General features: G+C 33.2%; 1 protein-coding gene across 1 annotated transcript; it reads left to right on the forward strand.

Moving 5' to 3' along the window:
- The first annotated feature begins 44,740 nt into the window (after positions 1-44,740).
- Positions 44,741-47,160, forward strand: LOC149580036 (AP2/ERF and B3 domain-containing transcription repressor RAV2-like). Its single transcript, XM_089788615.1, has 2 exons — positions 44,741-45,362; positions 45,730-47,160. The coding sequence occupies exons 1-2, from the start codon at positions 45,330-45,332 to the stop codon at positions 46,945-46,947; spliced, it is 1,251 nt and encodes a 416-aa protein (XP_089644741.1). The 5' UTR covers positions 44,741-45,329; the 3' UTR covers positions 46,948-47,160.
- Positions 47,161-72,089: the final 24,929 nt, after the last annotated feature.

Below are 72,089 nucleotides of genomic sequence, written 5' to 3' on the forward strand. Positions count from 1 at the left end.
GAAGACTTAAGGATTTTTGCAGACATGAGGGCATTGATCTTCAGATTCCTTCAGCATTCAATTCGCATAAGACAGATGTTGCAGCATTGAAGATTAGAACTCTTAAGTCTATGGCAAGTTGCATGATTCATGCCAAGTCTCTAGATCCATCATTAGAAGTTGAAGCAATCTCAAGTGCCACTCACATTCTTAATCGTTCTCCTTATCCCACCTTAGATGGAAAAACTCCTTTTGAGGCATGGTGTGGTAGAAAACCTATTGTGACACACTTCAGAGTCTTCGGTTGTCCTGCTCATGCAAACAGATCTTCTAGGGGTCGCAAGGCACAGACATCTCAGCCTTGTACTTTCATTGGTTATGAAGACAGTGTGAAGGCATATAGACTTCTTGATCCTGAGACACATCAAATTTTTGTGGAGAAGGATGTACATTTTGAGGAAAGTTCTCCAAGCTTGTTCTCTACTCCTCTTCGCACATCATACAGTGTGGAAACTGATAGTGACACCAACGATAGTGCTTCAACAGCTTCAGACACGTGGAGTTCTGTCGACAGATACAGTGAGAAGTCACTTCATCAGTTCAGTCTACATGCATACATCGCTAGAGTGATAGGTCCAGAACAATAGGGTACATTCAGTCTTCTAGATACAGGTTCAGTGACAGATTTGGGGGATAGTATTCATGATCTGCCTCTTCTTCTTGATGCAAAATTACCTTCTTCAGTTGTCACGAGAGTTTCAAACTCTCTTGTTCATTCTCTTCATAATCGACCCTTACAGGTTGAAGTGAATGTGGATACTTATGATCAGCAGTTGCAGCAGGGTTCTTCATCAGTTGTAGGGACAGACAGTTCTTTGGGACAGGTTCTTCAGCCAGATGAGCAGGTTTCAGAGACATCACTTATCCATGGGATTCTTTCCACACATAGCAGAAGCATCTCATTTGTACCCTTGGCATTGTTTCTTCCTAAGGGGAGGAACACCATTCTACAGTCTTGGATCAGCTTCTTTACTGGAGCATTCACTATTCGGCATTCTTCTTTGGGGGGGGGGGGGGAGCCCATTCTGTCTCTCTTCCTTCTCTCATTCTCTTATGTATATATTGGATGTATGTCATAATGGGGGGGTCTTGATTACTGCATCCATCCATGCATCCTATCTATCTCTCTTTTTGGGGGAGGGTTTTTCCCATGAGGTTTTCCCTCTTTCCCCGCTTTATGGGAGATTGCATATCATTATGTACATGGGTACCTAACATGGCCTAGTAATCGGGACCCATCTTGCATTTTCATCCTAGATTGCATAAGCTTAAGGGCATTCCCCTAACTTGCACTTAAGGGGGGGGTGTTGGTGTAAATAAGTATTTACTTATTACACTTACTTAAGTTTTACTTAGGTTAATGCATTATTTAATTATTTTGCATTATTTTATTATTATTTTAGGTGAGACACTTAGGATTTTGTGAACTCTCATTGAGTTATGCAACTCTAATTAGGCACATGGTGTCTACAACACAGGAGTATGCATCATTTACTTAGTTGTCATGGTGACAACATAGTTTTCCGCACTCCTCATTTAGCACATGTTGTCTACTCCACTGATTTCCGTGCTACACCATTGTAGTCTTATCCTCACATCATCGCACTTATTCCCATCCTTAATGGAGGATAATCCATATCTAGTGGACATGTGCCTAGTTGTATGGCATGTCATGGTGCTAACTTCTAGGCATTCTAGAAGCTCTCCTGAGGCCTTTATATTCAGGCACTCCTAGTGTACTCAGAATATGTTGGTTGTATCCATTATTGAATGAATATCATCATTTGGATCATACTCTGCCTATTTTGGTCTACTGTGTGCTATTGTTGAGTTCTTTTGTTCTTGGGTGAATTCTGGCCTAAGCCAAATTCTTACACTTATTATTGGCCTTTTTTATTGTGGCCTTATCCAATTCTATTAGCACACTTTCTATTGTATTCTTTTTTATTTTCTTTTTTGTATTGATACTAAACTATCTTTTTTGCTCAACTCGGTCATATAGACTATTGGGTATAGAATTGACAAGCTCAATTGGAGTCTTTTTGAATGTTTCCATCATGGCATATATAGACTCTTCTACTTGGTTCATCTCAATATTTCCACATTTGTCAAACTCAACATGTATGAATTCAAATAAGTCTGCATTATTATTTATATTCTCACACAAGTTGTCCAAATTAGAAGGACTATGACTTACCACTTTGAATTAGTTGTTGTCATTAGGTTCTATCCTTTTCACACCTGATTTAGCTAGAGCAATGTAATTTCTCCTTTGTTTCTTCTTAGACTCACCTTTGTTGCTAGCTGACCTAGTTCTCTTTCCCTTTGTCTTTTCTACTTCTTGAGCCTTCTTAGTAGTAGCTCTTGTGCTGACCTTGGTAGCAAGAACTCGAAGCTTAAGTTGTGTAGGTTTTACAACCTTCTTTGGTTTTCTTACTATTGAAGCTTTAGCTTTCCTCATCTTCTTCTCTACGGCTATAGGTGCTTCATTGGCTTCTTCTCCCTCTCCACCTTGGTCTTCTCCTTGACCTTGAGTTATGGCTAGTGGTTCTTGGGTAGGTACATCATCACCTCCTTCAACATCACCTTCATTGTCTTCTTCTTCTTCATCTTCTTGTGGCCCTTCACCAAATTTTTCTTTGAGCTTCTCAACAATTTTGTTTTTCTTCCTTATTAAAGAGGTTTTCTTCAAGTCCATAGTTATCTTAGAATTGGCTACATCATAATTACCACATGCTGTAGCCTTCTTATCTACTTCTTTTGTAAGAAAAGCACCAGTTGTTGCAGATGCCTCATTCATGTTTATCTCATAACCTAGAGGCTTTAGCCATCTCAACCTTGGAAAAATAACTTAAACATATGTGAATTCAATATCAACTAAAAAGAAAAAATCATTGAAATGCTTCTCAACTACTGACACTAGAATCCTCTATCTTATTTTCATTGACTTCTTAAAGTCTTGAAAGTAGCTAGTCATTATAGACTCAAAATTTTCTCCAAGTTGCTCAATGTATTCACCTATCTACACTGCAATAGATCTATTTTTTTTCCATGCAACTTTATCAAAAGAAGGAAATGTGTTCCACACATTAAAAATATATACAAACAAGTATTGAACCAAAGTTGCACTATGCACTCTTGGTTTTCCTTATGGTTACCAAGCTTTCTCATAACTGTTGTAACTATAACTCAACAAGATCATAAGAATAATCCTTCTTGACTATCTTGTAGCCTACATCAACAGCAATACAATGTACATTGTTTAATCTATTGGATTGAAAAAATCTATGTGCAATAATCCTTACTACAAAAGCAATTAGGGGATCTATGATGGTGTCAATTGTCATTCCTCTCCAATTCCACATTGCCCATGCATTTTCCTTAATAACCTCTTTTGTATCATTTCTTGTGGTTTTAAGTTTAGCTAGGGTTGGATACCCTATTACCCTATACACAATCCTCTAGTAGGTCCATCCTCTAGCCACATAGAGTTGTCATGAATCCTACTCAAAACAATCTTTATTCACTCTACCTTAAAAATATTGGGGAAATTTAGGGCACAAGTTAACCCATTTCTTTCTACAATCTTATATTCCTCCTTCAATATTACATTTTTCATAATTTTCCATATAGGTCTCTAATCTCCATGTCACCTCTGCTACCCACCTTACATGTGTAACAATATCTTACATCTTGAATCATTAAATCTTGTCGTGGTATCATCGATAATGCACTAGATGGGTCTTGCTTGTATATAATGTTAGGAATTGCTCTAAATTTTAATTGTCTGATCTCATTACTAACTAATTAAAAATTTAAAACTTCCTTTCCCTCTTTAACCTTAGTAGCAGAAGAAATAGATGCCATATCAATTACGTAGGGTTTGGAAAAATTCAAATAGTGTAGCCCAGCAAACAATAAATACCTTGACAAATCTATTGAATGTTGTCGAACCATGGTTGAATCCAATCTCCAAATTCTTGGAATGATCTCTTCAATTCTTCTTATGCTCTTTGTGCTCTCTCCAAATGTGAATGTTGTCAAATGAATCAAAAAAGGGCATATATCCCTTAAAACTTCACAACTAATTCCTAGTGCTTACACAGTTATAAGCTTAGCTACAATAGCAATTTTGACTCACTGAACTTCCATGAAATTCCTTCTATGCTTGGAAAATACTATGAGCTTGGCCAACACTATTAACTACAATAGCTTGACATCAACTAGATTTCACTTGGCAGCTTGAGTGAAACTTTTCCTGCTCGGTAATAACATGAAAACTGACAAAACTTAAAGATTTCTTCTAGGTTTTAAACAACACTTTGCATCTTTTTTCATACATATATAATTTTTTCAAAACTAAATCCTTGGAAATGATGTATGGTATATTATCTAAATATCAATCCCACACATACCTCTTGATTTCTTAATTGGAGGTGGTGTGATCACCTAATCCATTGGGTGAAGTGATCCCATCTAAACTTGATGTACTGCAATCTTCCTTCTTCTTCCATGTTTTTTTCATCTATACTTTTACTTCTTCAACATCTTCCCTTATTTTTCCTTTGTTAAATTCACTACTTGGTGCCTTTGACTTTGTTGGAAAATGTCTAATTATGTGACCAGTCTTTAAGCAACTAAAGCATATAGTTTGACTTAAACATCTACTGTAATCACTTCTAAAATGTGTTGTTATGAAATTCTCAAGAACATGTCCATACACTTGATAGTAATTAGAACTATACCTAGTAATATAATCCCAATTATAAGAGTTTCCATTGTGTTTTACCTTTGTCTTCTTGTTTGATGACCACTTGGGCTTGGATCTGCACTTATATGCTTTGTGTTTGTACTTTCGACAGTTATAATAGTATCTTTCAAATTTTTGTGTGATCATGGTGTTGGTTGTGCATTCATGTGCCTAATGTCCATACTTTTTGGACTTGTGGTAGTGGCCCATGAACTTTTTGTTAGGATTCTAGTTTGCAGTCTTGTTCCTACACACATTAGTAGTATGTCCTAATTTTCCATAATCATGACAAGTGCATTTGGAGTTTTTATCATTATTTCTCCTTTGTTCACCACTTTTGGAAAATTCTCGTTCTTCAGTACTAGTGCAACCCAATCCAATAGTATCACTGTTGGATATACAATATCTCATCAATTACTCAAAATAATTGATGGCTTCACTTGGTTTTTTGAAAATCTCAACAAACTCTTTTTCTCTTTTTAGATCATTTTTTAGTTGTTCATCCTATAACTCCAATGTTGTGATTTCAATATCTTTTCCATTCAATTCATGAATAGCAATCATCATTTGCTTCGATGTTTCCAATTGCATGTGAGAAATCTTATTCACCTCTGATGTCTTCTCTTCCCATCTGTTGGTCAGTATCCTTTTGTGATCTTCAATCATGACTTTTTCTTCTTCAACTTTCTTTTTCTACTCGATCACCTCACATAGAAATATTGATTGAACTTCTTGTTCTATCTTAACATTTTTTACCTCTTCAATTAGGGCTCCATTCTTTTCTATTAGATCTACAACTACAACATCAAATTCACTTATGTTTCTATCTGCAAATAATTCAGTAGTGTCTTTGTCTTGGTATTGTGTGTCATTCTCTTTAATAGCTATCTCTTTCCTTCTCCTCAATTATCACTTCAACTCATCTCTTGCTTCATTCAATTGATGTAGGGCAAGTTGGATTTCTATCTTTTGGTTCTCAGTAGTCTTTCCTGACTTGTAGACTTTCATCTTCGAAATCTTTCCTCAAAGCTGCAAAGCTTTTTGTTTTAGAGAACCAACATTTCGATACCAATTATTGGAAATATAATAGGTAAAGTAAACTCAGAGAGGGGATGGGGGTGGGATTCCATCCATAAATTTATTCACCACACACCCATCTCATAATTTTCATGTAAACTAAAATACATTATTATGCATATACATCCATGGTATGAAAACAAATAATCATTCACACATATGACACAAGATATGATTACCCAAAAACCCTCCAATGAGAAGGTAAAACTGGTTCAGGGATGAAACCCACAAACCTTCACTATTGCAATTGTAAGGTGTATCCAATGAAGGTTACAATGTTTGATCATGAAACATGATCTACCCTATGAAAGGTCTTCCCTATTAAAGGTTTACAAGATTGCTAGGTCTTACCCTATCAAAGGATTTCAACACCTTGTTAGAAGTATGCTTGGTTAAACCAATTCAACTTACAATGAAGTAAGCACCCTGTTAAAGGATTTACAACACTATATTAAGACTACTCTATTAAGAGATTTAACTAATTCACCTATTAGAATCTCTCAGCAATGATCTTGTGGTTAGCACTCTACTACTAGATAACAATTCACCTCTCTGCATCTATCCTTGATCCTCCTCTAATAAAATGTATCTTAGTTCTCTAGAGCATTTGAACAGTTTTTTTATGGGATTAAAATATTTTTAACCTTGTTGTATTGATCTCTCTTCTTGTTGTTCCTTTTAAGCAAGAATCATTTTCTATTGCTCAGTACATAGGGAAATGACAACAAGTGTCTAGATTGACATTCAAGGTGTTGACTTTATTCACATAAATTACTATATTGGCCCACATTGTGGATGACTAATAAAGTCTTTTTTGTTTCCCCTATGGGAACTTGTAATGATATTGACCAATGATAGCCCTTACATTCTTGTACTTTTTCTTTGTTCCCTAAGTTGTTGGTGGCTACCAATATGTCATCATTTTCCTCTATTGGAACTTCCTTTGCAATTGTTAGATTGAGCTTTTAACTCTTTCTTATAGTTGGCCTTACTTGGTCTTGTGTTCTCCTAGATGCTTCAATTATGTTCATAAGCTTTTTTTGATTGAGATAAAAGAATGTTTATTCTTGTTTACTTTGGTCTCACTAATTATCATTAATGTGCATTTAACAATGCTAATGTCCTTATTATTCCATGGGCCAACTCTCTTATTTGTTCCTATCATCTTCAATGACATATAAATATATTTGGTACACGACAACTTCATCTTGAAAATTTACATAGATAATCAAAATATCTTTACATTAAACTATGCTACTTCTATTTTTCTTGCTAAAAATTTATTAATTTTAATTAAAATAATATTAGTATATAGTATACTAGTATTTAGAACATCAATTATCTCGTCTAATAAACAAATATTTATAAATATTAGATTAATATATAATTAGTCAACATTGCTTTCTAAGTAAAAGTATATTTCATTGTTACTCTTTACAAAAAATAATTGATATAAATGAAATAGTATATATATATTCAAACTGTTAACAATGTAAGCAAAAACTCCTATCTCTCTTGGAATCTTGCTTACAAAGAAACTATTACTATTGATAAAAGAGCAAGTATATTGAAAAAAAAGGCATATTTTATAGTATAGCTCTGGCTGGGATGTGCTTTAGAGGTCCTTGTTGATTATAAAAATTATTTAATGAGTTGTCAAAATTTGATACTTTACTCTTTGTAACTGGCATTTGATCAATATAAAATAATTTTAAAAAAAAAATCGATGCTTTGAAATATCTTTTTCCCCTTCTATTTGCCAAAGATGTGTTGTACGGTCCTACCAAAAGTAAAAAAAATACAATGCTACTTTTCAACCCATACGTAAATATTTAATTTTGGGACCACCATTGAACAAACAAAAAGAATTTACATTTTACAGGAATGTATAGAGATATACAGCTCAAAACATTGAAATATTCTATAAAAAGTAAAATCTTCTGTAGATCGCACATTTCTCAAATTTTGCAGTACTAGTCTGTACCTACATACTAAACTACGCAACTATTTTCTGAGTTTCTGGATATTGCAATCTAACGTAGTGTAGAATATGCCTAGTAGAGTGATGTTAAACTATTTGTAATAGACAAGCAACATTAAACAAATGCAATGCTATTTACTGACCATTCAAACGTAATTTGATATTTGTGACTGATACAGAACTAGGAAGAATACTAAGCACATTTCTCTACAACAAATGGGTAACGAACCTGGACGGAATCATTGAACCCCACTTTCACTGGTGCAAAATGATCGGGTGTGCATATTGCAAATAAAGGGAACTTTTCGAAAACTAGTATTGTAAGTGACAGAAACGAACTATCGAATCATCGTGTACAAAACCATACTATAAAACCTTTCATTATTGATACCCTACTTGTAAAAAATAAGCTATGATTACAAGCACCTTTTAACCTATATGCCCCAATGGTTACTCTGTGGCGCCGAAGCTTAAGGCCACTCTAAAACACTAAGGTCTCCACCGACACCAAACATTACAAGCAAGTTACAGAACCATTAAACGGTAAATTTACACCCAAATGTGATCCTTTGCACCGAGAGACAGAAAAATCCTGTGAGATATGTCCTTCGAGCTTCTGATTAGTGACCTTGAAGGTGGGTTTCACTAAAGATTCCTCAACTGCCACTAGACACTACCCTCGTAAGCTCGATTCCATATCTCGGATACCCCAGTATTTTCAAAGTAAAGATAATAACCCATCCTTTTTCTCTTGGATAAATAGATAAATCAATAAATATTGCATCCTCGCCCCCAAAAAAATTTGCATGTGAATATAAAATATAATAAAATTCACAATAATTTATCCATTAATATAACTGTTTACATGTAATATGTCCGGCTGTAAGGTTTTCTGGGTTAGGGCCAAATACAACAGCAATTACAAAATAGTTCTGCAAGGTTCACAAGATCCAACTCACAATCTCAATCTCAACTTGTCCAGATCTACACTTTGAAAGAAAACTCCAAGGAAATCTCAACTTGTGCTCGCAAGCCCACCAAGCAATCTCCTAGCTTTCTAAACCATAGCTACTAGCTCTTCAAATATTGCTTCTCCTCCACATCCTCTTCTCCAAGATGGATGATAATCACTAAAGACTCTACAAGAACCCCATACTTATACCCAACTAAGGCAAAAATTAGCCCAGTTCATTACAAATTAAATTAAATCCCTTACATTAAATATATGTTAAGTCACAAGTTGAATACAATACAAATTAAATGTCAAAAGTCAGCTCACGGACAACTCAGCACCTATAAGAACCAAGACCAAGTTGAGTGTTAAAGAAGCTAATCTGAGTGTCAAAAAACTCCCAAACATTGTCGAGTTCTTAGTGCATGTTGAACTCCAAGTGCATGTCAAGCAACCAAGACATGTCGAGCACTGTAGCGAATGCCAAACAATATGCATTTGTTGAGCTCCTTCAGTGATTGAGCCCCCTTCAATGACTGAGCTCCTTGCCCACAACTACACCCTTTAGCAACTGAGCACAAAGCTTATCCACCATGTCGGTGTTTGAAAACGTTGCAGGGTTTTCAATTATCCCCATGAAAACATGTCACATCTAGGGGCAGCTAACTCTCATTATCAACATATCATTTCAGACATAAGGCCAACTATAAGGCATGACCCTTCTTCTACTTCAGGCTCTGCAAAACCTAGGAAGGTGAACCTCTTTAGATCTGACATATGGAACCAGTGTAATAAACATAATCAAGATCTATGATAGCAGATGAAAACCCCTTATATCTCCTAGTGGCTCATGAAACAACATAGATTCTACAATAGCTAGGTGCAAACCTATATTATTCATAAACTGAGTGAGGGTTTAAACTTTTATGTCCACTTCAACATGAAGGGAAAAAGGATTGATTTATATTGAGAAAAGACAACATGATCAATATGCAGCAAAAACTTAGTGATCCTATAAATGACCAGTGCCTTATCCATTAGGTCAATCTTATACTTTAGAATTACGCATCCTTGAATATTAATCAACATATGACATATGTTGAGACATTCATGTTCAGTCTGTTCACTTTATGAATTAGACAACAAAATCCAATATAATTCCATATTTTCACACATCCTTCTTAATGAATCTACAACCTTGTTTGAAACCACAAGCAATTATATGACTCCTTGAGTCAAAGGCAAACAAACTTCAAATATACAATCGGGTAATTGCAAATAGGTTCAAGCTCTTTGTTCTTGAACATATAAAATTACAAATTCAACAAGAAAGGAGACAGAATTATATTGAAATTCAAAACCTTCTGTACATTGTATTTATCTCCTTGAAATAAGTACATTAAGAATGCATAAAAAAAGATACAAGATCACACTACTGTATCATAACTATCTATGAAATCCATATGCTATTCATACAAGATATGTTAGGTGTGTGGCTTTCACTGCCTGAGCAGAGCTCCAAGAACTAGAAATTGAAAAACAACCAACAACCCTTTCTCTAGCCCTAGGATCTCACTTAAATACTGTGAGATGCAACAAGCTTTAGGCATAGAGAACTAAAAACTGTCCCTTACAAAAGATATCACCAGTTTATAATAGAAAAAGAAGAAGAATGATTAATAGAACATCACATAGATCAAATATTCTCCTGTAGGCTCCTTTCTATTACAACTTTTTGCTGATTCGGCTCTACCATTGATTTGTTGTGTGTGCAACTGCTAAGACTGCCCCATCAATGACAAAATCGACTCTGAAAAATACGCACCAACCTAGGCCCATGGGTTTTGTCAAGATGACTACTGAATGAGAATCATCTTTACTTCCCACTCTTTACTGATCATGCTAGGCTTCAGAAATAACAGAATCATTACTTAGCATGTAGTACTGAAGCCAAAAAATAATGTGGCTATTAGAAATAACAAAATAGGGATCCTCTAATCCTCAACCACATCTTCTTCCTTAACCAACTTCCTGCTAATATTTTGCATCCACTAACACAAGAAGGGGGTACGCGCACAAAAAATGAAAAAGACTATACCGAAGGGTATAAAATCTTCCTCACCCTCTTCCAAAACTATGCACAGGGTCTCAAAAATTTTTGCTACCTTGCCATCAAACTAAGATGCTTTGAAAATTTGTTTAAAAGATGATGTTACTACTGAAAAGGTTGTTAGCTTACCAAGTCTATTCCTTGTTCTTCTTACCACCTTGGTGACTTGACTACGACACTTGATTACTAGCTTTCCTCTATCAAAAAACCATACACAGGTATATGAAGCTAACCATTTTCCTTTTGCGAACCATCCTTTGAAAATAAATAAATCATTTTTCAAAACATCAGTGCCCTAGAACAAATTACTCTTAACAAACAATTCTTCAGCTATCCATACCCTCAGACTTAGTGAAATCTTTAGAAACATCTTTTGAATAAATCACCAAGACTAAAAAATGCAGAGACTATGGTATACAAATTTACCTAAAGCTTTTTTATTTTATCTTTGTAACTCTGCATTTTATCCTTGAGCTAACTACTTGACACTCATGCCAAATTTATCTCAATCCTAGCAGTAATTGTTTTCGTTCAGAGGTAACTCATGAATTTCTACTCGCACAAGTTGAAATTGGGAAAATCTTACCTATTACACTCTATTCTTCACTTTCACACGTGAAGGTTTTCAAGTCTCAATAATGTGCAAAATGAAACTACCTTCAATAGTAAAATATGCACCGCCGATCTTGAAGATCATACAAGTCAAAACTGTGAGCATGATGACTTCAAAATCCACTAGACAAGCTGGTCCAAAATAACCCAATCATAATTAGCCATGTGTGCAACTCCTCTTTTAGTTGGTGCTTCTTGCTTCTAAGAAATGCAAACGTGCAAGAGCTGTAGATCTGAATTTAATCAACGACCTGAGTCTGCCCCACATGTCAGGCTTGCGCATTACCATATTTCTTATCTTGCGAGCATCTTCAAAAAGTGGAAATGCACTGGCCATTAATTTGACTAAGATCAAAGGTCGGGAAAGATCTATTGTAAGCTCATAAGGTAGGACTTGATATCACCGGGAATATGTGTCTTTATGACGCATTCCTGCTTTCCTTAATCTCCCTGCATGTTGATAAAGCGAGCTAGCAGCCTTCGTCAATCTAAAAAAGATCAACGGTTGATGAAAAATTGCTCAATAACCATTGCACTATTCCTTTATCACAAAACAAATGGCATTTCAAAATGGCGTGAGTTGGTCAATTACGATACGTGTCCACAACTTGTTTACCTGCATTATTAAAAACATATTGAGATCAAATAATGTGGGCAAATGCTAGCCCTTGATGCTGGCTTAAATTGATAGTGATTCAAAATTTCAATATTTGGCAGCCCCCTACAATAATCCTGACCAATGAGAAATCACCTTTTAATGCATGTGCTCTGACAAACCTAACCACGGCATTCAAAACTTTAGCGCCCATGACATCATTACTTCCATGCTTGGTCCCACTGTGCCACACATCACAAAGTGGCATTCTCGCAATATTTATCTACCTCACATCTTTAAAATATGGGTATGCCTCATCCGTCGATCTCTCACAGATCGACGATGTTCATAACTTGTCCTCTTCACTCGCACAAATACCCCCTTGTGTCTTCACAAGGGACAAATGTCACTTATGCGCTTGCCTTCTTTGTTTAAACCATGCTCATCTTCATCTTGTGGGTAAGCGACATCTGTTGATCTATCCAAGATCAACGGTGAGTCAACCTTTGAAGTATCTTGGACCCACGTAATCAGGCTGTGCTACGTGCCCTCTTCATGCTTCCCCGCATTTTGTAATGGCCTCACATCTCAAAAATGTGGGAATGCATGATCTGTCGATCTGAACAAGATCACCGTTCACCAAGACTTGCATGGTAAGTTTGAAATGCAACTCTTTTAGATTTAAAACCACGTAAACCATGATTACCATAAACTTAAAATAGATTTAATCAAAACATTATTTCATACTTTCCTAAGGTTTAAAAGACATGCCCTATGCAAGCATTTGAGAAGGGGCTAAAGGATTTCAAAAGATGTGGTAAATTTGCATAAAGTAATAGGTTCTTGACTGGATTCTGCATATTAATTGGGGTAGAAAGTAGATTTAGGATTGGTTCAAAATAAGACTTTGTCAAATAACTTAGCATGGCAAATTATCATCATGGAATGATTAGGTAGATTGAATGAAAGGTATCAGAAACATTGAACTCCTTAAGGGCTTTAAAGATACAGTCGATTACACAAGCATTTATGGGGCTTGATTTATAAAATTATTTGAAATGAGACTAAAAAGAAGCATATAATTTTTCATCCCAACAGTGCCTCTGTCTAGGGATGCATGCCCCTTGCAGGCATGGCAAGATTTCAGATCTCTGGAAGAAGCAGACCACTCCAGAAAAATTTCAAAACTTCTCTTGAACAACTTATTGAAAGCAAGGGAACAACTACTACTACCAAGATTTTGTACACACGATGGCCCTGGGCCACCAAACTTCAGCAAAATTGTTTACAACATGATTCTCATCTGAACTTTCATGAGGTAAACTGAATTTTCTTCTCCTATCAATTTCACCAATCACATTATCATCATATAACAAATCACTTGGCAAAACAAAATCATCACTCTTACTTTCATAATGCATATTAAAACTTACTTCATCTTCAACCATTAGCTCATTATGAAAATACTGATCAGCATGCTTAAACATATTAGACTAAAATTGAAAACTCTCTTCATTTAATGGCTCATGCATGCTGTCATTCTCGAATATGAAGGCTTCATATTCAACTTGGGGAAAAAGACCACTCATACCTTCAAAATGTGTATCCTTTTGTATAATCGGATAGGAATCAAATGAATAATCTGATTTGTACTCACACATATCATTAATATCAACATCTGAAACTAATCTGGCATCTTCAAATGATTCTCTAAAATTACCAAGTGGATTAGTCACCAAATTAAAATATTCATCATAAAAATCATTGCAAGGTATAGGCAGATTTTCAATAACCGTCTCATCAAACACCTTGTTATCATAATCAGATGCAATATCATGATCATATTCACTATCATATTTGGAAGAAGAATAGTCTGACCTCTTACAATAGTAAGACAAAGTATCATTATTAAACTTATTCCCTTCTAAATCTAAAACTTCCATGTGTTCTTCAAAAAGGGGATTGATAACTCCATGTAAAGTGCCTTTGTAGACATTAGGACAAGTGATGTGTTGATCAATGTCAAACTCCTCACCATATAACAGATTAGTAAAAACTTTAAAACCATCTCTAACATCACTGTCATCGACACTTTCAGCATATGAAAAAGAAAAAATAGAATCATCACAAGAGGACACATCATCAACTCCATCAAAGAAGCATGCAGAATATAAATTAAAGTTATTTTCATTGTCTTCATGTAGGTTATTCAAATGTCTTGCAAGAAAATCACCATTTATCTGACTAATAGGTGCTGATACATTAATCTTAGGATCACTCATATACTGATCATCACCATACACATCCTCAAGACATTCTTCTACACAATTAGGTAATATGTCCTTATAAATAACCTTTTTGTCTTCATATTGTGTAGATACATTTTCTTCATAACTTTCAATCTCAAACTGATTTACACAATTCTGAAATGGACACTCACTTTCAAATTTGGAAATAGTACTCATACCTTTACTAGTAACAGAACACTCACTTCTGTCATTGCTCTCTTCTTCCCAATTAGCATCTGCTTCACATGAAGATGCATATGTACTATCACAATCCTCTTCTTGACTTGAGCAACAAGTCTTGCCATTGTCTTCACATGATGGTTCTTCACAATATGTCGGATCAACAATTTCATCTTTATCACTTGATGCATTACTTCCAAGTTCTTCATCCTCATACTGAGATAAATACATTTCCTTTTCTTGATTCATTATGTTTTTAACACAATGCCAATCATCAATGGGAAAATGAATGACCGGATTTATATCTTGCATGCACAACTCATTAAGTGAATCAACTCTCTCATTCACTGTTGTAACATCATACACATGTGCATTCAATTCAGCATGAATGGAATCATTTCTTCTTTGCAACAAAGAGATTTCATGTTCACATGTTTTTATTTCTTAATCTTCAACAAAGCTATTTACAACAATAGGGGTACTTATTTGCTGATCTAAAATTAAACATTCTATATGACATTGATTTTTTCTTTGCATCTCATCTTGCCGGCAAATATTTATAGAGAAGTGACTCTGGGTTAAGCCATATTTTATGTTATTCTCAATCTCTATAGCTGTCATGAATGCCTGATGCAAAGTCTTGGGTTCTTTATCTCTCAACAGATAGTTCATCTTCCTATCAAATGTACTGAGATAAACCACTAAACACATTTGATCATCTAGTTTGTAATTTTTAGGAATTTCATTTAAAACCTTAGCAAATCTTATATTAAATTTAGGAACTAACTCACCATTCCTATCTTGGATATTCAAAAACTTATCAAAATAATCAGAGATGCTTATTCTCTCCCCGAACTACATCATGAAGGCTGATAGTAACTCATCCCAGAATGAAATTGAACATGCTGGTAAAAATGAAAACCAGTCCCTAGCATCATCTTCTAAAGTCTGAACAAACAACTTCATCTAAACATCTTCATGAGCAATTTCATAGTCACCAATTAAGTCACTGAAAACTTGAACATGCTGACTAGCTGAAACATTATGGTTTCCATTAAACTTAGGCAAACTTTTCCTAACATCATTAAGAATGATATTTGGGAAACCATGAATACCATTGAAATTCAATGGCATATATCATTTGGTAGAAATGGATCAAGGCATTTCATTAACCAACTACATATTAGGTGAAATGAATCTTGACATTCTTAACGAATTTGAACCTCATTTACCTATAATAACTTCTGATTTATAATTAGCAGCAGATCTATACCCTTCTACTCATGAACTTTAAACACACTTCACAAACTTAAAAAAAACCGACTGAAATTCAATCCAATGAAGTGTATAACCTTAAAACCATTCTCCTCTTCTTAGTGCTGAAACTTCACTTGATGGAGAACACATATGTAAAACTTACCCTTTTTTTATGATGAGAAAACATCATGAAAATGACATACCTCGAGTGTTGCTATCTGAAACCACTTATCTGCTGATTGGCCTGGTGTTAATCTGAATTCTTTATACCACTGATCATAACCTTACAGAGTCACCATCTCCTTGAGGAGAATTAAATGAAATCACTACTATGATTCATCCTTTATCAATTCAAAGACTTTTGTAATAGAAAATCAAACAACACTTCCAAACTTATTTAGTCAGAAACTTATAATAGATCTCTCTTCTTACTTGCAAATTCACTTAACTTTCAGATTTGCTTGATTCCACTAAAAACTCTTGAAAATAATTTATACATCATTGATCTACAATGATTTAGAGATCCTTTAGATATAGTCAGCACTCACTATTGTGAGAAAGATTTTAAACATGATTCATAACACTACAGATCTGAAATGAAAAATCAACTTGAAATTTTTGAAAATCACCAAACATCTTGAAGAGAGAGAAACTTTTGATCACCCCTAACTCTGAAATTGCAACAACACTATTGAAAACAACAACTGGATGAATTGAATAAAACTCAGTAACAACACAATCTGAACTCAACCATTAAGTTACTGTTGCAAGTGGATAAAACATACTGGGGTGCATGATTTGGAGTAAGAAAACTAGAAAGAACATCAAAGAACTTACTGCTGAAAGCTTTTAATGCACTTCTCCTACTGTATTGAATCTCTTCTTTTCAAATTCTCAAGGTTTTTCTTAAATATGATTCAATACTTCCCCAGCAGAATCACCATTTTTTTGGTGACTCAGATGGGCCAAACCCAACTGAGAGTAGGACTAAAATATTCAAATTATACACCAGAGATTCTTGTCCTTTTAACAGTGAATTACTTCATAGCTTCCCCAGCAGAGTCACCATTTTGTTGGTGACTCAGATGGGCCAAACCCAACAGAGACTAGGACTAAAATATTCAAATTATACACCAGATATTCTTGTCCTTTTAAAAGTGAATTACTTCACAGCTTCCCTAGTAGAGTCGCCATTTTGTTGGTGACTCGGATGGGCCAAACCCAACTAAGACTAGGACTGAAATATTCAAATTATACACCAGAGATTCTTGTCCTTTTAATAGTGAATACTTCATAGCTTCCCTAGCAGAGTCGCCATTTTTTTGGTGACTCGGATGGGCCAAACCCAACTGAGAGTAGGACTGAAATATTCAAATTATACACTAGAGATTCTTGTCCTTTTAACGGTGAATTACTTCACAGCTTCCCCAACAAAGTCATCATTTTGTTGGTGTTTGAAAATGTTTCAGGGTTTTCAACTATCCCCATGAGAACATGACACATCTAGGGGCAACTAACTCCCATTATCAACATATCATTTTAGACACAGGGCATACTATAAGGTATGACACTTCTTCTACTTCAGGCTCTGCAAAACCTAGGCAGGTGAACCTCTTCAGATCTGACATATGGAACTAGTGTAATAAACATAATCAGGATCTATGATAGCAGATGAAAACTCCTTATATCGCCTAGTAGCTTATGAAACAACACAGATTCTAAAATAGCTAGGTGCAAACCTATATTATTCATAAACTGAGTGAGGGTTTAAACTTTTATATCCACTTCAACATGAAGGGAAAAAGGATTGATTTATATTAAGAAAAGACAACATGTCCAATATGCAGCAAAAACTTAGTGATCCTATAAATGACCTATGCCTTATCCATTAGGGCAATCTTATACTTTAGAATTATGCATCCTTGAACATTAATCAACATATGGTATATTTTGAGACATTCATGTTCAGTCTATTCACTTTATGAATTAGACAATAATATCCAATATAATTCCATATTTTCACACATCCTTCTTAATGAATTTGCAACCTTGTCTGAAACCACAAGCAATTATATGACTCCTTGAGTCAAAGGAAAGAAAACTTCAAACATACAACCGGATAATTGCAAATAGGTTCAAGCTCTTTGTTCTTGAATATATAAAATTACAAATTCAACAAGAAAGGAGAAAGAATTATATTGAAATTCAAAACCTTTTGTACATTCTATTTATCTCCTTGAAATAAGTACATTAGGAATGCATAAAAAAAGATACAAGATCACACTACTGTATCAAAACTATCTATGAAATCCATATGCTGTTCATACAAGATATGCTGGGTGTGTGGCTTTCACAGCCTGAACAGAGCTCCAAGAACTAGAAATTGAAAACCAACCAAAAACCCTTTCTCTAGCCCTGAGATCTCACTTAAATACTATGAGATGCAACAAGCTTCCGGCGTAGAGAACTGACAAGTGCCCTTACAAAAGATATCACCAGTTTATAATAGAAAAAGAAGAAGAATGATTAACAGAACATCACGTAGATCAAATATTCTCTTGTAGGCTCCTTTCTATTACAACTTTTTGCTGATTCGGCTCTACCATTGATTTGTTGTATGTGCAACTGCTAAGACTGCCCCATCAATGACAAAATCAACTCTAAAAAATATGCACCAACCTAGGCCCATGGGTTTTGTCAAGATGACTACTGAACGAGAATCATCTTTACTTCCCACTCTTTACTGATCATGCTAGGCTTCAGAAATAACAGAATCATTACTTAACATGCAGTACAGAAGCCAAAAAAAATGTGGCTATTAGAAATAACAAAATAGGGATCCTCTGATCCCTCGCCATGTCTGCTTCCTTAAACAACTTCCTACCATAATTTTCCATCCACTGATACAAGAAGGGGGTACGCGCACAAAAAATGAAAAAGACTATATCAAAGGGTATAAAATCTTCCTCACCCTCTTCCAAAACTATGCACAGGGTCTCAAAAATTTTTGCTACCCTGGCATCAAACTAAGATGCTTTGAATTTTTTTTTTTAAAGATGATGTTACTGCTGAAAAGGTTGTTAGCTTACCAAGTCTATTCCTTGTTCTTCTTATCACCTTGGTGACTTGACTATGAAAATTGATTACTAGCTTTCCTCTATCAAAAAACCATACACAGGCATATGAAGCTAACCATTTTCGTTTTGTGAACCATCCTTTGAAAATAAATAAATCATTTTTCAAAACATCAATGCCCCAGAACCAATTACTCTTAACAAACAATCCTTCCGCTATCCATACCCTTAGACTTAGTGAAATCTTTAGAAACATCTTTTGAATAAATTACCAAGACTGAAAAATGCAAAGACTATGGTATACAAATTTACCTAAAGCTTTTTCTTTTTATCTCTGTAACTCTGCATTTTATCCTTAAGCTAACTACTTGACACTCGTGCCAAATTTATCTCAATGCTAGCAGTAATTGTTTCTGTTCAAAGGTAACTCATGAATTTCTACTTGCACAAGTTGAAATTGGGAAAATCTTACCTATTACACTATGTTCTTCACTTTCACACGCGAAGGTTTTCAAGTCTCATAATGTGCAAAATGACACCACCTTCAATATTAAAATATGCGTCGTCGATCTTGAAGATCTTAAAAGTCAAAACTATGAGCATGATGACTTCGAAATCCACTAGACAAGCTGGTCTGAAATAACCCAATCATAATTAGCCACATGTGCAATTCCTCTTTTAGTTGGCACTTCTTGCTTCTAAGAAATGCAAACATGCAAGAGTCATAGATCTAAATTGAATCAACGACCTAAGTTCGCCCCACGTGTCAGGCTTGCGCATTCCTGCATTTCTTATCTTGCGAGCATCTTCAAAAAGCAAAAATGCATTGACTGTTAATTTGACTAAGATCAACGGTCGGATAAGATCTATTGTAAGCTGATAAGGCAGGACATGATATCACCGAGGACATGTGTCTTTAAAATGCATTCTCGCTTTCCTTAATCTCTCTGCATGTTGATAAAGCGGGCCAGTGCCCTTCGTCAATCTAAAGAACATCAACGATTGATGAAAAATTGCTTAATAACCATTACACTGTTCCTTTATCACAAAACACATGGCAGTTCAAAATGGTGTGACTTAGTCAATGCGATATGTGTCCACAACCTATTTACCCACATTATTAAAAACATATTGAGACTAAATAATGCAAGCAAACGCTAGCCATTGATGTTGGCTTAAATCAATGGTGATTCAAAATTTCAATATTTGGTGGCCCACTACAATGATCCTGACCAATGACAAATCACCTTTTAATGCACATGCTCTGACAAACCTGACCGCAACATTCAAAACTTCAGTGCCCATGACATCGTTAATTCCACGCTTGGTCCCACTATGCCACATGTCGCAAAGTGGCATTCTCGCAATATCTATCTACCTCGCATATTGAAAGTGTGGGTATGCCTCATCCATCAATCTCTCATAGATCAACGATGTTGATAACTTGTCCTCTTCACTCGTACAATACCCCATTGCGTCTTCACAAGGGACAGATGTCACTTATGCGCTTGCCTAATTTGTTTAAACCATGCTCATCTTCATCTTGCGAGAAAGCGACATCCGTTGATCTATCCAAGATCAACAGTGAGTCAACCTTTGAATTATCTTGGACCCACATAATCAAACTATGTTACATGCCCTCTTCGCGCTTCCCCACATTTTGTAACGGCCTCACATCTCAAAAATGCGAGAATGCATGGTTCATCGATCTGAACAAGATCAACGATCACCAAGACTTGCATGGTAAGTTTGAAATGAAACTCTTTTAGATTTAAAACCATGTAAACCATGATTACCTTAAACTTAAAACAGATTTAATCAAAACATTATTTCATACTTGCCTAAGGTTTAAAAGGCATGCCCTGAGCAAGAATTTGAGAAGGGGCTAAAGTATTTCAAAAGATGTGGTAAATTTGCATAAAGTAATAGGTTCTTGATTGGATTCTGCATATTAATTGGGGTAGAAAGTAGATTTAGGATTGGTTCAAAATAAGACTTTGTCAGATAACTCAGCGTGACAAATTATCATCATGGAACGATTAGGAAGACTGAATGAAAGGTATTAGAAACATTGAACTCCTTAAGGGCTTTAAAGGTACAGTCAATTACACAAACATTTATGGGGCTTGATTTATCAAATTAATTGAAATGGGACTAAAAAGAAGCATATAAGTTTTTGTCCCAACACACCAAGCCCATTTGGTCAGGCCTCCAACTAAAAAACACCATAGAGATGGCTGAGTACCTCCAGCTTTCCATAAAATGCCTGAATCTCTAGGAATCTGAGATGCCCTTGCATCAGACTCCTAGGGTACAAAGAAAAGTGTGTCCCACACTTTGATTCTCAATTAAAATCCAAAATCATCTTCATCTTCACCAAAGGCTTCCACTCCAACAGGAACAAGAAAACTAATATGTAAATCATCCATATCTACATCATTATGTAAAACACCAAAATCTCAACCATCCAATTAGCATGCTCAATCCTAGGAAGAAACTAAACATAATGCTTCATTAGCAAACCCACATCCATAGCAATAACTAGTGAATCTACACCAGCAACAATAAACTCCACATCAACATCAATATGTAGATCTCCATCAACACATTCCAAAATCTCAACACCAACCATCTCATTGCTCACAACAAGATGCTTTGCATGTAGTGCTTGTCCCTAGGTCACATTTTTGTTATCATTGTCGAACTCTTTTAGGGCTAGTTTTATGTTGATGGTTAGTAGCATTGTTTCGAGACTATCAAACACTATGTTATGGATTCAGTTGATGTATGATGAGATTATTTAGACTCTACATTTCATGTATGCATGATGATTATTACATTGCTTTCAGTTATTGATAATGATTAGTTATATGGTTTATTATCACATCTATTTTATTATTGATACTTACCCCATACTTGCATGTGTATGGTGTGCGTGTTTGTTTTTATGTATGGCATTTCTGATGTGGTTAAGGAAGGGACTCGTAGTCACCTACTTTTTAGGATCTACACAATGCAACACTTCCTACCATTGCCTGTTTAGCTTAGCATTATATATATTGTATGTACATTCGTGATTTTTATGCAGGTTGTAGGTATCGGGTATCGACTTCCCTAAATTGCCAGGATGAGTGTACCCCATTACACTATCTCAATGATAACAGAAGGGAGATAAATTCTCAAGTCCAAATCCCAAACCCTTAAACCATTTGTCCTAGTGAGGTAGGACAAGTATCTGGATATTTTACCTTTCGAATGTGTTGAATGACATATTTCGTGATTTTTAACCCTTTAGACTGATTTTGTATGAATTGTTCTATGATGAGTTTTCATATTTTATCTTGGAGGTCTATGGTGAATTTTCTATTAATTAAGTCTTAAATAAATAGATTTAATTAATTAATTAATTATTTGGGAAAAATAAATATAATATGGTGATCTTTGATATTTTGATTATAATTAATTAAATAGAAATTAATTGAGAAAAGAATTAAAGAAAAGAAATTAGAAATTAAAATTAATAATAATTGTTAATAATAAATAATAATAATAAATAATAATAAATTAATAAATAAATATTAATAATAAAAGTTATAAATGAATTAAAATAAAAGTTATAAGCTTGCTTAGGAGTAAATGCACCTCTTGATTGCACATATGTCAACAACATAGGAGTTAGTGCACCAATTAAGCACATGGTATATACAACCTTATGACTTATCTAGAAGGTTGGAATAGACTCATGCTTAATTGTCAAAACTTTTTGGTTGTTTCTAGAGACATTCTAGGTGCTTCCTAGGAATTCTTTATATTTAGGCACTCGTAGAAGCTTAGGGAGAGGGTTTGGAGGCCATTTTTGGAGGACTCGAGAACATGGGAGAAGGAAGGAGCTTGCTTTACAGTTTCTCAGGAGAAGCGAATTAGCATCAAAATTTGAGTAGACTCTTGTGATTTTACTTATATTATTTCCACATCTTGCACTTCCTATCTTCTTTGTGTCTTCTATATGCTTACTAAAGATTTTTCATATCTTGCTTGCATGCTGTTGACATGAGAAGTTAAATTCCATATAAGAAACCCTACATGTGTAGATCGAAAAAAAAATTAATGGGTTAGAGTTAAAAGATGCTGATAAATCTCTTTAGAAAGAGTAGATAGCTTAGAGAGGATCTACTATAGTCCTTCTTTTGTATAATTTTCACAAAAACTTCAAAGTTATGTCTGATATATATATATATATATATATATATATATATAAACTCTGTATTCTATTGTTTGTATTATCATTATATAAAAAAGAAATTATAATGAAATAGGGTCAGGTCACTGTATTTTATTTATAAAAGAAAAATACAATAATATGTACTAGAGGAGGGAAGAATTGTATTTCCCCCCATACTTGGGAAACTTTATTTTCGCACGGTACCGTAGCTACCTATACATTACAGACTTCCCACAAGTGGGGTGGTTCTTTTTTAATACTGTCACACCCAATTTTCTTTACCCTGGCGACGTACTGCTCTGTGACCGAGGATGGGGCAGACAGTTATGACTGCCGCACATTTATCATACCACATGGCAGTTCTGGTTGTTTAGGGGCGACAGTCGCATTATTCTTTGATATTGCCCACAGCAATTTAAAATCGCATGCAAGATTATAATTACTTTTTTTTAAATGTTATTAAGTTATATATATATATATATATATATATATATATATATATATATACACACACACACACACATATGTATACATATGTGTATATATACACATATGTATGCACATATGTATATACATATATGTATACATATACATATATATATATATATACATATGTGTATACATATATGTATATATGTATATATATGTACATATATATATACATATATATATATATATATATATATATACATATATGTATATATATATATATATATATATACATATATGTATATATATATATGTACATATATCTACATATGTATATATATGTATGTATATATACATATGTATACATATATGTATATATATACATATGTACATATATGTACATATATATATGTATAAATATATGTATATATATATGTATAAATACACGTATATATATATATATATATATATAGGTTTTAAATATAATAAACATGTGAATTAATGTTACTTATATATATATAATAATAATAAGTATCGATTTAATAATAATTTGTCAATTATTGTCATTTGAAAAGAGATGTTGAATTTATTTAAATTATTAATTTGAATATTAAGGGATTAGAAATTAATTGATTACAAATCGACTATTATATCATTAACTTGTTAACATAGTTATAAAATTTATTGATTAATTTAATTATAGCTAGAAATGATTTAATTGAAGTGATAATTAGGTGATACAACAAAGTGTTAATTGATTTGATTTAATTGACTTGAATTATGAAGGAAAGATGTAATGAAAAGAATTGGTAATTTTCCCATGTCAAAATTTACTATTTAAATTTGATAGGGGTCATTTTCAAATAACGTTATAACATTTAGAAAATTGAAATTCTAAGAGTTAGAAGGAAAAACTTTAATCCATCAAAATAATACATGGGTTAGGAAAATGTACAAAGTGTTTCCTCCACTCAAAATCTAAATTTGAAAATGAAAAGTAAGACCTCCACACTTTATTCAACTATGTAATTTTCGCAAACCAAAACATGTGCTTGCATTGTGTTTTCTCTATGCTATCTGTTTTGGGTTTTTTGGGTTGACTAGTGTATACTAGTTATAGGATGTCTACTAGAGGCTTGGGGGTTATGATTGTGATGTCATGATGATGTCTTTTGATTCCGATCTTTATAAACCCAACCATGGTTATGTGATGGTATGCTCTATGAAATGTTGTATTGTTTTCCAGTCTTCTTGTGTGAAGCTGAGATTCATATGTATGAGACATTTGACTTAACCATTTTGAGTCATCAATCAATTATACTTGAGTTACTTTCCAGTCATTTGATGGAATTGGAATTGTTATCTGATCTTGATGATGTCATGTTGTGACATTTTTTGACTCAACCATTTTGGAGTCTTCGATCAGTATTATTTTGAGATACTTTTTGGTTGCTTATTAAGAACCAATCATTATTGTGATTATCAGGGATACCTTCAGTTGCCAATAGAGAATTGTTGTGGTCATGATTATCTATGATGTTTTTCAGTGACTCATGCAGATTTGATGTTTATATTGTGGATTATCTTTTGTGATTTTGAGATTTATGATTTCATGATCTTAGGGTAGGTTATCTACTTGTAGTGTCAAGAAGTGGCTTGCAATGGGGGTCAGGGCCCTAAGAGGCTACCAGGGTAACTCATTGTAAGTTTCCTTAATAAGTGAAAACATTCACACCTAATACTAACTAAATGAATCTAAAAAGATAATTATTTTTTTCTTGCCCATGCCTCGAGTGCTTGTACAGACTAGGATGGGAGTAGAGAGAATGCTTGGTTGCGACCTTGCATTCCATAGTATGCCTCATCTGTATGAGAGGATACTAGTGGCCGCATAGGGATCACTAGGAGGCCGGGTCTAATGGGAGACTACTAGGGTAACTCTAGCGTGATCTGTGCGATGACCCGCTTGCATAGTAGGTTTCCTACATGTCTTTGTGTGCCTTTGGGATTAGATATCGATTTTAAGATTAGAACCTTTGAGTTAGTTTACTTTTAGGATTCCCAAACTTAGAGAGTACTTATGCTATGTGATTTTGATAACCTATTTAGGACTTGAGATTATATCCTCAGTGTGGTGGGATTGGACCATTTAGGTACCACGTGGTTGGGTGGTAGTGCTTTTTTACTCTTATCATATGAGATACGTTTGAGACACCATAGCTGATGCATTCTCGGATTATGATAGTGGATATGTATCCTTTCATTGATGAATAGTATATGTTAGATGATGATATCTTATGCTTTACTTTGCATGTTAGATTTTTTTTCGCATATGATGTAGTATGATTTAGGAGTGACATTCCTACTATGTTAATACCAATGATCTCCTCGGTGATTTGGAATGTTACGCATGGAGGGATGGCTAGGACCCACGATGGTCTAATGATGCTATTTATGGTTGGGAGGAACCGTCCACTCAGTTAATTATGTTTGATGATTTATGGTTATGATGATGTATCATGTATGGTTTGTGGTTTTATTTATGTTATTGCCTCATGGATTAAAGTTAGTATGATGATGTAGTTTATTTACATGGATTTATATTCTTTTAAGCCTTTCATACCCTGTGGAATGTATAGTGGATGATTGAGCAATCAAAAATGTAATTTAAGAATGTTGGACTTTTCATTATTATTTCATGTCGATGTAGTATTAGATGGAATCATTAATAGTTAATTTAGATGTGATTCAATGTTTAGGGATCCTTAAGATTGTAACCTGTTATGTATGTTTATGTTTACTTTTAGTTGTATGGATGTTATTACTTCCGCTACTATGTGTATGATGTAGGTGGTGTTACTTTCTTTCTTTCTTTTTTAAATGCTACCAAACTTAGTGCAACTTTAGGATAATTCTTTGGATTACTTGGTGGGGCATTACACTACAACACAAAACTCGCCACTAACAACAACCCATATCATCCATGACCAAGTGTTCTACAATACCCATGTCAGACTCAACTGATTGATCGTAAAAACTAATCTCAACCTCAGTATTAGTAAGGTTAGGAATATCCTTAGTAATAGCCTCTAGTTGCTCTGCAACATCTGTATCACTCTCCACAAATCCATCAAAAAAACCAACCTCTTCCACCTCAACCTTACTATGTCACCTTCTTTCACGAACAAGTCTTCTAATTGGACAAACAACTCTCTTTCAAATCAATAGACTCCAATTCCACAAACATCTAGAAAATGTCTTCCTCATCATATCCTTAACTCAATTAGTCAAACTAGCTTCAAACTGAGAAAACTCGTTAGCTCGATCAGCCAAACTAGCTTCGAATCAAGTAGACATCTCAAAAAGCCTCCTCTCTAGCACATCATAGAGATTCACAATCATCCCAAGGTCCAATCCTCTTAGAGCCATCTTCCAAGATCTTCACAAACCCTTGGTAACAAATCCTTCCCATGCTCCTTGTGACAACACAAATTAGTTCCAAGTTAGATCCCAACCTACCACCTCACACAAACAATTAGAAACAAATCACAAGTCCATGAACACAGATCTAAAATACACAAACTCTTTATGATCATGCCTCAACAAGATCAATCTTTTAACTTTGCGTCCATCAATCCATCTACAAGCCTTCTGCAATTGCAAGTCAAAACTCTAATTAGCCACCTCACAACCAAGAGATCTAGGACTCTAAAAAGAACAATCCACCACCATACCAAGATCTTCTTAGATCAACTTCTCTTAACCCTAGGTCCTAGTGCAAACTATCTAACTTTGGTGACCTATTTACATACTTAAGAATACATCTTCTCTGATGCAACCTAATGTAGTACAAGGTAGGAGAATCCCTAAAGGAGATGTCCTAGCCCCCAACAAATAACCACATAGTGGAAAGAATACAAAAATGAAAGATTTGATACCAACTCACAATACTTTATTCATGAATATAATTGTTTACATGAAATATTTCTAGTTATAAGGCCTTCCTAGCTAGGGCCACATACAATAGCAATTACAAAATAGTTCTATAAGATCCACAAGATTCATCTGACAATCCCAATCTCAACTAGTCTACATCTACGCTCTAGAAGAAAACCCCAAGGAAATCTCAACTTGTCCTTGCAAGCCCACCAAGAAATCTGCTAGCTTTCTAAGCCACAACTACTAGCTCTTCAAAGTTTTCTCTACCTCCAATTCCTCTTCTCTAAGATGGATGATAATCACTAAAGACTCTAAAAGACTCGCCTACTTTTACTCAACTAAGCCACAAGTTGGCCAAGTTCAGTATAAATTAAATTAAATCCCTTACATTAAATATATGTTGAGCCACAAATCGGCTACAACACTAATTAAATGTCAAAAATTAGCAAACTCCCAAGCATTATTGAGCTCTTAGTTCATGTCAAGCTTGAACAACATGTCAATAAACCAATACATGTAGAGAAGTGCACTAAATGTTGAGAAATTAGTATCTATTGAGGACCTTTAGTGACCAAGCCCCCTTTAACGGCTGAGCTCCTCAGCCACAATTATTACCTTCAGCGACCGAGCACCACTCCTTCGACCGAGCACCAAGCTTATCCACCAAGCCCATTCGGTCAAGCCTCTAACCAAAAAACACCATAGAGATGACTGAGTACCTCCAACTTTCCATAAAAATGCCTGAATCTCTAGGAACCTCATATGCCCTTGCATCCCTTTATAGAATAAAAAATTCCATGAATGGACATTCTAAGATGATGGGTGAAGACTAAATACATCATACATGGTGAGTAATTTATTAAGAGGGGAATGTTTATTATGGTAATTCTAATGGGTCTACACTTGAGTCATTTAGGCAACTTGAGTTTCTTGTCCACAAAGTTGATTCAGTCTATTTTCATCTATGCATGTTGGGTCATTCAATTTTGACAAAGTGTCAACATAGGAGGGTAACTTGCATTGTTATTTGAGCATGGGTATTTTGAGTCCTTCTCTTGGTTTCATTTTTCCTTGCATCAAAATTTGCATTCAAGTGGAGTGACTTAATGAGCCATGTAACTTATGTGTTACCTTCATGACTACATTATAGATGACAACATTGTAACCACTAGTGTGATTAATTAATGAAGCATGTGGTTATGTTTGTTAATGAGGCACATAAAATAGGTCTTGACCTACATCGCACATTAAATAGTTTGGAAATGTTATTTGAGGCTCTTCTATTCAAAATGGGTGTTGTTCATCCATTTGGTAACAAGGAAGGAGGTATAATTTAGTTCGACAACAAGAATTTGAAGTATAGGAGCATATATAGTGTATTTGCTAGGTAAAGTCTTTGTTTCCATTCCATATAAGAGTGAGTGTCTCAACTTTATTCATTGTAATAAATTTCTGCCAAGTGCCTTTTCAAGGATCAAACCTTGGGGTAATTTATATTTTTAAATGCAACATCAGGTATCTTTGTACTTGTAATATTAGATTTCATTTCATAAAGAGATGTTAGCAATTCACCTCACTATCAATACTAGTTTGTGTTATTTATTTGGAGGAAAGAAAGTGATTTCCATGGGGGAATTAGGAGTAATACATAATTATATATCTATTAGTTGAGCTAAGAAGGTAGGCCTGAAAATGGAACCAACATAAGCTCCTTTCAAGGTTGTATTATACTTATGCATAATGTGAGTGATCAAATCCACAATGAATTCATACAAATTATCCCTTGGCAAGGTGCAGTAGATATGGTTACTATTTGTATGAGTGATTTTGCTATTATTCTAGGACAAGAGTTTGTAAGGATAAAAGTGGAAGAGGTAATGCCTTATATAGGATACATTTTATCACTAGATCCAAACATATCTTGCATTATTGTGAGATTGAAATGTAAGGAATCTAAATGTATGTACTATCTGCACTAATTATGAATCATGTCTACAAAAGTACTAAGGATGATATTTACATATCTACCTTGCTTGGAGATAGGGATGAAGGAGAATATCCTAAGACATTTAGTCATCTTAGCTATTGATCAAGATGTTTTTTGAGAGTATGTGGACATCAAGCTTGACAAACTCTCAATATAATTTCTGCTATTGTGAAATGTGGACCACATGATAGATATTTTAGCTAGAGAAATAAAACTTGAAAATTCTCTATATCATCTTTTTATTCTAGAGATGGATGAATTGAAGAGACACTTGATAAAGCTTATTGAGGGTAGGTACTTTTATCCATCTTGATCTCCATATATGCTACCCCTATTTTATTTGAGTGCAAGATGGAAGGGACACTATAGCTTTGTGTCAACTATGTGGTATTGATCAAGTTAACAATAGAAAATAAGTATCATCTACCACTCATTATTTATACTTTTGACCACTTGGTCATTTTTCTAGTATTCACCAAGATACATCTAAGATAAGGATACTATCAAATCAAAATTGCACCAGATGATGAAGAAAAGACAACCACGAGAACTAGGTATGGGAGTTATGAATTTTTTGTTATGCCTTTTTGTCTAATGAATGCCTCAAATACTTAGAATGCATTGATGAATGATGTATTTAGATTAGTGTTTGACAAATACATATGTGCATGTATTTGGCTAATATACTTGTGTAGAAAATAGACTTGAATGAACAAAATGAACACCTTAGGAAAGTGGCCAAGTTACTCAAGATGCATTAATTATATTTCAAAAAGAAGTGATCATTTCCACAAGTGTCATTTTTGGGTCACATCAAGAGTCATGCCAAGATTCGCCCATATATCATGAAGCTAGCCATAATCCATGATTTAGAGCCCCTTCACAATATCCTCAAGTTGGAAAATTCATTTTTTTAGCTAGATAGAATAGGAAGATTTTAGGAGGACACTCCAAAATTTTAGGCCCTCTAACCCATTTTTCGAAGAAGGTTAGATGTTGGAAATGGGGTGATAAGAAACATCATGAATTTGATACTTTGAAGTTGAAGATGATTGAGGATCTAGTCTTCACATTACCAAATCATGGAAAACTATTTGAAGTTTAGGTTGATAATTTTAATAATACTACTGGAGGTGTTCTCATGTAGGAGAGACATCTTCTTTCTTTTTTGTCAAGGAAATCAATGATAGAGAGAGGAACTATTCAGCATATGAGAAAGAAATGGCTTCTATAGTTCTCTATTGGAGAGTGTGGAGATATTATATATTTGGTTTTTCATTCATCATGAAGATAAATAACATCAGCTCAAGATATTTCAATACATAGTTTAAGATGACCACTAATTAGGAAATGTGGCAATGATTGTTAGTGGATTTCAATGTTGAGGTTATATACGATCTAGGTTGATACAATGTGTTTATGCATGCACTAATTAGAAAGGTACAACTTTGTGCTTTTGAGACTTTTTGAAGAAGTCAAATGATATTGATTAACAAAATGGATGAAAAGATCAAGGAAGGTTTGGAAAATGATTCCCATTTGTAGAAAATTATTCTTCAAATCTATGTAAGTTGTATAGGGTATTTCATGTTAAAAGATGAAATTTGGTACTATGCCAAAAATAAAGTCTACCTTTTTAGGTATATGTTCATAGGGACATACTATAGAAGTTTTGTGATTATGTTTGGGTAGGTCGTAAGGAATAGAAGCTAACAATGACATTGATGGAGAGTGTGTTTTTAGGTGACCAAATTGTGTGATGTTGTTGAGAAGTATGTAAGGACTTGCCTTACTTTCCAATAGCATAATACAATTGAGATGCAACCATCAAAATATTGTAGTATGTTCTAGTTCTAATACGACAGTGGCAAAGTGTGAGCATTAACTTCATCTCATAGTTTTCAAATGTAAAAGGTTTTCCCTAAATAATGGTTGTTGCAGACCTTTTTATCAAATAAATTATTTTCACTATATGCAAAAAATCCTATACAATAGAAGATGTAGCTAGGTTATTTTTTAAGAATATAGTAAAGTCTTCTAGCATACCTTTAAACATAGCAAGTGATAAAGGTCTGAGGTTCACTTTAAAAATTTGTGAAGACTTATTCAAACTAGTAGGAACTAATTTGCTAATGAGGTATGCCTTTCATTCCCATACTGATAAGAAAAGTAAGTGGATCAATGTAATAGTTCAAGATTCCTTGAAGTATTTGTTTCTTTAGATCAAGGAACTTGGACAAGGTTTCTTGATGTAGCTTAGTTCTTTACAATTTGTAGAAAAGTGGATCCTATAAGAAGAGTCCTTTTTAATTGGCTATAAGATAAAAACTATGAATTCCACACACTATGTTCACATGATATTAGAATGTAACTACCAACTACATCAAACTCTTGCAATCATGAAATGAAAGAGTTTATTTTGCATGATACCATATGGCACAGGAAACATACAGAATGAAGTTTTTTTCTTACAAGCAATAAGAGGAAGCTTTGTTCTGATGTGGAGCCTAATTAGACTAAGAGGTTTATTTGGCATGGTTTCCCTTGAGATTATTTCTATAGGGCATTTTTGGTAGTAAACCCAACACAGAGTCAATGGGCAATGCCCATGTAGGGTCTTGGGTTAGTGCCCTAGTTGTACTCTCTATCGTAGTATAGGGTGGGGTTGAGGGGCAACACCCCCACGAGGTTTTTTAGGGAAAGTCCCCCCAAAGCTAGAAATGGCATTATATTGTAAATGGTGTTAGCTACTATTTTTCTATTATTCTAACCCTAATTTTGTAAGCAACAAAAAGCTTGTATAAAAAGGCTTAGGGTTAGGGATTTTCATAATGTGTGATGCAAAAATTGGTTCTTGTGGCAGTATTGAGTTGTAAGGGATTACAGATTGTAGTCAGGTTGTAACCACTGGATCATAATAATATATTGGACTTTTTGTTGGTGGACATAGCCCAGGGATTGCATGAACCATGTTAAATCTTGCTGTCTTATGTTCTCTTTTATGTGATTTACTATTTTCTAGTATTGGTTATATTTGCATGTAACTATTATTTATGTCTGAGGTTAATCCTAACAAGCTTGAATTTAGTGTTTGTGATAATTTGTTTGACTAAAAATGGATCCGAGCTACTGCAAAGTGTTGAAAGGATTGATCACTTCAGTGGTATGAAGGTTTTATGGTCCTTTTGAAGTGGTTTAGAAGATCAACCTAACACTATAGAAGATAAATATTTCTTTGCATTTGGCAACACATCCCATTTTTCATGTCTCTCAACTAAGGTCATATCATCTTGATGAGGAGTACTTGGTGATAAACATTCCATAGAGGTGTCTAGCTAATGCCAATGATAATCTAAATCATTGAGTAATAAAATTTCTTGTAACGTGAACTAGGGGTCATGAAAAGAGGGTCTTCAAGTATTTCATGGTCATGTTTGATGAGCGAGCTTGTGAAAAACTCACTATGAGGTGAGATAAAGAGACCAATATGGAGGTCTTTAAGGAAAGAAACCCTTCCATGTTGAAGTAATTAGATTTTGATCATCTCCCCATGTAACATTGACTTTCATAGGTATCAAGGGTCCTGCCACTAGTTTAGTGGGGTAGGAAGTAACTGATCTTTAGTTAAGTCATATAGTTGACTTGAATTTCTTTTTTGTGAACATGACTTGATCTATTTTCATCAATGTAGGACAACTAGCTCATTTCAATTTTGACTATGTAGCAGCATATAAGGGAGACATGCATTATTATTTGAGCATGGCTATTTTAGATCCCATTACAAGATTCACTTTTCTTTGCATTACAATTTGCATATGGGAGCATCTTACCTCATGAGAAATATAACCTAAGTGTTACCTTAGGGATTGCATGGGAGCTAACACAGATGTAACTATTGGTTTTCTTAATAAATGAAGCATGTGGCTATGTTGATTAAGAATGCAAATAAGTAGGCATTGAATTATCTTGAACAAAATCTAGGTTGGAGATATTTCCCGAGGGCCTTATGTTCAAGATGGTCGATGTTCATTTATTTAGTATTAAGGAAGGGGGTTTGAATCAATTCAGTTCTAGTAATTTGCAGTAAAGAATGAATATATTATTTCTTTTCTAGGTCATGTATCTATTTCCATCATTTGTAAGAACCACAGACTCAAGATTATTCATTGTAATTATTTTGGGATAGAAAAGGAGACACTTTAATAGGACTGGAGGTCTCCATAAATTTGGGCAACTAAGCCATTCAAATATGTATGTGAGAGAAACAAGGAAATCTCCTAATATGAATCCACTTATAATTTTAATTAGATTAGCTATAACCTAGAGGAAGGATGGTGCCAATGCTAAATTCAAATTACAAAGTGGGTGCAATACAAGTAAATACTCTTTGTGGCCCTTATGTATGTGAAATTGAACTAATTGCATCAAAAATATAGATCTAGATGCTATATGTATACAATCAGCCCAATTAAATATATATAAAAGGTAGAGATATGAAAGGAAATGAAATATAAAAGACTCACACTAAAATATGTAGAGAAAAATGTATTTTAGCTCTAAAAGTCATGGATATGTGACTTTTTTTGAATATCTGAATGTTGATTCAAAAATTAAACAATAAAAGAAACAAAACCAAGAAAATATTAGGAAAGAAGGAAAAGAGGACAAGGTCAACCCAGAGGAAGGATCTCATTCCATAGAGTTGACAAAGTCTGGTGATACTGTAACCAAATTCTTCAAAAATATTTTCTAGAATCATTTCTTGATCTACATTAAAAATCCTTCTATCCTAGTATAAAACACATGTTGGGTTGGATTAGTTATTTCCTTGATCAAGACCTAGGTTAAAGAATTAATTGTAAATGATAAATGAAAATTAAAATGATTGAAAAATAATAAAAATGTTAGGATCCACCTTTCTTAAAACTCCTCTCAATATTTTTTTTGTTTGTGGTGTGTTGTATATCTTGAATTAGGTATGCGGCATATCTCCACAATTTGAAATAGATATACCATAATGCCATCATGCTACCATGGATGTAAGTATGCATCATTCTAGAGTATGATAAATGATTTAATGTAGATCTCCATGCTTCATGACAAAAAATAAATTAGTTATTGAATAGGAAATTCTAAGAAAAGATTTTAGGATTAACCACAAATAGAAATAAAAATTACATCCAAATATCAAAATATCAAAAAATAATAAATAGCATAGAAGAGAATAAAAAACACAAGGATTTAATGTGGTTAACCTAATCCCTGGCTATGTCCACCACTAGCAAGTCCAATATTATTATTGTCTAATAATTAAAATCTGCAATCCCTTACAGATAAATATCACTGCTAGAAGCTACAATATAATAAGATACATTATGAGATCCCTAACCCTAAGCCATTTTATAGAATATTTTGTCTCTTAAAAAATTAGGGCTATAATACATCATCTAATAGAAAAATAATAGCAAATGTCATTTTCAATAGTGAGTCAGTTTTGGCTTTTGGGGCACTACCCTCAAAAAGACCCCATGAAAAGGTTGCCCCTTGACCCCAACCTATACTGGAATAGGGAGGGCACTTGGTGAAAGTCCTCTTGACCCCATCTTGGAGGTGTTGTCCACAAACCCCCGTAGAGATAAACTAAGGGGAAACCATGTCAAATAGACCTTTGAGTTTGATTAGGCTCCACATCATAAAAATCTTCCACTTGGAGATTCATCAGACACTATAATAATAACCTCTCTCTACAACAATAACCTCTCACTTGGAGACAAATTGTACCACTATTGAACATGTAGCTCCCACTAGAATATTAAACCTCTCTAGACTCTCCTATTTTGTTCAGCCTACAAGACCAATTGAAGCTAAAGATATATATATATATATATATATATATATATATATATATATATATATATTCAGCTTTAACTATCCATCTTCCAAATCTTATTGAATGAAACGATACTGACACTGAATGTGTTTATCTTTAAATGTAGAGAAGAGTTCTTTACAAGATGAACAATGATGTGGCAATCTATAAAAAAATAATTATCCCATTATGGGTGTCCCAATTCCTCAATGAAGAACTAAATCCATATTATCTCTATAGATGCCTCTATTCTAGAAATGAACTTTGCCTCTATAGTGGATAAATCATTGACCTTTGATAATAGAGAAACCTAGCTCAATGTTGCCCCACCAATAGTAAATACATTTAACCTATAGTACTCCACTTGTTATGAATAACCCCTAGCGAGTCTAAGTCAACATAGCCTTGTAAACTAGTAGTAGAGCCTCCAAAATGTAAACACTTACTAGATGTTCCTCTCAAATATATGAGAACCCATTTAATTACATTCCAATGCTCAATCCTTGGATGAATCATAAACATGCTAAACACTCCCAATGCATTTCCAATATCTAGCCTAGTACGTACCATGATGAATATTAAGCTCCTTATAGCTGAAGCATAAGGTACCTTCGATATTTTATCCTCCTTCTTTTCTTGTGTTTTTAGACACATCTCCTTAGTTAACTTCAAATGACTAGGTAAAGGTGTGCTAATCACTTTAGTGTTCTCCATAGAAAAACATTATGACACCTTCTCAATATAATCAAACTAAGATAATGTCAATTTTCTATTTTTCCTATCTCTAAAAATCTTCATACCAAGGATTTCTTTTGTTGCACCTAAATCCTTAATAAAAAATGAATGTGCTAATACTTCTTTTAACCACTTAATGTGATCTATGTTACACTCAGCTACAAGAATATCATCAACATTTAAACATAAAATAATATAACTATCATCATCTAACATCTAAAATAACCAAAATGGTCATAGTGACACCAAGTGTAACCATGCTCCTGTAGAAAATTGTTAAGTTTAAGATACCATTGTTGAGTTGCTTGCTTCAAGGGGCACTGCCTCTTGACCTCGCCTTGTTGGTGTTGCTGCTAAAATTTCATTGAAATAATCTTTGGGGAAACCACCCCAAATAAAATATTGAGTCTAAATAAGCTTCACATCATAAAAAGAATCCTTTAATGGTAGATATAAAGCTCATTTCTTGAATGTTTGAAAATGCTTATTGATCCTAGAATGCTTGAACTCCTTGAAAGATAAAGGCCGAAATATCGACTTGAGAGAATGAGATTGGGATTTGATATCTTGATTATGAAGATGAACCCTCCAAGCCTTCTTATATATGAGCTTTTGGCTAGAAAAACAATACAAGCTGATTGGAAAATGCAATAAAACTAATTAAACCCATAAGGCCTTTCAGGCCTCAAGGCCCAAAATCACTGGAGATTAGGTGGCCTAATTCAACTTGGTCCTAGAGATTAGGTCAGAGGTTTCATAGAAGGAAAATATAGTTACATGAATAAATAGGGCAAAAAATGGAAGAATATAGTGTTCACAATTGGTTAATGAGGATATGTAAGTGTTTCCATTTATGGAAACACATGATGTAAATGATCATAGGAAATCTCAGAAATAGGTCATATGAAAAGAGATTCCACTTTTCATATGACCTATTTAGTTAATGCAACTACTTGAGAATGTAAAAAAGATCAAAATGACTAAGAATGATGTGTTTAGATTTCAATCACAGATTAATCATATATTCTTTCATGTGCTTTAAAACGGATTTCTATATTTGTCAATCACAGAAATAATGAGCAATGATAGATGAACAATGAAAAAGATCATAGAAGTATGCAAAACACATCCAGTAGATAAGATATTAGATAGTGGGAATTTGATTATGAAGACATTTGACAATGAAATAAGAAACAGATTTAGAATTGCACCTGCACTTTTAGATAGATTTAAAGATGACATTTGTGTTATAGTAGATACAAATTATACTTATATTCAAGCAGTAGAACCTCATGAAATATTTATTGATCCATTAGGTTATGAATTCAGTGATGAAATAGTAGTTGGATACATTGATTTATTGTTGAAATCAAGGAAGGACAAATTTGAATACAAATTTGGAACCTATGATGAGATTACCTATTCAGCTCATCAAGCATACTTGGAGAAGGCATCTCACAAGAAGATAGAATCTATAATGAAGAAAGTTTTATCATAGGCTAGTATGAAAGAGAGTGAATCATAGGTAGTCAGGAAAACCATGAAGAAAGGAATATTAAATGTGCAACCTTTGTCAGTATATGTTGTAGACACATCTAAAGAACAAAGCATTTTGTATGTAGCAGTATCAGATGTGCAACCAAGTGAGCCAAAGGGAAAATCTAAGAGATTAGTGGAAGTTGTGACGACAAAGACTAAAAGGGTCAAGAAAAAGGCCATTGGACTAGGCAAGAGACAAAAGAAATTGTTGATAATTATTGAGTCTAACAAAGAAGAACAAGAACAAGAAATTAAACAAACAAAGAAGGTAACAACTTCTCAGCAATCAATAGGAAAAGCTTGACAACCTTGGAAGCCAAAGATAGAGAAGATAAACTTAGCTATTTTTAATGAGGGAAACTTTTTTCAAATGAACAAATTCTATGATTTGTATAATAACTTTGAGAAAGATTAGAGTGATATCTCTACTATGAGATAAATTATAGAAAATAATCTAAAACTGAAGTATATTGAAGGAATAGTCAACTAGAAGGTCTATGATAGAATTATTGAGAAGAAGGCCCAAGGAAGAGAAGAAGATTTATAATTTTGAAAGTTTATGCTAAGAATTATATGCAAGACTAATGATAAAGAAGTGATTAAGAGATTATTGAATAATCTTTCACATTACTTGAAAAATAAATTGAGACCACTTTTTTATATGGTGGGTGAGAAGGATAAGTTAAGAAGTGAGATTGTAGCAACAATAAATCAAATGTTCACAAAGTCTAAGGCATCATCTTCACTAGCACCTAGAACCTCAAAAGTGTCTGTGAGCAGTGACATAATGCAAATAGATCAGACCAATGTTACCATTAGCATTGATTCAATACAAATCCATTTGAAGGTTCTATATGAACCTAATACCAAGCATATTGAAGACATTCTAAGGAAAATTGAAGAGGAGAAGAGGTTACTAGAAGAGGAGAAAAAGAAAATAGAAGAGGCCAAGCAAAAATTGCTTGAGGATTAAATGAAAGGAAAAGAAGAGGAAGAATAGCAGAGAGTAGTTGAAGAAGAAATAAGAAGGAAAATAGAGGAATACAAGAAGAAAAGATTGGAAGAGGAAGAAAAGAGAGAAAATGAAAGGAAACAAAGAGAAAAGAAAGAAGAAGAGAGAAGAGTCATAGCGGCAACTAAGAAGAAGCAAAGGGAGGAGGACACTAAACCTACTAGTTCATCTACTCTAATATCACTTGCCAACCTAACAACTGATGATGTTGACCAAACTGGCTTGATCTCATCCTTATCAAAACTCATTCAGAAGAACATAATAGTAAAGAGCCTACAAAAAACCTTGATGGAGGTTACTAATAGACTACATAGTACTTTGGTAATGTAACACACAAAAGTAGATCTAGAACAAAGGGTACAGATAGTGCTAAAGTCATTTGATGAAGAATTCACTAATTTTTTAAATGTTACAGAATCTAAGGCACAAATCTCACATGATGCTAACTCGTTTAGCACCATTTCTCAAAATATTAAGAATGAATTGTTAAGTCTTGATACTTGTATCAAGGAACTTTGCAAGTGTCAACAGGATGGGAGGATACTATACAAGTGTACTCTATGTTACAAGCTAACTAAGCACATTGATAGTCAGATTGGAGGAAAAATGACTGAGCTAGAAACTCTATCTAGCTAGATAAAACATCTAACTAGTAAGATTGATGATTTTGAAGGACAAGTGGCCAGTATTCAAAATGATATTAGGAAACTGGAACTTCAAAAGGAACAAATCTTGAAAGGGTATCATATTTTAGAGAGTATATTGCTCTAAAAATATCTTTTGTTGAGAAATAGTTGGAGAAATGTGTCAAGACTAAGGACACTTATTCTAACTTTTTGTACTCATACCTTAATGTAGTTGAGATTGCATCAGATCCCTTATGTGAAATCCTCACCTCTTCTAAAGTAGCCAAGGATACATGGACTAAAGGTATGTATAGTTTGAAAGAAAATTTTAATGATTGCATGAAGATTCTATCAGCTTAAGGTAGAAGGATAATAATTTTGACAACAGAAAGATAGTTTTTAAAACAATTTTTGACATTTTAACCTTTTTCATTGATCTCAAAGGGGGAGAAAATGATTGAGAAAATTTTAAATTAGGTAAATGAAAGGAAGTATCATAATGTATGAAATTATATTGTCAAGGGTAGCTTAAATAAAATGAACAAGTTGTAATAGGTGTAATGTTGTTGTATTATTTTTGTTAAGTTTTTGTCACTTAGCCAATTTTCCCTATTCTGTTGCCATCAATCTCAAAGGGGGAGATTGTTGAAAATTGACTAATGAGGATATGAAATTATTGTCATTTATGGAAATACATGATTTACATGCTCACTAGAAACCTCAGAAATAAAGACACTTAGCTTTTGGTACTTAGAAAATTATCTAAGTATGAGTTTGGTATATAATAGTGTATTATTTTATTTGTAACTTGTTGTTGACATTATACTATGACTAGTGAAGTTTGATGGAGATAGTATACATGTTTCTGATGACATGTATAACCTCGAGTATAGATTGTACAAAAATGAGATATTCATGTTTTAAGTGAAACAAGACAGTAGAATGAAAGGAAAGATTTATTTTGTTTCCAAAATAATTACTTGTCCAATTAGGGTCGACATCATAGATGTTTACTCTAAGTTGAAAAAGTGTAGTGCAGTCTTAGCCAACCTAGCAACACTTTGTGTAAAGGCATGGTATTTATCCAAAGGATTTCTTGTGATGAAAAGTAGAATTGTGTAGGTTTAATATGGAGCAATTTTATGTGAAATTTTGTGAAAGTGATATATGAGAAGTTTTGTAAAGTTATTTTGTGATCTAAGATCGAGCTAAAGATCAGAGATCAATTGAGAAAGAAGTTACAATACCTATATTCTAGAAGTTTGATTATTTGTTTGGGCAGTGAGCTCTTCTTGTAATTGGAAGTGCATGTTTGGGCACTAAGCTCATCTTGCATCTATTGTACTACAACTCCTAACAAGGTTGGTATAACTCTTAATAGGGTTGGAATATCTTAAAAGGGATTCAAATTCTCCTAACAGAGACTCCTTATAGTGAATTTTCTCATTGACTCCTAATAGGGTCAGTCCTCTAACGAGGAACTTATATATCAGTATATTATTTAGTGGGTATCAACCCACTAGGATTTTCCCTTGGCCAAGGTTTCCCTAGTTAAAAAAAAATGTGTTATTAGCTATCTTTGTGCATGGTTATTGTTACTATTCAGCATTACTTTGTTATCTATTTTTTAGAGTAAGAAATAATATCCTGTTGGCAACTAAAGTTTGTAGATTAATATGCTACATTTAGACCCCACTTTAGTAGGAGTATGAGTTTCCTCAAACTCATGATAAATTAGATCAAGAGAAAATATGTTATCTTATCTAGATCTAGGAGGGAAAGAAATAATCAAGACCCCAAGAGATTTGATTCTTTTTCATATTCAACATCATAATAAGAGAGATGAGAACTACTAAGCGGTGTAGTTACTTACCCAATAATGTTTGTGATCCTTTTTATTAACTAGACAAGAAAGGGAAACAAAAAGAAAAAAGATGTGGAAAGGTCTTTGCAAAAGGGTATGGTGTTGAATGGTCTAGCAAGTGTTTGTGGAATGATAGTTAACCCATCAAAGATGAACCAAATGGTCTAGAATTTTTTTTTTGGTATTCTAGTTAGTGCATCAAATAAGTCAACTTCTAGGATACTCTATGTTCCAAAATGAAGAATTAAAAGTAACCCAAACATTAGAATGTTTGTTTCCTTAAGGGATCACAAACAAGATGGGTCTTTGTAGACTATTAGTAGTCCAAAGAACCGAACTATCAATAGTTTAGAGAGAGACCCAAAACTAGACCATGCCTCTAGGATGTTTCAATAGTTTCAACAAACTATAAGGAGACCGAGAGAGAGAGAGAGAGAGAGAGAGAGAGAGAGAGAGAGAGAGAGAGAGAGAGAGAGAGAGAGAGAGAGAGAGAGAGAGTAAAATAATAATGCATAGGTTTGGGATAGAAATCTTACCAAGTGCTTAATGTTGGAGTTATCAAAGCTATACATAGAATCCATTTTTGTGCTTATGATCAAAGGATGAGTAGAGTGTATGCCCCCACATTAAAGTGATTGGAAACATCTTAATGGGTGCAATGGCTTTAATGCAATAATACATACATTCACTAAATAATTCTTCCACTGTGAGATTACCCCAAGAAGAGAAACATATCAAGAGAAATGAACACTTAATAAAAAATGAGATAGAGAAAGAGAGAGAGAACACAAAGAGATATACTAACCTTGTGGCTAGTAAGATCATATGATAATATATAATATTATATCAAGTGGGTAAGTGCACCAAGTTGTGGTGCCAAAAGGCGGGTATAAGTGGACGCCTTTTTTCTGAAATCAATAATTTTTGAACTTCAACAAGAATTTGAAGATAGTTATGCTCAAAACTTTAAGATATGACAAAAACAAAAGTAGTAGTCCTTTGAATCTAGTTTCTAAACTACTATTTTTTTTTCAAAATGGTTTAGTTTTAGGTCCTCAAAAAAGGGGCCCACAGAAAGTGGTACTGTTTATTCCAAAAAAATTTAACATAGTGTGGGCCCCTAAAATTTTAACTTTTTTTTAAAAATTCTTTAATCACTCTGATCAAAAGTTACCTAACTCTATGTAGTTTGTCCCAGATTATTTGGGTAATTTTATAATGTGTATTTTTTTTAATAAATTTTTTAATTAGACACATCCCAAAAATATGAAATATCTGTGTGCTCCCCCTAGAAATGATTGAAAACTAATCCAAAATCAAAACTTATTTTTTTCAAAGTGTGTAGAATGGAGTCTAGTTTCTAAAAAACTAAGTTGTTGCAAAATTTGATGAACAAGCTAAAATCTACAACCCAATTAATACATTTTGGTTTTTAACAAAAAATGGACATACATTCAAAAGAAATTATAGATGAAAGGCTTGAAATAGTTCAAATTATTTTTTGTATGTTTGCAGCAAAACACGTCTTAGACTAGTGTACAAACTCCAAACCTTTGGGTTGGATCACCAAGAAAAAATCAAACCTTAGGCTTGGTAGAATGCAAAGCTTCAAATAGTGTGTACACGCTATAGCATGCACACACTATTTAAAGCCTTTTAAATTTAATTCTAAATAGCACATATGCACTTTATAATTTTTTTTTTGAAAAGTGGGTACACACTATAGTGCATACACACTATAGCATATACGCATTATTTAAATTTAATTCTTAATAGTGCGTAGGCGCTTTATAAAAAAAATTGAAAAATGTGTATGCACTATAATGCATACACACTATAGTGTGTATATGTTATGGCTTGGGATACCCAAGCCATAGAACATGTGTGCTATAGCGTGTGTGCACTATAGTGCATACACACTTTCCAAAACTAGAAAAAGAAAAAAAAAGGTGTCATCTTTTTGGCACCACAACTTGGTGCACTTACCCAAGTATGAAATATCATCAATCCCCAAAGGAAGTAGAAATATGACACAATAGATGAAAAAAATGTAAGAGTTATGGAAAAGAATATATTTGGACCAACAATATTGAGAGAAAAAAGAATTAATGCTATGATATCATAAACAACCAAGATTACTAGACAAGATTTATGGTACAAACAATAGAAAAAGTGTGACATTACATGTAACAACATATAGAGAAAAAGATATATAAATAGAAGAATGTATACAATAGGAGGATAACTTCATCCTCTTGTGGTCAACAAAGAAACAAGGATTGTCTAAATGAATCAAATTAGAACATATAACAAAAATATGACATAGGAGAAAACATAAGACATGAAGACAAAGACTACCATGGTAAATGAATACCCAGTCCAAAGTGCTAGAGAAAGGATGGTGACTCATGAGAAGAACAACATCCATCACAATAGAAACTATACCTAGTTCTAAGCAAGAACATCCAAAGTTGCTATGTTGATTACTTGAAGGGATTATAAACTGTGTAAATTTTTTGTTGGGAAAAATATTTTCCATATCACGATAAAAGTACAAAGCTAGGTCACCTTTCAGGCTAACTTATCAGAATGACTGAATTTGAGTAGTTCTATTTAAAAATCAAAAGATTTGAAACATATGATCTAGATAAATTCACTCTAGCTAAGTTACATATGGTGTCACACTTTTCCAATTGGAAATGTCTATCCAATGCATGTTTTATACTAGCTTGTATCCAATTATTAAATAAATAAAACTATTTTAGAAAACTAACACTTCAATAACTCTTATTATTTTTATGATTTTTTTTAATAACATATAAACATCATTTTATAGAGCTCAAAGTCAAGAATCTTCTCATATATAGTTTATAGTATTTTAATTAGATATAGTATATTGTAATTAAAAAAATTTATAACCACGTATTTTAACACTTGAAAAATGTCGATTTTCAGAAGAAAAAAATATTAAATCATATCAAAAAAATTTAAAATTATATGTGTTCTAGAGGAGAGAGTCTTCTTCGAGAATATATAATTTTTCTTCTACATAGAATCAATTATAAAAGAGAAAATATACGTTTGAAGCCTATTTTTATTTTTTTATTTTTCTAGCTTTGTATGTTACATATAACATTGTTTAGATCAAAGAGAAATAAATTTATTTCTATATAATTTTGCGGTGGGAAATATGCCCCTAATTATCTAAAAAACTTATCTATAAATATTAGAAAAGAATATAAAAAATTATCAAGAGTATTATCTTTCTAGATCTGAATCCCACTACAGCTCTACTATTTGCCTATTTTTTCTACATCAGCATTATTGTAAAAAAGTTAAAAACTTTTTCATAAACCACTTGTTAACGAAAAACATTTTCCCCATACTAGTATATATGAGATTCCCTTTCGTTCTCCTGAGCATTTTCATATGTCGCTACGACTACCAAATGATGATTAAAATATATATATACATATTCCAAAGGAAGAGCCAACCTTTCCGTAAAAAGAAATCGATCACATCAGAATCGACCGCATCAAAAGTTCGCCTATAGAATGGGTAGATGTTGTGCCCGTTTTACCAGACAGTTAAACCCAAGACAACATTCAGGGTAATCATGCGTTCATTACCGACACTGAAGCGGAGTTTAGCAAACATAAGTCAAGCGTTAACGCTCGCTTTGAGTGTCCATTTTCGCATCATGCATCAAAATCTTTTAAGTTTGTTCGAACTCATTTGCAATACGAGTTTTCGCTCTTGTCCAGCCACGTGCCTTCGGGAGACAGGAAGATAATTAGTTAATAAAGAGTTGTTTGAACAGAATACTAGGAATATGGAGATACTGTCCAACTGTGATTAATGTCGATGCCCCAAACCTAGGGTTTAGGGTATATTGTAATGCAATCAACCCATCCAAATAATAATAAGCCTTAAATGATTATTACCCATTATATTCTTAGTAGTGGAGCAATTTGATACTGGAAGTGGTTGGATAGTTCCTAAATTAATACTTAAATGGGGCTGTTTCTCTTTCCCTCTTATCAGCTGATAAATACAGCGTATCTGCTCTGTTAGTCTCCAAACGTGTGTTCACTTCTTCATCCGTGTTCACATGGCAACAGTCAATTCAGTACGGTGTTCTGCAAATAGGGTTCACGAAAGCTAGCCTGTCAAAGCAAATTGCATCGTCGTTATGTCTGGATCCGTTATGTTCTCCTCACATAAGGTTTGCCAATATCTAAACTGATTTATTTATTGAGATCTATTAGCTTTCTACAATCTATGTCTAAATCACTTTCAATTTCTGAATTCTTATGAAGAGTTTTCTTATTATCAACGTTTTCGATCATACTACATGATCCATATCAGAATACTAGAAAGTTAAAAAACATAAGATAATAGATGATATAATATGATCCCAAACTTTGATGATTAAAAATAACTCTACACAATCAAATCCAGAAATTGGAAGTGTGTGAATTTATTAATTTTTTCATCTTTCATGAATAATCTCTGTGCTTAAACATGTCTAAAGTAAACTAATTAGATTCAGGAGAAGAAAATAAAGGTTGAGTCATTACCAATATTTTTAGGAAAGCTGGGGGAATGGAGATATGGGATTAAGCTTAGGCAGCTGCTATCTAGTTGCAGTTGAGGAAAACGCCACATTACTGTTCACTAACGACAAGCCTGAAGGAAACTGCGCCACAGTAGTTGAAGCCCAGGAGTATTCCACATCTTGCAAAGCCTCGCAGAATATACCTCCTCCAGCAATAAGGCAGATCCTGACTCATTCAAGCAACATCAATGGCAGTTCAGCGGAAGAGGGCTACAATAACAAGGCCTGTGGAAAACCATTGTCATCGCAGTACAAGGGGGTTGTTTCGCAACCAAACGGTCGGTGGGGCGCGCAGATCTACGAGAAACACAGGCGGGTTTGGCTCGGCACATTCAACAACGAAGAAGACGCCGCCCGATCTTACGACACAGCGGCCATCAAGTTCCGCGGCCACAAAGCCACCACAAACTTCATCCCCGGGGGAGACACCCGCAGGGAGGCTATCTTTCTAGGGCGCCATTCCAAGGCAGAGATTGTTGACATGTTGAGAACACACACCTACCATGAAGAGCTCCACCATTTCTACAAAATGAATGCCGTGGAATGTTCCAATCATGACGCGGCAAATGAAAGCCCTAGGGAACACCTGTTTGAAAAGGCCCTGACCCCCAGTGACGTGGGGAAGCTAAACCGGTTGGTTGTGCCCAAGTACCATGCGATGAGATGCCTCCCTCTTGAACCCCATTCCTTGCAGAAGGGCATTGTTTTAAATTGTGAGGACAACATGGGCAAAACATGGCGGTTTAGGTATTCATACTGGAGCAGCAGCCAGAGCTATGTATTCACCAAAGGGTGGAGTCGGTACAGCAAGAGCAACCGGCTGCTGTCCGGTGATATTGTGAGCTTTGGACGGAGCACTGGGTCATGCAGACAACTCTACATCAGTTTCCGTCGTAGGTTTTTTAATCAGGTTCTGCACCAACCGGCTGCTGTCGGTACTCCGATTTTAGTTAGGGTGATACCTGATAGTGATTCTCCGCCTGCTGTGCCTGGTAGACCCACAACCAAGGGTTTAATCCCATGCCCCAGTTCTTCATCTGCTCTTGATTTACACAGTCTTTCTCCGTCCATGAAATCACCGTCAAAGAAGGGAAACTGTTGCCCGGTTGAGTATCCACAAAGGAAAAAAGTCACTACTTTTTCTTCTACTGTTTCAAATGTTAAGGTTTTCGGTGTGAATCTAAGTTTATAAGTGGACATAGTTGTCAAGACATAGACCATTTTTTCGGCGTAAATTTACTTTAGATTGCCTGGGGTTGTTGAAGAAGACGGCGGGGCTTTTAGTGTTTTACAGAGGGCGCCAAAGAGGGATGTTTGTAAGTAATTGTTTAGTGTGGTGCTTGTAATCATAGATTGTATGAAAGGTCCGGGATAGAGAATAAATGGTTTTAAAATTAGGATTTCCTTTTCGGTGTTTCAGGAATTCGTTCTCTGAGTAATAATTTTAGGTTTGGAAAAGCTCCCTCCTCCTTTTTGGTAATCTTAACACGTTACCGTTTTTGCATCACTAAAAGTGGGGTTGTCTTTCATTGATTGAAGTTTGTCCCCAATTTGGAAAAGACTATTGATGGTTTTCAATGATTGTCACCATGATTACTATTACCCACTTATATAAGGACATGTGCTTGGTTTTCTCCCTCGCTCTGTAGCAGACATGAATAGCGACAGACCCCTGAATGATCTATGAATGGCGCCTGAATTACCGTCGCATGTTCTTACAAACAATTGCAAACTATTTGATATTAATCAATTGCTCCTACTCTCCAGTCAATATTGTGTGAATACATTTTCAATATCCCAAACTGAAACTATGAGTGGGTTCTCTTCTGTTGTGATAATATATACAGCTGATCGGTTTTGTAGATTTCAGAAAACTTGTCATCTACAGTAAGCTATGTACTTTGAACAGTATGTTTCAGTAATGTGTGAGGTGTATTTCTTTAAACATTCCTCTATTGTACACCAAACGAGTTATTTCTCAATTTCTTCAACGTTTGTGCAGAAATTGAATCTTTACATGTGCAGGAAAGAATAATATTGCATTTTCTTTGGTTTTCAGTATTGGGGAGATCGCACAACATTTCCCTAAAATGTTGTTTTTGGAAAATAAACCCCAACATGTGAGCTTTCACCAAAAAAATCAACTGTTAAAATATCAACGAGTAAAACTATAATCATGACAGTTTTAAAAACAGAGGGTAATAAAAAAGGTAATGTAGAAATATTCAAGTAATGTTTCTAACACGCGATATTTGTTAATATACGAATGATTATTGAAAGGGTGGTTGAATCATTAATCACTAAATCAAAATTAATCTTACTTTGAATAGAATTGATCAAACTCATAAACACTTTAATTTCTTAGGCATTTAATCAGTACAATAGTAAAAATCAACTTCAAGTAACATTGGAAGTAACATGGGAACACATGAAAATCATCCACATAAATTTGGCATCAAATATATCTCATGGAACCTAAATAAGGTGGAAATCATGGTGTGAGAATAATGCTCTCAAATTATGTACTATTCTAGAATACACCTTATTAGAAGTTTGTTAGGTTAAGAATTACAAAAGCACTGCTAAATGTTGCAATGTTAAGATATTTACTTTAAGACCTATTAAAGTCTTTACCCTCCAAGGAGTAACATAATTAGAGGCTTTTAAATATTTTTTAGAATGCATCCAAGTTAGAGAATTTTACAATAGGAACCTGTTAGGATCCACTTCATTCAAGGGATGGTACTATTACAATTGTTAGAGAGTAACATATAGATAATGTTTAGTAATTTTCACTACCTCTACTGCATTAGATCCAATAATGCACTATAATTGAACAACATAACATATTATGTACTCTATCTTGATTGCACTTGATTCTAGCACTTCCTCTGTGATCACAAATTTCTCCAACTCCACATTCCACATGCAATCAACTGTCAACCTCTACTTTGTTTTCCCTTTAAGTAGAAATTCATTCCACCTCCTTAAAAAAACCTAAATCAAATGATCCAAATTAATTCTATCCTCACAAATCATATCTAACCATTTTTTTAATTATTATCTTCATAAAATTTCTCAAAGAACCATCATTAAACATGGTACCTTGATCATTGTTTAATCATTTCCTTCCACAAATTAGTCATATAATTTTTGACTCTTCAAATATAATCATTGATCCCATTAACATTTCAAAATTCATGATTAGTCATCAAATCTTTATAATATATTATTTATTAGTAGTTAGCCTTTTACCTATCCACATGTTCATCATTTCTATTTCTTCATCTGATTCACCTATTTTCTCTTGTTTACGTATTTTCCTATCTAGTTGACTTGTTTAGGTTTTTCTACTAGTATCACTTATTCACCACAAAAATAACTATATCTCTTATCATTTTAGGGTGCTACCTTAACCTCATCATCTTAACATCATAAACAACCATATGCTATTATCAAACCAACCAATTCAACACAATTGAGAAATGAAATTCAAATCATTTGATTGCTTGTTGTTGAGTGCTTTAGGAATTAGCTAGTTTGATTCAATCACATATAACTTACTCAATTCTTCACATAAATAGTTGGTATCATAATCATTATGTTATGACACATACATAAAAGTGTCTATAGGATAGAAGCAATTCATTCACTCTCAAACTCATCATTTTCTCCAATAAATGTGTAGTACCATGCTAAAATACTTAGTTAAATATTTGACCTCAATGAAAGCCATATAATACATTTATTTATTATCAAATCTTGTTCCAATCTTCATAAAATCATCATCAATAAAAGACAATAGTATTCTCATGACATTTCTTCAATAGTTATGCCAACAATACTCTCTTTCCCTTTCATTAAATCGCCTATTCAAGTTAGGATAATTTATATTTAATTATTTTCCTTATTATGTCTATGCACTTACTATTATACTATCTAATCTTTGAGATAAGAAGTACTACTTCTTATCTATTTAGATTTAAGCTTAATCAACTTAGTGAAAAAAGGGGAGATTGTATATAAATATAAATAAAGTAAACTAAGTCATTGAATTTGTTATATTATTCTTCTATAATCGAGTAGTATCTCACAACTCTAAAAATAATACAAAATACAAAACTTTCTAAGCCTTGTAAAGAAATAATTTTGCTTATGTTATAAAAAAACATATTATAAAAAGAACATCTTATTTTGTTTTCTCTATTCTTAAAAAAATTTAACCTCAATTTGTAGCTTTAGCTCTCCTGTCCAAAACTATCAAAACATCAAGATTTTAATTGTCAAAGACCAACCATTAAGAGGTGTGTTATAGAGCTCTATAATTTTGTAATGACTACAAAAATATATAGTTGTTGATCAAAGACTCTAAATGTTATTGGAAAATAATCCATATTGAGGTCACTTTTAAATCTTTAACCTATCTCAAAAAAAAAATCTCATTGCATTCATTGTTCAAAATTAATGACCAACAAATAGAAAATATAAATAAAAGGAAGAAATTTTACCAAAAAGATCCTTTCATGCAAAGAGCCATCGCAAGTGAGAAGATGCATCAATATGATACCTCTCACACAAGTCTCCATTCCATTTGTCTAATCTCATGATCCCCTATTATTCTCTAAATGTATCTATTTTGGTGAAGGGATCTCTTGAGTAGGATACATTTTATGTGTACTTATAGGAGTAGGAATTGAAGGAGAAAAATTAAAAAAATTGGGATTAAATTTTTATTTTCATACTAACTTCTAATGTATACATCTTATTTCTAATAATAAACTATATATTTATTTATGATGTATAGAAGTGACTACTTGAATAGTATAAATATTAGTTCTCACTAACAGGTGATTGTATTTAAGTGTAGGGTATGAAATGGTTAAGTGTGGATAGAATTAAGTTGATTATTTTAATAGGTTATGTAGTTATACCTTATGATTTATTTTTAATATTATCAAATCCATATGTAGGAATTGAATTGATTTTCAGGGACAAATAAAATTTTTAATGCTTAGTTTTAAAATGAACCATCATATTATTGCATAGTAAAGTCAACCAAGATAACTCATAAGGGGTGGGCGGTGAATCAATTATGCATCCAAAGAAACTCTCAAAATCTTTAATAATTCTAAAGTATGTAAATAGTGGATGCAACAACCATAGAAACATAACCATGTAAAATAACACTAGATATGTTGGCTAGGGAAAGTGTTAGTGGGAATGATGACCACAAGATAATGCACAAACATATAAGCTCCCTATGAAATGATAAACCATGTTAGGAATCAATGGGATAAAACTAGTATATACAAGTCCCTATTAGGAGATTCCAACCCTTCTGGGAGTTGTGGCTGCCCTATTAGAAGTTGAATGGAAGACAACTGAACCAGTCCAAATAGCCTCAAGAATTGTCGTCACTAGATAATATTCTAGATAAGAATATGCATGATTTCTAAAATAACTAAACAATAACTAATTTTCTAGTATATTTCTTTTGAAGCTCATCATGCATCAATCTCTTATCTAGTCAAAAGATATTCACATAATGATCTCATTAATCAAAACCACTACTCTCTACCTCAAGGAAATAACTTTTCCTTTATACCAAGTCCTAAAGAATAAGTGTTATGTCATCTTTGAGGATTTCTTAATTTATAATTATAATATAGGACAATATTACAATATTACAATACATGTCACTTTATCATTTTAAACTTTTCATGATCAGCAAGAAATTGTTGGCTTATAGTCTTCATTTATTTTTATACAATGATGTTATGACTATGCCCCCTTATCCAAGGCATATTTTTCATGTCTTCAATCTCACTCTTAGTCTCTTTAGTCCATTTCCATCCCTATAAGGAGATAAATCCTAAACAACAATACCTTCTTTCTAGAAATAATGTTTGAATTTTTCCTTTAGTAAACTTTTCATAACTAGAACCAATCTTCATCTTTATGTATGCACTCATAGTTGTACCATCTAAAAATACCAATTTATGTAATGGAAGATGCAAATAGGATGATCTTTAGTCCTCAAACTATGCTAAACAATTATTCCTCTAGAAATATATCAATCTTCATATAGTAACAAGTATCCTGGCATAAATTACTAGCAATATCACATGAATGCAATGCATAACTGCTTAATCATGTCCTCAACAATACTAATATTCTCCCCCATAGAAATATCATCTGTATTTTTGATAAAATGAAAAAATAAAATATATATTATAGAATGAACACTAGTATGGAAGGTAATGATGAGGGGATAAAACTAATTTTCAACTCTCAAAGGTGGTAAGTTTAATTCTTGGAGATAGTGGGAGGGGGGGCAGCTTGGGAATCAAAGCTATAAAAAATAACAATGTATTAGAAAATTAAATCAAACATTCACCCATGTAACACCTTATGACAAGTATTTTCAACCCTTGCTTCTAGGGGAAAACTAGGGTGGGAATTAGTAGAGATAAATTAAGTGGCATGTTATGAGCATTATATCCACCTATTTGTAAGTATTAAGCCTTGTTAGGATCTTACAATGAATATCTATTAGGGTATGAACAATTTGAAAGGTTTAAAGCTCATTCTAAAAGTCACCTTGCTATAGTATTTGATCTTTAGACTTACAAGGATCTTGCACACTATTTGGATGGACTCTATTATAGGATTTATACAATCAACTTACACAAAAAAATAACTGATAGATGATATGAATTTTTAAATCAATACATAATAAATCTAATTAATTTGTAGCTAATACTCTTCTCTTTGTTGCATCTAACACATTGTCCCTTTACCACACTAACAATTATCACAAAAACTATTAACACACACTAATTTTTTAATGTCTTTTATACTATTCATAAGGTAGTAAAAAAATCCTAAACTTTTTATGCTTTTTCACCTCCAAAAGTAATGTATATTATATAATTTAGTACTTAAAACCTTAATATGTTCCTTCATGATGGCTCTATAAGAATCTTCCTCGGGCTCTAATACCATGTAAAATATTTCCCAAGGCAAAGAATGAAAATTTAGAGATATAGATGCTGAATTGATAGAACAAGAGAGACAAAATGATATGTCAAATGAATTGTTCAATATTGATCAAATGATAATGGATAATCAAATGAATATATCATAGAAGTTCTTTTTATATAAGGGAAATCTATATGAATAGGAGCCATGTAATAGATAAGAATAGTAACTAAGAACATATCCACTAAAGGTGGATTATCCTCCATTATGCATGAAAGTATGTGCACTAGTGAGAGGATAAGAACATAAAGGTGTATCACACAAAGGTGTGAGAGAACATGTGGTAAAATACAATGCAAACTATTGTGTTGTCTATATGACAACTCATATCAGTATAAACAATCCTTGGTGTCTACATGATGACTAATATCAAAATGTATTACAATAAGTAAACTTAACTAAAGCATAAATAGTAATGCAACTTAGTGTAATGCACTTAAGCTGAAAAGGGTTAAATTACAATGCATGATGGGTTGTGGTGAGCTACAAGGCCATGTTAGGTATCTATGTATAATATTCAAGTGAAAAGTATATGAAATGGAATGTCTCATAAAGTATAGAAAGAGGGAATGTCATATGGAAAAAACCCTCTCCCGAAAAGAGAGATGAAAAGGAAAAATAAGATACATGCACTGATGGAATAATAAAGATCCCCCTATTATGAAATACATCATGCATATGCAAAATAATATCCCTACATAGAAAGAAAATAAGGAGAAATGAATTTTCCCCATCGATAATGATGTCCAACAAGTATGGAGTGTGCTTGAAGAAAAAAGATGGTCCAATTTCTACAAAAAAACATTTCTCCCTTTGTGAAGAAGATACACCAAGTAGAAGTGAAGGAATACATCCCCTTGTGGATAGGGAAATATAAGGGGAATTCACATGAAGTAGCAGTTCTCTAAAGTATGAAGATGTGTTACCATGTCCTTGATTGATGAAGAAGGGTACAAGTAGGGAACCAATGGTAACTAGTCCATGTGAGAACCTAATCCAAACTCTATAGACCAATATATCTCCTTAAAAAAAGAAGTGAGAAGAGAAGTAAATAAGGACCTTCTTAATATAGAATGTATACCCATGAAAGATGCTCCTAGATAAAAGTAGAGTCTACACCAAGAAAAATGGATGATGTTTCTCCCTTTAGGAAGAATTAGTGTCATAAGTATATCAAATAATATTGCACAATTACTATTAAGAACCCTCAAAAGGTATGATGTCTTAGGAAATGGACAAAGAATCCCCAACACATGATTATGATCAACCACGCAATATGAAATTTCAAGTGAAGTGTGAGACTCATGAACTTCAATCTCCAAAGAATCATCTATCTTATTCAAAGTGAAAGAGACCTCCTACAACTGATTACCAAAATTGAAAGAAAGAGTAAGTGGTGAATCATGAAGGATGTAGTTTTCCTTCATAACAACTAAAGGATCACTCTCAAAAAATAGAAGAGGTGTATGATAAAGGATGTCTCCCTAATCCTCAATGTAGGACTTTATTAACAAACCTACAATGTCTGTCAAGATGTCATCCAAAGGAACTGTCACTTGAAGAAAGGGAATTTCCTTCTACCAATGAAGAATTTGAATCTGTGGCTATGCAAATGCAACTATCATCAAGAACAACAATAGATGTGATTGCAGTAGGATAAGTTGGTACTAGAGTCATTGGATCATCAAACTCTTAATATAGTAAAAATTTTGAACCTTCCATAATGTATGCTCATCATAGGGAAAGTTATCTTCATCATCAAATGGAAGAAGATAGATGTAGCTAGATCTCCTAATAATGGACAAAAATGAGCATCTCTGAAGTGTTCCCAAATAATAAAATAATGTATATATATAAACTTAATACTTTCTAGCTTGCTATAAACTTTAGAGTATAAAGATTAACCTAGGCTATAAGAAATCAATCCCCTAATATGCATATTTCTATCATACCAAGCTAACTTTATGAACATTGAAGTGGGCTTAGGAATAAGTCCATAAAGATTGGGAAAGAGTTTTATACATCAATAATATGTAATGATTCTATTTTCCCATGATGCATAATTATCCCTAGTAAAACATATAATGACGAAATAGACTGTCCATTCCATGACTTTACCCATGATGTGCATACAAAAATGAGATCAAGAAATTATTTCATCCCTCAATAAAAGGAAAAAAAAAGGAACAAACACTCGATAAAATTGATGATTTTTGAACTTTACACTTAGTCCCTGTATAATTACCACTTGTTAAAATAAAACAAAGTAGACTTCTGATTTTGATTATTACAACTGAAAATATGAAGCTATAGAAGACTTAATAGTATAAGACATAAGATCACTCAAGTATCTAAATAAATACAAGTGCCTATATTGGTCAAGAATAACCAAATACTGAAATTACTATGTTTACTTAATATGGCTTGAAATTGTTACCAAATTTAGATAGTAGACAAAGAATTATGAACTTTCAAATAATTGAGCACCTAAAAATTTGTTTGTATGAGCCTGAACAAAGCCTTCGAAGTTATAAAAATTAGGATTTGCAATTTTCCAAAAAATTGAAGAATAGAGATTTAAAAAAAAACCTTCACCAATATGTAGATCACAAAATTCTACTACAAAACAAAAAAGTTTCTCCAAAAAAGGAATCCAAATGAGTGAGATATCATTGTTTGAAAATCACCACTATAATTACTTTTTCAAAATAATTTCCACTACACCTTCAAACTTCAAATGAATTTATATTTTTTCTTAAATGTTCACTTTGGATGAAATAAGAGATATTTTTGGATTTTTGGATATATTAATATGTGATGTTGATACCTGATTTGCAGTAGCAAGCTCTAAACTTGACTTTCAAAAAATAATTCTTGTAAATAGCTATGCAATAAACACTCCTATGGCTCTAATACTATGTAAGATTTTTCATTAGGATCTAATACCATGTAAAAGTTTTCGAAGGCAAAGAATGAAAATTCGAAGATCTAGACTCTCAATTGATAGAACAAGACATATAAAATGATATGATTAAATGAATGTTTTAATATTGATCAAATGATTATGGATAATCAAATGAATACATCATAGAAGTAATTTTTATGCAAAAGAAAACAAGATGAATAGGATACATGGAAGCGATTAGCATAAAGACTAAGCATGTATATGCACTTGCTCAATAATATCCTAGCTATGAAATTAGTAAAGTGTAACATAATAAAGATAGATCTTGATCAATATTACATGAATCATTAAATTTTAAGGGAAATTTTTTTGGATGGAAAATCCTATAAAGGAAACATAGTTATCATGTCTATTGGAAAAATCCACATGAACAAAATCAATCAATAAGTTTACAAGACTAAAATTTAAGAGAGAAATAATGTTTTGAATTGATGGCTATGAAAAAATTATTTATCAATGATTTTCTTCTTAAAATATTTATCTAAAACCTTGATTTTTTTTTCTTAATTGAAAGTTAAGAATATGATCTTATTAGATGACAAAACATCTTTATTTTATAGTTATAAGTTGTTATGAGACTGCAACTTTATCTACATAGTATTTTCACAAACAAAAATGTTTAGAGTATTAAGGAAAAAAATAGAGATTCTTTACTAAGATGTAGACCTCCACTCTTTGTCATCAAATAGATATGTGTGGCCTAAAGGGAATTTCAAAATACAATTCCCTATTTTATCCAAGTTATTTTAGCATGATCTGAATGAACAAATGTATGCCAATAGCCAATTCATATTGTACAAAACAACGCAATCTAAGGAAATAAAATTTGTTTTATGTGTGATAATGTGTATGCAAAATTGAACTAATTGATTAAATAATGTAGATATAGATGCTAAGTTTCCAATCATTCAAATTAAGATATAGGTCTAAGATAAATATATACAATGAAATAAATATGAATGACTTTTGGGAACACTATTCTTTTTGAAATTTTAGTGTCCCTTATCAAACTTGTGAAGTAATTTTTCATTATCTGGTCAAATGTAAACATATTCAACTTGTAGATACAAGTCTTGAATAACTACATATCCATAAATCTCCATGCATACATTTTTAAAAACCCAAATTTATTTAAATTTTAGTACATTTATGTCAATTTATCTATTGTAGCATATTATATATCCTCAAGATAAATTATAGATTCTTATAATGGAGTTTGTTATATGTTAGATTAGGGTTTGTATACTTTAACAATTCAATTTTTATTAATAGTAAAAAATCAATTATGTAGATTAATATCTTGAAAAATAATTGCAAACCATTTGGTAGTATATTTCTTAGTATATGACATTTTCTTAGTATCTTGAAAAATATTTCATAAAGATCTGAGAAGCTTTGATATACCTTTTAATTATTTTCTAATTGATTGTAGACGTAAAATGCATGTCAAAGGTTTCTAGTTTCATTTTTTCAATGATTGGAGCTAGTTTGATGTATTCATTAAAAAAATTCATTGTTTGCAACTAGCTCCAATAAACTAGTTTACAAAGGATGTACCCAAAATTGTAAAATTATCCCTAAATGAAGTAACGAGTGTTGGAATTAACAAGTGGGAAGATTTAATTCTAAGAGGGGGTGGGGGGTGAATAAGAAGTAACTGACTTTAACATTTTCAAATAATTTTAACTAAAACCATTTACATGCATCTAATTCATCTAATAAACATGAAAGTAAATACATGCATGAAAATAGATAACACACAAATTTGGTAACCTAGAAACCCTCCAAAATAAGAAGGTAAAACTGGGCTAGGGATGACACCCACAAAATATCGCTGCAGTAATGTGTAACTATTCAAGGTTACAATGTTTGACCACTTCCAATGGTTTTCCCTATGAAAGGCCTGTCCTAATAAAGACTTTACACCCTATAAAAAGTGACCTAGTTAAAGGATTTCACTACCCTACTAAAAGTAGGCTTGGTTAAAGGAGTTTTGTACATCCACTTGGAATGCCACCCTATTAAATGATTTACAAATGGCTATTAGGCCAACCTAAATCCATAGGATTTTCATATCTAATACAATTGCTAGAGAGTATTAGAAATTCTTTGACCTAATAGCTTTGTAATCTTCAATTGATAATTCCAGATCCTTGTTTTGCTCTATTAGCTCTGATCCTTGCTTGATCTAATGTGTCACTCTTTGAAGTTCTGATACTTTGTTCTTCATCAACTGGATTTTGGAATGTTGCTCTATTTTTCACTAATTCTTTACACTCTTCTACACTTTCTTATAATTCACCCATACACTTATTTCCTGCATATCCTCTCTCTTGCATAATGAGGCTTTGTTCTCCTTTTAAATATTTTAAAGTTTTACAGTTAGGTATGAATCTATGATCAATATTAAATCTTCATTTCCTACTCATTTCTTGCACTTTTCCTATTGATTGCATGCCTTCTCCATTTTTCTCATTGGCTACATGTTCATTACATAGATAATACAAAAGATTCGATCTTATCTTCAAGATCCTTCAAGATTCATCCTATGTCGACTCCAAAAATAGTTTACATCTGAGTTTGTGATGGCACAAACTCATATGCTAATTCTATGTTACTTGGCACATACAAGTTGCTGATGCTCGACACATATATTAAAATTGGCTCACTTGACTCGTATAGCAATTCTATTTCACTCAACATCTATAATAACTCAGCATCTATACTTTGCTTGGTACTTGAACTTTGCTCAACACCTAAAGAATGCTCGGCACCTAAATTTCACTCGGCATCTATTGAATTTTCTGGCTTGGCATACATTGTAGCTTGGCTTTTGTATTATACTCAGCATGAACTGAAGAATTGGTTAAGTGTGTTGACACTCAATTGTCAGAACCAATCTTAGACCATCAATCTCCCCCTTTGACATAAGTGGCAAAAACACTTAACTAGACATTGTAAATATGATCTTTATGAGTATACTACATATTTTGTTTTGCATATGTACAAGACTTCAAAAAACTTTTTCAAAATTTTGTATGCCTCAAAATCATGTAACTCCCCCTCAGTTGATGTGCTATTTCCACTCCTGTAACCAAAATTCTTTTGATAAATGTGTCTCATGCTGACATATCTGATACTTTTTGCCTTATCTAAACTATGTATTTGTTTGTACCTTGTTTCTACTACTCTGTATCTGTTCCCTTTCACATCCTCTTGTAGTTTTGCATCCTTTTGGATTTATTAGTTCCTAAAAATGTGAATTTTGGATATCTCCTCATTTGGATATTGTTTATTACTTCCATCAAATAATGTATTATGTAACCATTCTTATTCACATCTCCCCCAAAACATCATATCTCACCATTCTTATTAGATACAATAATGAATTATATCCCCCATGAATATATTCTCCCCCTTTTTGACACTTATGTCAATGAGTCCTAAGGATAGATAGAATACTTTGCCAAAAATGTTTTATTTACCTCCATAATCATCTTGAGAGAAGTATCCTAATTATCTAAAGCAATCTCCAATGACTTGTGTTGGATGGTTGTCTTTGCTACAAGATGTACAAGGCCTTCTAGAGTAGAAAGATTAGGATCCTTCTTTAGAAAATTTTCTAAATAGGCCTATTCCTTATGGAGTACTTCCAGATGCGGGGTAATGGAAGATTGAATTCCCATCAATTTGGCCTTAATATTGGCCTATTCTACTATTAATATAGCTAACTATTTTTGTGTGTGAAGCGTAGCTACAAAATGCTTCTCACTTTGAGCTAGATCTTTAGATAGTTGAGTGCTAGAAATATTGAGATTTTTTTCCAATCTCAGTATCCTTTGGCTAGTTTCCTATGTGAAATATGATGAATCACACAAGTTTTTGTCCACTAAGAATACATTCTCAAGTACTTTCTTCACTTTTTCAATCTTCTTCACCAATTCAACTTGTGAATGTGCTATTTGACTTGATATTTTCTCATTTAATTTCATCTAAAACTTGTTTTCTAACCATTCAAATAGTTTAACATTCATTTCTAGGTCCTCATTCTGTACCTAGTCCACAATGTTGGACAATTGCTCCATGATAAGTTGGGTTTCATCAAGTGCTTGCAAGTTGAATGCATCAAGAAATATGTCCTTGATTTCCACAAGTTCTTTCTTCTACCTAAACTCATTTTTGAGTATTTCTTATCTCTTCCTCCTCTCTAGTGCCTCTTGCACTTCATTTATCTGTTGTAGGTTCATGGTTCTTGATTCATAACTTGGTATGACTATTTCTTCATCAAGTGTAGGGTCTCCATAGTGAAGTACCCTTGCAACCTTGGTAGAGCTCAAGCTTGGTGCTGAAATCTACAATGGTACTACATCAGTGCTCAGCTTCTTATTAGGAGTCCTCAAGGTAGGCAAGTTCACCAATGTTTGTCTTGCCTCCTACTCCTTAGGGGTTTTCTCTTCTTCTTTCTCCTTTTCTTTATTGCCTTGGTCAATAATGATAAATTGAAGAGGTGCACTTTGACTTTGTGTAGTAGGAACATCTTGCCCTATTTGTTCCTTTGTTTGCTCCTTGATTTTTGTTGCTATTGTAACTATACTATCAACCTTCGCAATTTTGTCTTTTTCTTCTTGAATTTTGGGTTCATTTGCTATAGCTATGGGAGATTGTGTAGATTGTTCTTATGCACTTTCCTTCTCCCTTTTTATCTCTACTGCATATTTCTATAGCTCATAACACTCACCAAAATTTGATTTGTAGAAAGTTGTGCCTTCCAATGTAGTTTGGCGAAGGATATTTTGGGATCCTCTATAGTTAAAGGATTGATGTTCTGACTTGAGGTGTCAAAAACATCCTTTACAATTATTGTTTCTATAGGTGTTGTATGTGGAGGACTTGGTGGTGGTATTTGGGTGTCATGGACACTCTATTCAATCTATTGCTCTTCGGTTGTTGCCTTCTCACCATGTATCTTCTCCACTGTCTCCTCTTTTGTCTCTTTTTCCTCTTCCTCATCTTTTTCTTTTTCTCCTTCTTCATCTTTCTCTTTTTCTCCTTCTTCTTCATCATTTATACCTTCAAATGGGTCATCCCACCCTTTTTTCACAATTGTCAATCCATATATTAATTTCCACATTTGTGTGAACTTTTGGACAACATCTTTTATTTGGTTCTGTAAAATTTTGAAGGCTCTATATTTGGGTGCAAATTTCCTTCCATGTTTCTTGCTAGCCTTTTTTATTTGACCTTTTGTAAGGTCTAGCATTACATGAGCTAATTTAGATTCTCTTATTTCCTTTTCCATTTTGAGATAGTAATACCATTTATTCTCAACTAATGAGCTTATCTCCTTAGGCATTGAGTTATCTAGTTCAAGTGGGGTGGTCTTGAACTTAGCCATCATAGTGTAGATGGAATCTTCCACTATGTTTTTTTGTTCCTTTGACAACTTATTTAAATCTATGGTGTTTAGACTAGATAAGTCAGCATTATCTCTAATATTATTGCAAATACCTTCCAATTTAGATTTGGCAAAATGGCTTGCCAATCTGAAGTGGTCTTCATTAGACTCTATTCTTTCTTGGTCTGATTTAAGAGGTGAAACATACTTTATTCTCTTCTTCTACTCTATAGGTCCTCCTTGTTCTATTGCCTTCTATTTTTCTTTCTCGTTTGCCCCTTGAGTTGTAGCTTTGTTGTTAGCCCTTGTAGTTGGCTTAGCTGGGATTGGCTTTGTAGCCTTCTTCATTCCCTTGGGCTATGCAGTTAGTTGTTTTTGAGCTTTTCTTTTCTTTGGCTAAGCCTTTGGTGCTTCCTTCTCGACACTTTCCTCCTTAACTACATCTTCTCCCTTACTTTGGGTTAAGGAAAGTGGCCTCTGATCTTGTTCTTCTTCATCACCCTCAACATCTTCACCTTCTTCTTTAGCTTCTTCTGCAGTACCTTCCCCAAATTTATCTTTTAGCTTCTTAACAAGCTTGTCCTTCTTTTTTAGAGTGGAGGAAGACTTCAATTTCATAACCACTTTTGATCTCACCATGTCATAAGCTCCAAAATGTGGTGCATCCTTGTCAGCTTCCTTTGCTAATAATGCAATTATTGCTACTAATGCTTCATCTATTTTTATTTCATACCTAAGAGATCTTAGCCACCTCACTCTTGGTATGGCATCTTGTATGTATGTATAGTCTATATCTAAAGAAAACATACATCATTTACATGTTTCTCTACTAGAAAAACTGGGATTCTTAGCCTTTGTTTCATTGACTTATTAAAGTCTTAAAAATAACTAGTCATCAAGGTCTCAAAATTAGCTCCCATTTTCTCTATGTATTCATTGACTTGAGCTATAGTAGACCTATCAGTTTTCCATTCAACTTTACCAAAAGAAGGAAATTCATTCTAAACATAAAAGAAAATGCAAATCAAAATGGCACCAAATTTTCATTGGGCTTCCTTGGTTCTTTTGATTGCTGCTAGATTTTCATTGATCTATTGCAGTTGCAGTTCTACAAGATCTTATGTATGATCCTTCTTCATCAATTTATATCCTACATCTACTGCAATACAAGGCACACTATTGAGTCTATTGGATTGGTAGAATTTTTGTGTAATGACCCTAACAACAAAGTCAACTAGAGGGTATTGGATAGTGTCAATTGTCATCCCTCTCTTATTCCACTTTGCACCTATTTTTTTCTCAATTGCCTCCTTAGAATCACTCCTAAGGGTCTTTCACCAATCTAGTGTTGGGTACCCTATCACTCTATGTACAATTCTCTTGGTGATTTTTATAGGGCCATCCTCCAACCATAAGCTACCATCATGCATTCTTCTGAACACTAGTCTAATCCATTTAGTCTTGAAAGTGGTGGGGAATTCTAGGGCTCATGTTAAACCCTTCCTCTCAACAATCTAAAATTCTTCCTTTAACCTGAAATTATCACACAATTTTTCATAGGCCTCCCTCATTTCCATGTCACCTATGGCTCCAATCTTGCAATTATAACATCTCCTTACATCTTGAACCATTAAAACCTTAGGGGGTATGATGGATAGGGCTCTAGTTGCGTCATTATTATATGCAACTTCAGGTATTGGGCAGAAATCAGGTTGTCTGACCTCTTTGGACACTAGTTGGACTTCAAATGATTCATTCTCTTGACTTTTTCTAGAGCTAGAAGCCATTTTATACAATCTAGAGTTTTAACATGAAGAAAACACGAAACTATGTAGCTTGGCACAATTGTAAATACCTTGAAATCAATGAAATTGTGCTAGAATGTTGTTGAAATATTCTTATTCGCTAAATTCTCTACTTTGAATTCACTTTGCACTCTTTCTCGTCTATGCTCTTTCTTCACAATGAGGATAAATGATTGAAAATATGATAATATACCCTATTTTCATCATATTTAATGCTTAGTGCATTTATAACTATCCACTTAGCTTCTGAAGGATTCTATATTACTCAACTTCCACTAGAGTATTACTTACTTGGCTTCAACTAAGATTTCTTCTTCACTCATCTTCCTCTACCAACTTGGCTCCTACTAATCATTCAGCTCCTATAGTCTTGACAATCAGCTTGGCTTGTACTATATTTTTACTCGGCATCTAAGGGAAACTTGGAAACTCTTGTGAAATCTTGAACTTTTAACTTTGCATATTTGTTCATGCTGATCTATTATTTTTAGTATTTTCTCGTCTACGAACTGACATATGATAAAACTTTGTAATTCAGTCCCTTATGCCTTCTCTTGCTTAGTTTGATGAGGTGTGACCACTTGACTTGATAGGTAAAGTGATCCCTTCATTTGATGTGCTACTCTCATCTTTCTTCTTCCATGTCTTGTTCATTTCTCCTTTGATGTGTTCAACATATACCTAACATCTACCTTCTCTTTACCTTTGTCATTCTTTGAGTTGGATGCCTTTGACCTTGTTGGGAAATTTTTGCTAATATGATCATTCTTCAAGCAACTAAAATATGTGGTTTGGCTCAACAATATGTTGTAGTTCCCTCTTAAATGTGTCCTTATGCAATTTTTAGGAATGTGTCCATATTCCTAACAATAATGACAACTATACCTAGTGTTGTAGTCCCAATTGTAGTGATGTCCATGGTTACCTTCTATTTCTACTTGATTTGATGTCCACATAGGCTTTGGTCTACACTCAAAAGCTCCATGTCCATACTTCTTGCAATTATAGTAGTGACCTTCAAATTTTGGTGTTCCAATACTCCTAGTCCTGTAGTTATGTGCTTGATGTCCTTACTTTTTGCACTTTTGAAAATGATTTACATTCTTAGGTTTGTTATGCTAATGGGAACCTTTTTACTACAAAAATGACAAGTAGGTTTAGTGTTCTTAAGCTTTTTACTTCTTTCTTCTACAATCTTAGATGATTCTCCTTGTTCAGTGCTAATGTAACCTAGTCTTGAAGTATCATTTCTTGCCCTTGATCATTTCAATAGCTGCTTAAAGTACTTGATGGCCTCATTAGGTTTTTTGAAGCTCTCTGCAATCTCCTTTTCTCTCTTTAGGTTAGTTTTTAGTTGTTCATTTTGTATCTCTAGTGTAGAGATCTCAATGTCCTTGACATTTAGTTCATGATGTGCATTCGTCATATGACTTGGGGTGTCTATCTACATGTTTGAAATTCTTGCTAGCTGAATTGACTTTTCTTCTAATCTATTGGCAAAGTTTCTCTTGTCCTCTTCTAGCATAGCCTTGTCTTCAATGGCTCTTTTCTTCTATTCAATTACCTCACAAAACATCATGGCTTGTGATTCTTGTTCAAGCTTGAGTGTTCTGATTTCTTCTACTTGAGCTCTATTTTTCTCCATCAGGTCTGCTATTGCTACATCAAATTCTTTGGAATCTCCATTTGAAAATAGATTTGAGGTGTCATTCTCAGCTATGGCAATCACTCTTCTTCTTTTTAAGGATTTTTTTAGTTCTCCTCTAGCTTCTTCCAAAGCATGTAAAGCAAGTTGTATGTCAATTGTTTGATTCTATATGATCTTTCCAAGTTTGTAGACTTCCATTTCTAGATATTTTCTCTAAGCTGTAAGGCTCCTCCTTGTGAGAACTAGGCTCTAATACTAGTTGTTGGAATAAAAAATGGGAAGATTTACTTCTGAGAGGGAGCAAGGGGTGAATCAAAAGTAACTAACTTTAAACTTTTCAAATCCTTTTAACTAAAAATATTTATATGCATCTAATTCATCAAATAAATATGAAAGTAAAGACATGCATAAAAATAGATAACACACAAATTTGGTAACCTAGAAACCCTCCAAAATGAGAAGGTAAAACTAGGGTGGGGATGACACCCATAAAATATCACTGCAACAATGTGTAAATGTTTAAGGTTACAATGTTTGACCACTTCCAATGGTCTGCCCTATGAAAGGCCTATCCTATTAAAGACTTTACACCGTATAAAAAGTGACTTGGTTAAAGGATTTCACTACCCTGCTAAAAGTAGGCCTGGTTAAAGGACTTTTGTACATTCACTTGGAATGCCACCCTATTAAAGGATTTATGGCTGATAGGCCAACCTAGGTCCATAGGATTTCCATATCTAATACAATTGCTAGAGAGTATTGGAAATTCTTTGACCTGATAGCTTTGCAATCTTCAATTGTTGATTCCAAATCCTTGTTTTGCTCTATCAACTCTAATCGTTGCTTTATGTGATATGTCACTCTTTGATGTTTGAATACTCTATTCTTCATCAACTAGATTTTACAATACTTCTCTATTTTTCACTAAGTCTTTACACTCTTCTGCACTTTTCTATAGTTCACCCATACACTTCTTTCTTGCATATCCTCTCTCTTGCATAATGAGGCTTTGTTCTCCTTTTAAATATTTTGAAGACTTAGGGTTAGGTATGAATCTATGATTAATATTAAATCTTCATTTCCCACTCATTTCTTGCACTTTTCCTATTGGTTGCATGCCTTCTCCATTTTTCTCATTGGTTGTATGTTGATTACATAGATAATGCAAAAGATTTGATCTTATCTTCAAGATCCTTTGAGATTCATCCTATGTCAACTCCAAAAATGGTTTTCATCTAATTTTGCGAAGGTAAAATCTCATATTCTGATTCTATGTTACTTGGCACATATTAGTTGTTGATGCTCGACACATATATTAAAATTAGTTCAATCAGCTCCTATAGAAATTCTGTTTCACTCGACATCTATATTTTGTTTGGCACTTGAACTTTGATTAGCACCTAAAAAATACTCAGAACCTAAAGTTCACTCAACACCTATTGAATTTTCTAGCTCGACATACATTGTAGCATGGCTTCTGTATTATACTTGGCATCAACTGAAGAATACTAGCTCATGTTCTTTTGTTTCTAGGAAATTTGAAAATGGTTTTCAATAGTAAATGAGGGTTTATAGTTCTCAAATGGATCTCAAGCCTTTTCTCATGATTGGATAACAATTTTTTCATGTTTTTGTGTATTTTTGGAAATTGGTAAGCTCTAAAACACCTGGACAGCTCTACCAATGGCTCAACAATGTTTGGATTTTAAAAACTAGCTTTAAAAGAGTTAGGAGTTGCTATATGATGAAATTTGGATTCAACAAATAGATTACAATATTTTTTTAACTACAGAAATATATCTTGAACCATATTCAGCCAGATGAAATTAGAGTCTGTATCAAAGATGTGAGGCAACATGGGTCTATTTGTAGGAAGAAAGGCTTTTACCTTGCATAGAGTCTATTGAAGGGTATGAAGAGCATCTATCCCTACAATTTATAAATTGCTAAGCTAATAGAAAGGTGACCATTAATGGGGTTTCCTATGAAATGACTAAGCAACTCATTACTAAGGTGGGTTGGTTGTCTTTCGAAGGAAAGAGCCAGCATAAGCAGCCAAGAGTTTCATATGAAATGAGTTTACAATTTTTTTTTCATCTTTGGGGGGAACTTGCATACATGCATTGTGGTTTCTCAAGAAAGGACCTTCTAAAGACATGGGATATTGTGTGGTACTCCATCATGTGCTACATCACACTTGAAAACCAATTTCAAGTGTTGTATTATTACCACATCCTCATCTTAAATCACTTTAGAAGCTAGGACATAATCTCTTTTCTGCACCTTATTTTGCATTTGATGGAGGATAGTGTTTTTAATGTCTAAAAAAAGAGAGAAGAGGGGAAACCCTTTTATATCTTGCACCAAGCCTTCATGTTCAAAATTTACAAATTCTAACTTTCCCTCAGCCCACCTCTTTTTGTTATTCCCTTGCCCACTGTGAGTGCCCAAGCTTCCACTAACCCAAACTTCCATTAACCTAAGCCCTAGGTCAGCCTTGAAGATAACTATAAAAAATTCCCCTGCTACCCAAAAGTATATTATCTTTATTTACTCAGATACTAGTAGTGGGTAGAGTAATAAAGTTGCTAGAAGATCCACCAAGAGGCTAAAAATGGAGATATTTTGGACTTCCCCCCTTGTCCATTCCCCCACCCCACACCACCCCACCCCCCCTTCCCCCCCCCCCCCCCCCCCCCCCAAGAAAAAAAAAGAGTGAAATCATAGTCCACAGAAACAAAACAAAACCTACTAGAAAGAGGAAGGAAAAAGTGTTCCACCTTGTTTCTATGAGCAAGATATCCTTACCCCATCCCATGTTTATTATACCATGGAAGGTGACCCATCGTGAGACAAGAGCTTGGTTAAGTATATCACATCCCCAATTAAGGAGGTTGCTAAGGGTAGGTTGAAGATGGGGTGTCACCACCATGAAGAAGATAAAAGAAAAACTAGGATGTACTGGCTAGAGAAGTCTATGCATGCTCTAAACAACAATCAGGATGCCCTATACCCAAAATTTGGGACTCTTATAGAGATTACTATGAAAATTATGCACTTGGAGATCACCACTTTGTATTTTCTATAGGTGAACAAGGAGAAAAATGAAGTAGGAAGAGAAAATGAAACCACTCACTCCCTCTATCGCTTTCTGTTGGACGACTAGCTAAAGACCCTATTGGACAAGCTTGTCATGAAGAAGTAGGAAAAACTAGCTAAGGAGAACCCTAGTGATAAAGGGGGAGCTAGCCCCAGTTCTCTTTTTTCTTTTAGTTTTTATTATGACATGGTATATTGTGAACTTTGTTCCCTGTGAGGAATTTTTGATTAAGTTGGATCACTATTGGCTACATATCAACACTTAGAATTGCTTTTATTATATTTTTGGTTTAGAATTTATAGTAATATGGTTGATTATGTTAATATTGTTAGTAAGAAGAGATTGGATCCTTTTTTGGTCGATAAAATATTTTTGATGTCTAGAAAAGGCATATATTGAATTGTAGGGGTGTGACTACTAGTTATTCTCTAGCTCGCTATACTATGGGGTATGCCCCCTTCTAGCTACATTTTAATAGATCAAAAAGAGAAGAAATATATCTCTCATGTACAAAGAATCATGGTGGAGAAATATCTCTATTTCTTAAAATCTTGATTTGTCAAAACCTATAACAAGATATTTCTCTAGAGGTCCCTATTATTTGGGTTAATCTAAGATGGAATAGTTCTAAAATACCTTATTATATTAGGGGCCCACCTAGCCTAGACCTTCCCCCCCTCTCTCTATAATTGAGGTAGAACCATTATTATACAGGGCCATAGAATAGTACGGGTCTACCCACCCATAGTTATCACCCTATATAATAATTAAGCACCTTTGGCTACCTGGTGAATGGTAGGGTTCCTCGTACTATATCCTCCATTGGCCTGATGATGCAAGAAAAGAGGTGCTTTGGGAAATCAAAAAATTCCTAAATTGAGAAATCAGAAAGCATGTAAAAAGAAATTTGTGAAATTGCAAAAGCAAAGAGAATATAAAAGAGGTTTCCAAAATTGTAAATTTTTGAAATTCTAAAATTCCTAAAATTGAAAATTTCCAAAATTATAAAATTTATGAAATTAAGAGATTGAAGATGATATGCTAAGAGACTTCTGAAAACCTCAAAATTCATGTTTTGCAAAAGGTAAGAGATGAAAAGATAAAAGAGAGGTAAATATTTTTCCAAATTTGATATTTTTTCACATCACTATTTTTATCTTAATATAAAGACATTTAAAATATAAAAAATGTTGAAATTTATAATCTTAATAGTTATGATGGAAGACATGTTTTTCAAAAGAGATATTAAAAGTACAAGTGATATTTACAGAGTGGCTTTAAATTTATATTTAATTTTAATTTTATATAAGGTAAAGTATTAGCTCATTTAAATGATGTTAAATAAATCATCAAATAATCTGATGTGATGTAAGATGATTTCTTTAATACAAATATGTTAACATTTTTCCCTCAGAGTTAAGCTCTAATAATCTTTCCCAAATTTAAAGACATGTGATAATTAAATTAGGTGAATGTAAAAGTATTTAATTTTCAAAGATAACTATTTTAGAGACTTCTAGTACAGGTAAGCATTTAAAAAATCATTAATTTTATTTCTTATCTTTGTGATAAATTTAAAAATATATATTCCTTTGTAATTAGGGAAGTTAGAAAAGGCTTATATAAAAAAAAAAAAAAAAAATTGGGAATGTAACATATTCTAAAGAATAATTTATACATTAGAATAAATCTTGTATTTCCCAATAATATTTTTTACAAATGCTCCCCTAATGTTTTTGAAGCATAAGATAACAACCAAAAGGATGAGGGGTTGTCCCTAGAGTACAAAATAGGATGTAGGTCAGTCGGAGGTTACTTCCTAGTTAACTAACCAATACCCTCCCCTAATGTTGTTTAGGGTTCAAAATAATATTTCTCCAACCATGAAATTCTTTGATAAGGTTTTTATGCAAAAAAATAGTATAGATCATTATTGAAACAAAATGTAATATATTTGATTTGATTTATAATATAAAGTGACTTACTAATTTATTTTCTATGTAGGAAGTGTTATCAAACCCAAGGGATGTGACTATTTAGAAAAGATGAACTTCCAGATTAATTATTCCATTTGAAGATGTGCATTATAATAATTATGTATTTAGTTTTGTTTTTGGTTCTAATTAGGAAGAGTCATGATGATCTAAATTATATATGCATCCTTTGAATTTCTATAAAGGACATGAGGATCATTTGCAATAAACATAGTTACAAAGAATTATTAAAAATAAATTACAGACACTAGATAGATGTTTCTAGCAGTGTGATTAGGTAATATAACTTTAACACATCTCAAATCTACTTCCATTTTTTAATCAATAAAGAATTCTTTTTATATTTAAATTTAGTTGTTATATTTTTCAAAACTTGCATACTATATTATCCTAATAGATCTAGAATTATTATTTGATAGGTTGAACTTCATGAATGCTCTTGATTTACAGATATTTTCAAAGTGTGTTAAGGTATCTGTCTAATTGGTCTCTATTAGTTGGGGTTAAATTCATTTAGACTCTACAATTTCATGTAGTAAGTTCTATGTCTAGCATTTGATGGTGTGGCTAGCTATCTCAATAAGAGTTTCATGATAAGTACATGCAAGTTTGACTCCATTTTCCCAAATTGGATAAAAGGAATGGTCAGTTGATTAATTTAATTCAATATAAAAGTGCATGTTGGTCTCATTCTTTACCTTAATCATCTTCATATCATACATCTATTATTGAATTATCATTTAAAAGTATTCCAAGAATATTCAAAGCATTCCGTTTTACATTTGATTTCTCCTTGAGACAGTGCTTTCCCATTTGAGGGTATCAATTTCAAGTCAAAATTAGTTATTCTTTTCCTCTATAAGAATTAAGAAATAAGGTACAACCATTGAGGTTCACAGAGTTTGAAGTGTGGAGAATAAATTATTAAGTTTCAGTCTCTAAAGTTGGCCTTCAATTTCACAAACCAAAGAAAGAAATTTTAGACTCTATTGGAGGAAGATCATAGAAGACCTGTGAATAATTTCCTCAAAAGAGGTGGTGACTCTATTCATATAATGATTAGTGGATCTATTAAGCAAAGAGAATCAAATAAAGATGATTAGTACTATATCATGGGAGGAGAATCACACCTATCTCCCTCATTACACCTTTCAATATAGGAAGGCATGATGATGAATTTGTAGCCCAATTATTCATTATGATGATAAATGTTTATCATGAAATCCCCTTATATATGATGCCTTCACATAGTAAATTCTTGCATAAACTTCAAAATTTAAAAATCCTATATGATCTTGATTGGATGATTTTATTGAATGCAATAGTGAAGGAAGATAATAAAAATATTTTAGAAGAAAAAAACTCTAAATACATTCCATATGAAGAATATATGGATCAGATAGAGGCAAAATCAATCAATCAAGAGACTAGTATGAATATTGATTGCACAAAATGTAAAAGTGAAGGAGAAGATTCTCTTAGTTCAAAAGAAATTTTAAATTTATTAGATATTGAATATGAGAGATATATTTAGAAAAAGAATCACAATTTTGTTTAGTTCACTAAAATAAGTATATTGAAGAAATATTGCATACTTAATAAATGCTTGGTTGTAAACTTGAAGAAGATCAATCACTTTGTTATCATGCAAGTCTCTTAAATATGATAAAATCTTAAAAGGACATGAAGAAACATTCTTCAATACATTTTGTGAGCTTGATATTCATCCACAAAATGCAAATGAAAGAAAATAGTAAATAGTTCTTTTGTAGGAATAAAACTTTAACATATATTATTTCTCTTGTTGATAAAGCACAAAAGGATTCTCAAGGAAATCCATTTAATGAAAGAATGCATTATAATACATTTGATGAACTCTCACACAATGATCAAATAGAGGATATCGAAGGTTTCATTCAATGAAAGTTATTCATGGAGGATAAGGTTGACTCAAGTATGTAACAGGAACCATGAATTGAGCTAAGCATTTCTAAGAAACATTTGCACATTTTGGTGAGTAAAACATTAGAAGAAAAAAATTCAATTCGTTAAAAATTAGTTATCCTATTTTTCAAAGCCTAATATTTGAAGTGAATAAGCAGATTTTTGTATCAATTTTTTTTTTGAAAAGAATACATTATTTTCAAACATTTAGGAAGTAGATGATATAAAAATTGAAATTGATATGACTTATAATTTTATATAAGTCTACTATCCTAAGAGATTATCTTCTTGGGATACTAAATTTGATAACATATTTTTTCCAAAATGGATGATTTATTATGGAGAATTATTTTTTGAATGTTAATATGAATTTTCTATTTCGCAAAGGATAAGTTAGAAGTTAGTGAGGAATCCTAAGTGTTTAGAATGGATTATACAAAAA

The sequence above is a fragment of the Cupressus sempervirens genome, chromosome 1, assembly GCF_028749045.1.
Source record: "Cupressus sempervirens isolate cs-2001-9-10 chromosome 1, ASM2874904v1, whole genome shotgun sequence".
NCBI lineage: Eukaryota > Viridiplantae > Streptophyta > Pinopsida > Cupressales > Cupressaceae > Cupressus > Cupressus sempervirens.

Coding starts and splice junctions, on each gene's coding strand:
- LOC149580036 (XM_089788615.1), top strand. CDS start 45,330: ATGTCTGGATCCGTTATGTTCTCCTCACATAAG. Junction 45,363..45,729: donor TTATGTTCTCCTCACATAAG/GTTTGCCAATAT, acceptor CAATATTTTTAG/GAAAGCTGGGGGAATGGAGA.